This window comes from Sparus aurata, chromosome 3 (assembly GCF_900880675.1).
Source record: "Sparus aurata chromosome 3, fSpaAur1.1, whole genome shotgun sequence".
Classification (NCBI taxonomy): domain Eukaryota; kingdom Metazoa; phylum Chordata; class Actinopteri; order Spariformes; family Sparidae; genus Sparus; species Sparus aurata.
Window position 1 is genome coordinate 28,049,489 of NC_044189.1, and position 72,089 is coordinate 28,121,577.

Below are 72,089 nucleotides of genomic sequence, written 5' to 3' on the forward strand. Positions count from 1 at the left end.
GCCAAATATCAGCTATGGGCAACTCCTGCTCAAAAACATACACACTATATCAGGTGCTGTAATCACTGTGATCACTTTGGTAACTAATGATGCCTCTGGTGGTTACAGTTTTTCTTGATTGCTTTGAAGCAGCAGTCAATTCAAACTCCACATTTTCAAAACAGTTAACACACAGGCCGAAACAGTGGCACTCATGGTCAAAATGACTCATTTTGTTTGCAAAAGGCTCTAACCATGCCAAAACATTTAAAATATGCAACAAAAGCTAATTTTGCCTTCAAATAACACAACTTGCAAACAAGTATATGAGCTCTTCCAATCAACCATTACACAGTGGACAACAAAATACAAAATACAGCACTCACTGCGAATCGGTGCACCATTGCTTGTCATTGTGGCCTATTACTCTACGTAGCTTTCATGCCAGTGCCATTTGTTGTCAAATTTGCCTTCTTGCAAAGAATTGAATCCAGAATCAGAAATTCTTTGATGCATTTCTTTATTCCATTGATTCTTTTTTTCGAACTTTGGCTGAAAACTGAAATACTGTAAATATTAGACAAAATACATGGAAACCAAAATAAAATCTATTAGAGTATAAGAAAATAAGAAAGCTGGTAGTCTCATAGTTCACAAAACATTTCTGCAGCTTCACAGCAAGCATTTTCCTGAACAACTGACCTGTTTTAAAACATAGAAAAGAAGTTAAAGATATAAAATATTACAGTAAAGTGTAACAATCTATTACTGTAGAGTATAAGAAATAGCCACTATTGATACTCAGTCTGTTCTGTCTTGACGATGGGGCCACATGGCCTCATCCACATCACATTCATTATCCTCTCTTGCAATGAACCAAGGGAAAAATCTCCTTGCATGCCATCCAACCTTGACATTCCTCTGCACCTATTTCTCACTCTCATCTGCCTTAGACCTCTTCCATCCATGTTGGCAAAGAACAACACAGCCGCTGCACTTTTTAAGGCCTGCAGACTGATTGCTCATTGAAGATTTGTGTTTAGGAGTGTCAAACAGGTGCTTTGGTGATTTCATACTGATGTAGGTAGTTTCTAATAGTTAGGAACAAATGGTTTCTGTTTGGTTACCATAGCTAAAACAATGGAGTTTGGACTGCTTGAATGACACCCGTATTAACTGTTCTGCAAAAGGGTGGGGAAAATGTGTCAGTTCAATGAGAAAGGGTTAACACATTTGCAAGAGGTGTCTTGTGCTCTGCTGAGACAGTGATGATGAAAACCGAGTGGATTCCAGTTTGTTTAAACAGGTCAAAGCAATCAAGAAAAACTGTAATATGAACACCCAGTTCACGTATCGTATCTTCTTAAGCAGTAGGTGTGTGGGCTTACGATCCCTGCAACCAGAACCACTTTTGGCAATGTCTTTTTGTTAGGGCATGATTTTTTTTTAAATGGCACCATTTAGTGTCCAAAATCAGCTCATCAGTCATGCTCAGTACATCCTCAACAAGACAAGATTTAGGAAAATGCATGTAGGTGTTGCTCGCAACTTCATCCAGGGGGTATTTTTGCAAGTTACTGTATTACTTTCAAACCTGCTACTGTACAGTGCCATAAGATTATACAGTGTGTGTCTCTCCATGTTCCTCACAGAGGAATGGAAAAGGTTGATCTCAGGTTGTTTCCCCTCATGCTCATAACCCTTATGTGTCAGAATACCAAATATTGTTTATTTGCAACTGCAGCTTGCAACTGCAGGCATCACATTGGCTCATTGGTAACTGATGATGACCCTAGAGATGCATTTTCCATGAGCACCTAACTCATCTCCCATTTATAAATTCACCATTCAGGCAGAGGGCATTTGAGAGAGGGAACAAAGTGGAATAAAAATCCATGCAGCACCAGTAGAGGCCTCCCCCACACAACAGAATCTGTATTTAATCAGGCTGGTGATAGTGTCCTCAGGGAGGTTTTCAGCATTGCAACCCGCTTTATATGGATATTGTTTTGTAAGGATCTATGTCTTTTTAAGGCAGTGGGCTCCATGCTGAGGGTGACAGATGCCACACAGTGTACTTTCTTTCTGCCTCTTAAATTTTATTCTCGGCTTCACACAAACATCCCAAAAAGAGAACAGAGGAAAAAGTCAGGATGAAGATTTATCATTGTCAGCTAGAAATTCATAAACAAAATCAGTTCCTTTTAACAATCCATCTAACAAGAGCTTAAACAGCATTTTCTCTGAATGCTCCTACATGTTTCCAAAGCAACATCTAACAGCAAGCTAAGGTCAATGTTTCATCCTCTGGGGGCGATGAATCTCTGCAAAAAAAGTCATCTTAAGGCTACGATAAAACATGCAAATTGAGGCACATGACCATTGCCTGGCTAGGTGAATTTCACATCAAAGATCACCAGAGGGAAGACAGGACTCTTCCTACATTCCTCTCTCATTTTATGCATGACGGTCCATAGAGATGTAGAGATTTTTTCAGTCCGGAAAAAAGTGGTGGACAGAAATACAAATATGTCATTACCATCCAAATAGCCATGCTGCTAAGGCATTGGGATTCATCCTGAGAATCTAATGGGCCCTCACCAATGTCGTTTAATACATCTCAGCCACGCCAGCCACAGTCATTAGAATTCAACCTTCGAGACTTTGAGCATTCGTACAAAACTTTCATTGCACTCCACCTGAAACCTAAAACAAATGAAGCCTCACAATTACCAGTCGAAGGGGGTTCCAACTTGTTACATTCAACTTTGTCATGATTTTGTCACTGGTACAACCATCTCAACACCAAAAGGGTGGGATTATGCCCCTTGAACTGTAGGAAGACTTTTAATATGATGTATATGTGCAGGAAGTTTCATTGATTTTTCATCCAAAGAATGGAAGGACGTGACCAGATTTGGTTTGTCACAAATACATAATACATACTAATTCTAAACAGTATACCTATATTTCATACCAGATGTCATAATGTTTTATTTGTTAATATCAACACACTTTAAACTTTGGAACTTGGGAGGTCGCTGCCAATTAAACTTTTTTTTTTGAAAGCAGGAAAATCTTTACCTAATCGTTTTCCTGAATCCTTCTGGAACAATTTCAGCACCCACACTTGTCATTTTTTTTCCTGTCAGTTGCTTCTCTATTTCCTCTCTGCATTGCACTGTGGGGGAAAAGTGCCCATCAACAGCACACTCAATAAATCAACTGTATGAATATGAAGTATGTATTTAGGTTACACCAAATGAGTGAATTGAAAATATCTTTCTGCTAGAAATTCAAAACAGCAGAGTGGTGAGTAAGAGTGGTGAGTATACATGATTCTGTAGTTGAATTTCTCAAGACCACAGGTAAATAAAGAAGTAATGTGATTGCATTGACTACAGAGCAGGGGGAAGGCAACCCGGTAGCTGCTTAAGTTAATCGAGCCGAGTTCATCATGTTAGCATGACTGAAGCTATAAGGGATCGCTACACACCCACAGCAGGGACACTGACTTCTTTTACTGGCATGTTTAATCACATGTATGAGCTGTAAGAAGCAACTTTATCATCATTAACAGCTGACTGATTTCAATCAGTCAGCAACACATAGTGACAGCAGGACAAATAAAACCCCATCAAAAGCTTATTTAGATTTTTAATTAGCCATATCAGAGTACAGTGAGTTTTATCTCTGGATGACGAAGATATAAATGACATATGTGACAGACTTACTATGAGATGGAAGGATAAATGGAGTGATCAATGAGTCTGTAGCTGGGAGCTTTAATGAGGCTGCATGGACTAACTGGATTAGCAGACTGCTGGCTGAGAATGGAACACTGTTTCCTGTACTTATAACTGCTGATTTTATTTTGTCTGGTTAATCGATTGATTAAATCCCCAGCCTGGATGTGTAGGAACTGGGAGATTTATTCAGTTTCTGAAAACAAGTATCAATCACCCGCAGTGTCCGTGCTACCCCAGCCTTCAGCTCGACACTAGTAAATGAGATAGTCACTGTAAAGTCAATAACAGGATCCCCTGAGAGTCGCCCTCTGCACCACGTATACATGCACCTTATCTATCAAGTCAGCATCAACAGCTGAACATGGAAGCCACAAGGGACAAGGGTTCGCCTGTGCAGCCACAAGCAACAAGCAAGTCATCATCCCTACATGGCAAAGCGGCTATTTGCCATTGTCTCCAAAAGCAACCCATGATTATAGAAAATATCAATGACTGTGTTCCTCATCCTTTATGGTCAGGGATGTCTGTAGTCCTAGTTAAAAGAAAAAATCTCAGATGTTGATAGTAGATGGGATTCAAGCCATGGATGATCCAATTCGACATTTCGTACACCAGAGAAGAAATATGAAATTACAATTTAAAGGAGAACTTCGGTTGATTTAAACATGCAGCTTCATTGCTCAAGCTACCCTTGACTTGCGAGTACCGAAGACGCGAACAAATTTGCTATTACAGAGCTCCGTGAACGGAGATGTAGCATTGAACGCTAACTGCATGGGGTCAGAACTTCACGCTGTGTTTTAAGCATCTTAACATGCTCCACATCTCACACCAGAAGTTATGCAACATCAGCAGACACCTTAGCACACAGCACTGTAGCGTGTATGACTCAAACTGAATAAAAAAGTAGTTAAAGTAGTGTGTTTGTGCAAGGAGCTACTTACCTGTTTGTTGACATCCGCGTCTTCCGGTAGCTAGACCAAACTAGCGTATCCACCGAGTGTGCACTTAACAGGCTTAACAGGCTATTGTAAGGCTCATGGCTCATGACAGGTTGTAACATGGACATGTACATTATGAACATACACACGAAAATGCTGGAATACGTTTCCGTCTCCGCCAGTGAGGGAGTAAGTGCACGCTCGACGGATTGACTAGTTTGGTCTAGCTACCGAAACACACGGATGTCAACAAACAGGTAAGTAGCTGCTTGCACAAACACACTATTTTAACTACTTTTTTATTCAGTTTGAGTCATACACGCTACAGTGCTGTGTGCTAAGGTGTCTGCTGATGTTGCATAACTTCTGGTGTGAGATGTGGAGCATGTTAAGATGCTTAAAACACAGCGTGAAGTTCTGACCCCATGCAGTTAGCGTTCAATGCTACAACTCCGTTCACGGAGCTCTGTAATGGCTGGACCAAATTTGTTCGTGTCTTCGGTACTCGCAAGTCAAGGGTAGCTTGAGCAATGAAGCTGCATGTTTAAATCGACCGAAGTTCTCCTTTAAGGTTTCATGTTTGTTGCTAAACACAAAAGTAATAGTTGAGATCTTGGAAAGCATCATCACTACATTAAACTTGTCCAAGAGGGACACAAACAGAGGGGGGAACATGAACATGTTCATGGAATTTGCCAGCAAGGTGCGGTCAGACTGGTGTGGTCCCATCACAAGATGTTCTGTAGTTTACAACCTGTGATTGTCTGATTTTTTAGATTTCTTGCCCCATCAGACCAGCTTTTAGTAAAGTTCCCTTCTGCTTCTGGTGAGTATGTTATGGGAAAATTTGAGTTCAGTATTAGTTCAATATTATTAATAAGACTCCATTAATACAATTGTGGCCTAAGTTTCACAATGAAGAACACCTGTGATAGAAGCTGTGTTTGTTCTCAGTAGAACCGTGCTGTATTCCCATACAAGGACATGTTTCTCTGTCTCATGTTTCAGGCTGCTGTATGAGATAAAACGACTTCAGAACAAAGTTTCTTATCATTCTCCACTCCTTTCTCTGAGCCTCGGACACTGGGACTGCTTGTGTAATGAAAGCATGCCTGCTGCATTTCTCCTTAGCGTGGATGAGCTCATATGCATGTGTCTCTGAGAATAAAATCTCATAAGGCACTTGCTGCTGAAATTTCTTTCTCACTATGTTGTTGGGTAAATAGAACTTACTAAAAGTAGATAACTTAAGAATAAGTGTGTAGGGGGGGTTGCCAACCCACTTTTGATAACTTAAATGCAAGGCTTGCCTGGTGTACCGGGGGCTCACTTGGATAGTGGGTGGGTGGGATCAGAAAGAATACATTATCATACATTAAAGGTGGCCATGTTGGAGACTGTGAAAATCGTATCACATTCACTATTTTAATCCAGTTCTCAGTCCTTAGGGAAAATCCAATCCCACCACTGCAGTGCCACAAATTAAATGTAAGTGAAGATTGCCTGTTGTAGTGTTGTCTTTCATTTCAAAAAGTATTTTGGAACGTTAAATTCAGTTATATTTGAATGTGTTTCATGTTAAAAAAAAATAATAGTAGAGAATCATGGAAGGAAATTGATGCTGCTTTAATCTTGATATTGCAACATGGGTAATGATCACTGAAATAGTTTGCACTTTTACTTTTTTGGCAAAACGCTCTTTTGTTTCCAGGAAACCTGTTCATAATAATTAACCAGAACAACCTCCATCTAATCATGTAGTTCATTAGAGTCGCACATCGACCTGAATTGCAATTAAAATGTGGTGCTGCAGGCACCACTTAAGACTCATTAAAAAGAGGAGAACACGTGCGGTCGTTTCCCTGGTTACCTGGTGTTTTTGATGGAGATACCGGGGGAGGAATGGTAGCAGTGGGTGGTCCCACGGGAGGTATTAGCTGGCAGAGAGATGTTGTAATTCATTTATGAATTTTCAGGGAATTGTCTGAAGTGTTTTCAATGTGTCTAATCTGAGCTTCGAACCGAGAAGTCTTCAAAAAACATGTACCTGTACAGCAATGTTCTGAAAACTGTGAGCACAATTATTATGCTGAAACATTTTCACACACATACTGTAGGTGTCCCGCCTGAGATATCTGCATGGGTCTGATGTTAACAACAACTAGTTTGAAATGTAATCAACATAAAAAACGAAAGCGAGAAATGCAGACAACATGTTGAAGAAATGCCAATAATGTTTAATTTATGGATATGATGTTTCAGCCTATGACTTGTGTGATGTCTTTGCTATGTTGTACCCGCACCACTAGTGGGCGGTGTACCGCCAATGATACAGTGACTTGTATGTAGCTCACGCATTCAAATGATGCTTCAGTAAACCACTACAGTTCAAGCCATAAAGACGTGTCCGTGTATCCTTCGACTTAGCCAGGTACTCTAAAGTAGAAACCCATGCAGACATAACATTAAATGGACACGAGGATGCTCTTTAGTTTACCTGCAATATTTCCGCGGCAGTATTGACTGTGAGTGGGAAGAGGAAAGTGGTCGTTTTTGCCGTGAAGGAAAAGTTGCTAGCAAACGCACGCCAACTAGCAAGAGTGGACGATTGCTAACATGGCTGGACATGGATTCATTGGTCATATTGATGCATTCGACGAGTCAGTGGAACAATGGGCTACCTACGTGGAAAGGTTTGAACATTTTGTTTTGGCAAAGGAAATTGAAGAAGACAAGAAGGTCGTTGTTCTTCTTAGTGTAGTAGGTGCTAAAACCTATGGACTTTTACGTAGCCTCATAGCTCCAGAGAAGCCTGGAGAGAAGGATTATAAAGATATCGTGGATGCTTTGCAAGGACATTTTTCTCTGAAGCTGCTTGTAATTGCCGAAAGATTGCGCTTTCATAAACGGAATCAACAAGATGGAGAATCAGTGATGCAGTACATAGCAGTCATCAAAAAGTTGTCAGAACACTGCGAGTTTGGAGCACACTTGCAGGTTGACAGGCTCCTATGTGGATTGAACACGGAGGCAATACAGAAGAGACTGCTGACCGAGGCCACGCTCACTTTCCAGAGGGCAATGGAGATAGCTGTGTCTATGGAGACTGTGGCGAGAGAAACGCATCATCTAAGTAGTGCAATAAAAGTGCATGCTATTTCAATGACCACATTCAGCAAATATGCAAATATGTGAATTTTTTTATGTTACTTTTGACCAGATTTACAGCAATATTTGTGAACTTTGTGATATTTACTTCTTATAAATATAATTTCATTTAATCTGAATAAAAAATCTAAATCTAAATGTTTAATATGAATATAAATGTTGAATCTAAATGTTAAATATAAATAGAAATGTTAAATCTAAATTTAAATATAAATCTAAATGTTAAATTTAAATATAAATGTTAAATATCAATCTCAATATTAAATTTAAATAAAAATGTTAAATATGAATCTAAATCTAAATGTTAAATCTAAATGCTAAATGTTAAATCTAAATGTTACAGGTGAAACTAAATATTTAGCTAATATGCTAATCTACATTGCCTGTGACCGGAAGTACCAAAACAAAAGCTCAATGACGCGAACGAGCGCTATCCGCTGTCTTCCTCAGGCAGTCAGACGGAATGATTGCATCTGCACAACAGTGACAGTAGCCCTTTTCACAGAGTCGCTGCATTATCGCTGCAGCAGCTCGCCAATTCTCCACATTTGTTGTTCACACAGAACCAAGCAGCTCTGGCATAAAGGCGAACCGTGTGTTTTATTCAAGGTGTTTCCCCAGGTGTCCTCCTGTCAATCTAAACATGTACCCGCTGACTGTTTATAATCATATGGATGCTGTTATAATGTGCCCCCACACACCGCCCAGACTCAAACCAACAGCCAACTGCCTTTATCCGACCGCTCTGTTGCCTCGTTCAGTTCTGATCGTCTGTGTGCTGTCTGTATGAGCATTCTGATTGGCGGTGTGCTAGCGAATCAGTGTGGTGTGTGGGAGGGGCGGAATACTGTGTGCGCTTTGTTTTTCTATGCACTCTTTTCCATCATTTCCTGTTTTCATGTTGCGCCACCCGCTTATTGCATCTCGCGCAAGTGCAGAATGTACACGCTACTGTGGAGTTGGCAGCACTTTGAAGCGGTGTGTTCAATGCAACTTTTCTGCTGAACGGGTCAGATGAGAGGCAACAGAGTGGTCGGATAAAGGCAGTTGGCTGTTGGTTTGAGTCTGTGCGGTGTGTGGGGGCCTGTAGTGATAGAACACGACACTGACAACACACAGTCCACTGTCAGCTGCTTCACGCCATTAACTCATGGCTCCTTCTTCCTCACGCTCGGTGAGTCTACCCAGAAGTGTAAAATCTCTTTGTGGCGGGGCAAAGGCTCTCAATAACAATGTCAAGTTGTCCAACAACACAGGTTCGTTCCACTCGGCAGGCAAGACACGTGGTTCACAGCTTACAAAAATACTTTATTGATATCACACACACACGAACACACACACACACGAACACACACACACACGAACACACACACACACACACACACACACGAACACACACACACACACACGAACACACACACACACACGAACACACACACACACACGAACACACACACACACACGAACACACACACACACACACACACACACACACACACACACACACACGAAGAAGCCTAATCAGGGGCTGAGGCCTACTGGCGGGAAATGAGCTAGTGAAGGGGGAAGGGGACTTCAAAGAAGGATAACTTATAGAAAAAGGGTTCACCCAGACACGCGTGGCAGTCTGACACTGATATCACCAAAATCCAAAAGAAGCACAGCACACAAGGAGGGACACCACCACCACCCACGTCACCAGCACCACCACCAGCCTGCAGCCACTGAGAAGGAGACAAAAAAAGGAAGTTTACAATGGAAATAATTGACCCAAAATGTACAACAAAAATACACAAAAGAAAGCAAAGAAGAAATTCACAAAATAAGCTAAACACAATTGCCTAAAGAAAGCAATTTACTTAATCCAAACAATAACGTAAAGAAAACAAAACAAATAATTCAAAAATAAGGGATTAACTTTTCACAATCATTTAGTTAAAATGACAAAAGTAACCAGGTTAAAAGTGCAATGTCAGCAGTGCACCATGCAAGCCAGCTGCGGCCACAACCCGGAAGACAGCAGCGCCACCAAGCAGCACAGAGCTGCGGGAAAATGAAGGGAGCGGTAAATCAGTCACTGCCGGAGACAAAGTCCGGCGGATCAGGGGACAACGTCGTATATAAAAGCAGCAGCAGAGACAAAGTCGTGCATAAATGTGGTAGAGACAAAACAGCAGCGGTCCCAATCAGCTGGTGGTGGTCATGTGATTTGCCACCTGTGGATTTCAGCCAGCTGATGAGCGTTCCTGACAATAGACATAAAATTAGCATGGCGGAGCTACAGGTACCAAGGCTTTTGAGAGCTAGATTTAAGTTAGCATACCTGTTTTTAGAGGCAAACCTGCACAGGGAGAGGGAGGGAGAGAGACCCACACGGCAGCGGACATCTACCTGCGACCACATTAGCTTTAGCTACAGGCTAGCATACAGTGAAACGCAGAGAGAGAGGACACTTATCACCGCCCGAGAGAACCAGGCATCAAACGGAGCACGGAGTATGGGGCACTCGGTCGCTGCTCTGCAGTGAAAACACACAGGCTTTAAGCACGAGGACACCAAGCGATATCTGATTTGAAGCAGTAGCCGTAGCCACAGCAGCACGGAGCATTACCTGCACAGGCAAACACCTCTGACCCGGAAGTGACGCGTCATTGAGAGCGCACGGAGGAGGGCTGTACTTATGTACTGCTGCCCTAGTGGTCAGCTGTGCACAATTAACTGCAGCAAGACAGCCCTATTTCTATGCTGCTACATCTTCAAGGTCATGAACTCTCACACGTAATAAGAATTACTTTTCAGCTTCTTTTAAAACATTCAAAACCCATGAAATTAGATTTTAAAGTCACACATTTTAAACAGAAATTATTTATACATTTTAATATCTTATTTATTTAAAAATATTTCATGCAAATTTAAACTTCTTAACAACTGGCGTTTTATCTTTAACTTGTTCTCAGGAGAGAAAAAATAAATAAATAATACATCTTTTTTACATAACATTGGCCATTGCTAATGACATATACAGTACTTAAAGCATACTTTCATTAAATAAATCAATTCAAGCTAAAATGTAAGAGTCTATAATTAGGCTATACTGAGCCTGATCTATTTATCTATAAAATGAAGTTAATACCTTTTAGTTAAAAAGCCACCCTGGGTAAAACTCCCCCTACTACCCTAATTTGCATTTGTATAGCTCACAGCATTTTCATTTACATGTTAAAGCCTCCCCTAGAATTAGGGGGAGGGGGGTCAAGGGGGGACAACTGCCAAGCAAGGCCCACGTCAATTTCCATCAATTCACGGAAGTTTTCGGTGTTGCCTGCAAATTGCCGCATGCAGTCGTAAACCTGAACTTCCACGACAATCTACAGTGCCGCTTACTGACGAAAATCCCACTTTTCATGCAGTGGCAGCACCCATAGGCCTCTGAAGAAACGGGTGAATAGTCAGACTTTAATGTACAAACAGAGCTGTGTTTAAGTGAGCAAAAGAGAGTCCAGAGGAAACAAGAATGAGAGGAGGTTTAGCTGCAATGAGTCAACAAAAATAAACCAATGCTCAACAGTAAAGTGTTATAAATTCATGAAAAAAAGCAAGTCTTTTCAGACCACAGAGCACATAAAGTCAGATAAAGGATCAGGTTTGAAACACAATAGCGGATTATAATGCTGAGCTGCTTATTCAGAAACCCAAAAGCCACAGTGTGTCTGAGGGGTTAGGGGGGAAATGACTGCATATCCGTAGATCAACAGATCAAGAGATTCATGAGGCAGAGCTGAACTTTTTAATCCTGGAAGGAACAAAGTGATTATTGTTACTGCGTTGACTGAAGATAAGAGACTGAGGATTAGGGAGGCTGGTTAGGGGTTAGTAGATCTGCTGCTTCTGTAGGAAGTGTTGTGTATCAGTAGTTCAGAGCTGCTACGTTGCTGTACACTCTTGTGGAGTCTTGTTATAATGAACTGCACTCATCATACTCCAAACCATACAAAATGCTTAGTTTAATTTACACTTAATGTTGTGAGAAATGGCCAGAACGTAAATGTAGATTAAAAACTATAGGTGTAGCATAAACGTTCAGGGCTGCTCAATTTACTAGACTTGCTACTTTTTGTAGTACTGTCTCAGTGACTGTTATGACTAGCTGTTGTTAGCAAGTACCCGCCATTAGCAAGTAGCTGCCATATAAGCAAGTAGCTAGTGGAGTCCGCCTGCTGCAGCACAACCTCAGATGACACAGGAATCGCTACAAACAACAAGGCTAAGTCAAGACTGTTTTACTGAATTTCATTTTGTTTATGTCAGTTTAAATCATGTGTGTTTTACAATGAGTAAACGAGGTACTAAGGTGGTTAAAAGAGAGAAACTTGAATATAGACATGTTTAAGGTTGTAGTTTTCTGTTAAGTAAGTAAAAAATACTTTTCTTTCTTGGCATTTTCTACGTATATTTTGTTGTAAGTAGCGAACTGTCAACTTTCCATCATGTCTTGATGTACATAGTGCTGTTAGGAGACAGGACAGGCCACAGCAAGCTAGTAAGCATGCTAAGTTAAGTAGGCATCTTTGCAAAAAGTACAACAACAGTGCATATAAAAGGCGTACACTGTTGATAATGTTAATTTTTTAATGTTTTAAACTAAAATTCAGATAAATGGTTATTAGGAAACAAGGAGTGTCCTGTAACAAATTTCTGAAATTTCAATGACAATCCTCTCTCTTTGCACTCACTGCTAATTGATGTTGAACATGAATATTATATACCAGCTTAACATCAGCATGTTAGCATTTAACTTTGTAAGCATTTTACCCATGCTGACGTTAGAATTAAGCACAACCACTGTGGCCTAAAGCCTCTAACATCAACACTAGCATGGATGTACCTACTTTTTGTTAAATGTCTTACTAATGTAATGACTAAAATCTTAATCAACAGGGTCCATCACTGAGTCCAGTGACGCTAATGAACAACTTATTTGTCAGTGCATCTTACGAATACAGCACAGCATCAGCAGTGGTGTAAAGTAGGCTAAGTACATTAACTCCAGTCCAGCACTGCATTTTGAGGGTCCTCTAATTTCCATTTTCTGCTTTTTCATAACTCTATTCCATTTCAGATGAAGGGTTGACCTGCAGCACTTTGTCTGACAGCGAGGGTTGCAAGTTACTTTTACTTTATTTTTTAGATTTATAGGTCTTTGTAACTTTTCAGATGACTTGGAGTTGTTCCACCATAGAGACCTTTGCCCCTTGAAAATTTTCACAAGGCTTCGTTGAGATAATGAAGACGTTCAGTTAAGTCTAGGTTCAGTGTAATATTTCACAAAAAGTTTTCTTCTATTCCTTCTCATTCTCCCATTAATCATCTAAAACATTTTTCAAGTGCTGACTGAGGTGGTCAGCAGTTGCCTCATCACTCAGCCAAAAGACCAAGAAAAGAGAGAGAAAAGTAATAATACTTTAAATATCTTATCTCCCTATACAATTATAATTTTAGTTTTGGCTACCACCACCTCTCCAAGTCTCCAACCAGCACAACAACCCAAGTGTCACATAAAGAGAGAAAGCAAGAGAAGTAAAAGCTTTTCATCTAATGCCGCATACTGCCAAGAACACTGCCTGCCTCCAAACTCAAACAGTTGCAGCGCAGAGCAAATGTTTGCTCTGCCAGCACCGACAGCAATGGTAATGAATGAGTATGCTGCTGTTCCAGATGACACTCAGAGCCAAGGACAAAAAAACTGTGGTAACAGTAATGGTGATGATCTTTTCTCAGTCGGGAGAGATCATCAAAAGCTCGCCATGGGGACAACAGCGCACAGGGTAAGTGGTACTACAATAACCAGCATTATTTGCAACTCCTTTATTTGACTTAAAGGTGCAATCAGTGGTATTTCACTGGCAAATTGGACATAATGAGTCAATCAGCACATGAAGTGTTTCAATCAAGATGAGGTGATGGCTGTGAAATAAAGCTGAAACCAGATTCTATGTATTACTGTGTGTGGAAACAAATAGTGAAATCCTCACTAATTTAAAATCCATCCATTGCCTGTAACCGCTTTATCGCTTTTATGGGGTCGCAGGTTTTTTTTTGCTGGAGCAAATCCCAGCTGTCACTGGGCGAGGGCAGGGTACTCCCTGGACAAGTCACCAGCTCATCGGAGGGCCATGCAAGGTGCCAACCACACCTCAGGAGCAATTTGGGGTTCAGTATCTTGCTCAAGGGCATTGCAACTCAGCACAGCCCGGAGCTGGGATTTGAACCAGTGACCTTCTGATCACCAGCCGACCGTCTCTACCCGCTGAGCTACAGCTGCCCCCACTAATTCAAAATGTTCAAATATTATTCTAAACTGAAAAGCACATTTCAGTTATTCTGAACTAAATATGATATTTGAAAAGCAAAACATTTACAAATTAATCAAATGCTGGTCACTCTGGATGTCTTCTAGTTGTGCACAGCTGGCTAAGATAATTATTCATCTGTGGGGCATCTGCAACTACCTGTGTGGCTGTTTTTTAGTGGTTGGACTCGGTTTGGAAAATTGAACCTTACCTTACATTGCAACATGAGAGGAGTTAGGGTCCTGACACACCAGGCCAATGGTCGCCATTGTCGGGCTGTTGGTGAACATCTGTTGCCCTGATACTTGTTAGCCTTCGTTGGCTGCTTTCAGCTGACCCGTTGGGGGAGCTTGTCGGTGAAAGACGTCACTCCTATTGGCTGTTCAGCTAAGCAAATCAGTGTATAAGAAGAGAAACAGAAAAAGATAGCAAAAGCCCATGATTGCACCCATTTAGTGCAGTTTCTCCTTTTTTTTTGCATCCACCCTTTCATCAGTGTAAATTTCTTTCAGATGACAACATAAAACAGTTATGACGTGATAACATGCTTATAAATCCAGTCTTATAGAAACAGTAGGAATCCCACAACTCACTAGAAATATAATACCATTCATAGTGATACAATTACAAAACTCAGCGACTGTGAATCTTCAAACTGAACAAACATTTCCCGGGAGCAAAGTGATTAATAAATTCTGCCATCATTTTGTAGGCCTCTGTCCTTTTCATTGACACAGAATGAGTTGTGCTCTGTTTAACACGCCCCAAAGTTTTCTCTCACATGATTAATGAAGAGCTTGTAAATCTTGTTCTTTAACCTTTTGAATGTTGTTTGTGAATTTGCAGAGTGATGACAAGCACATTCAGTATTCACCAGAGATCATTTTGTGATGTATCACCCCTTTTGAAATTATATTTACTGACTCGGCTACATTTAATGCTTAGCTTACACTATCGATCAGGGCCATCAAGACTCTCAGGAGTTAGCTTTTGTTCCACAGAAGGCTCATAAAAATTAGTTTCCCCTGCTCTTCATCAGTAATCCCTTGTTAAATGTACCAAATTGTGGTTAAATCTCCCCAAGGTTATACTGTAAATGAAACTGAAATATACAGTGCAGTACAGTAACATCCCCATTTCAAGTGTGACACATTGGAAAAGGACAGTCTTCAGAACATGCTGGTCTTTGTGAAATGCACTTACTGTATATTCACCATTGAGTGTGCCAGCAGGAGTCTGATTTAAGCAGTTGATTGCACAAATTATTCTTACAGTCCATTACGCTCACAGTATGAGCACTGCTCCAAGAGTGTCTTTCAAGAGAAAAAGGGTAAATTTCTTGTTACCAAATGCTAAGTAGTGTGTAAAAACAGGCTGACATCTTACCGAAAGACCATCAGCTTACTGTGGAAACAATCCTGCTGATATATTTAGATACATTGCAAAGCTTATTTTTGCCTTGCTTTACTCACAGAGAATCTTTCTTCCAATCGATGTTTTCTTGACTTAAAGGTCCATTAAACCAATTACACATAAGCTGCCTGATCTCAAAATTTACCATTAATGTTCTCTCTCTCAAGTTTCCTTTCTTAAGTGGAGTAATATGGCTTCAGGAAAAATAAAATTTTTAAAAATCAATAAAGTTTAAATATTTTGATTCCTCAGTTCGCAACCTCCTTGAACAACCAACTATTACATTGACTGTATGATGCCCAATTAAAATTTGCTCGGTTGAGTCTGAATATGTGAATACACCCTCAAGACAGATTTCATCACTGTAAACACTGAAATATGAAATATTGCTAAGAGGTCCTCTCATGTCTGCACATGCTAAATAGACAGTTAGTGTAGTATAAAGGCAGTGTCTAACAAACCTTGTTCACCCATGTACTCCTCCCTGTTCAAAAAACCTACAAAAGGGTTTAGTTTTCGCTGAGAATAAAAGGAGTCCTGTATGGATGGCACGGACCAGCATGCTCTTCCTCTACCTGTCTCACTGTTCTGAGGACATTGCTAACAAGTCTACATGACTTTTCAGTTTAACAACCTCATTATGATCAAAGGCTGATTATCTTGCCCATAATAATCGATGTAATAATGGCTAATAATGTAATAAAATCACGGATGCATATCATAATAAGGGCTTTGCGCATAATGTAATAATGTTATAACTTATTACATTAAGAGCCTTATTGAAACTGCTCATAATGTAATAACAGCTCATATAGTGAGAAAAGTGTTGCATTATCATCATTTTGCATCTCAAATAAAGCTGCAAGTAAAGCAAAAGGCATGGGCTTCAGAGCATTGGTAAACTAAATTAGTGAAACCAAGTATTATAGAAATTGCATTCTCACATTTTATTGATGTATAATGTTGAGCCACTAGGTGGCACCCGCCTTTGAGAATGCTGTGCTCACTTCTACTGTGACTATTACAGGTAAGCAGCACTATTTGTGACCTTTAAAGTTCAATTAATATCTTTGTTAAACCAAGCCATCCACCTTATCTGTTTAAATATTCTGTGTATTAAGATGTTTGTTAGGATAATGGTGTATGTTTTAGCTAGCAGCTATTTTTGGTGTTTTAGCTAGCAGCTATTTCTTGTGTATTAAGATGTTTGTTAGAATAATTAATAATTATTACATTATGAGTGGTTTCAATAAAGCTCTTAATGTAATAAGTTATTACATTATTACATTATGCGCAAAGCCCTAATTACGTTATGTGACCGTGATTTATACGTTATGAGCCGATTACTGCATTATGAACTTTTATTACATTTACATTATTAGATTATGAGCCGTTATTACATTATTAGCCATTATGACATTATTAGATGCTACATGTTAAATTAGACCTTCAGCTAATGGCTAATGTGCTTGCTGTAATCCAGTCCGTTACATACTGTGTTTCTTTGTGATATTTTAACATTATTAGGCTTCACATGAAGTGTGAATTTGTTTGACTGTGATTTTGTTTTTGTTGACTGGTAAAAAACATAATGTCCACTTTATTGTAGCTAGGTTGTTATTTTAAATAGGCACAATCGGATCTCGCTGTGTTGGTGTTATTCCTAGAACATCATAATGTTGCTTCAGGACCATCATTGAATCTGCCCAGTCCTGTTTTTGGTAATAACATAGCTTTGTGGGAGAAAGACCAGGAAAAAAAACACACAAGAGAGTATCCTTTTAAAACATGTGAGTGGGTATATTTTAACCCAGCCCAGATTTACTTGACCTAACCAAGTTATTTTTGTTGCCTTAACCTAACCAGGTTACAAACAGCTTACAAATTTACAGTTACAAAGATTGTGCCCATGATAATCCATATGGGCCAAACAAGATACTAATCCCCTTCTCCTGGGTGAGAGTCCTGCACCTTACCCACTCAGCCAAAACAGCCTTTTATTGATGGGAACGATGGTCCTAGAGTAACGTTAATTATGATGTTCCAGGAACAACCCCAGCACGGTGAAAACAGCAGTGGATAAAGCTTTCCTGGCCATGTCAGCATTGTAGGATTGCCAGGCTGCCAGCAGACAGTCCAGGAGGTAATTGTCATGGCTGACAATCAGGTTACAGGATGTAACTCCCCATTTAACTACAACAAAAAATGTTGGGTTTTGCACATATTAAACAAACACATAACATGCTTATCAGTGAATTTCAGAGTAGCTGGTGGGCAAATCTTATTACCAGCAGGCAGAGACAGTCTAGCTATTTTCCCAGCTTCCTGCCTGTATGCTAAATAAGTTATCTGGCTACTGGCTGTTGTTCCATATAAATAATCTCTACCAGAAATATTGAACCATCCATCCATCCATCCATTTTCATCCGCTTATCCGGGGCCGGGTCGCGGGGGCAGCTGCCTGAGCAGGGACACCCAGACTTCCCTCTCCCCGGATACTGCCTCCAGCTCTTCCGGGAGGACCCCAAGGCGTTCCCAGGCCAGCTGGGCGACATAGTCACACCAGCGTGTCCTGGGTCTTCCTCGGGGTCTCCTCCCGGAGGGACATGCCAGGAACACCTCCCGAGGGAAGCGTCCCGGGGGCATCCGAAACAGATGCCCGAGCCACCTCAGCTGGCTCCTCTCGATGTGGAGGAGCAGCGGCTCTACTCTGAGCTCCTCCCGGGTGACAGAGCTCTTCACCCTATCTCTAAGGGAGCGCCCTGCCACCCTGCGGAGGAAACTCATTTCGGCCGCTTGTATCCAGGATCTTATTCTTTCGGTCATGACCCAAAGTTCATGGCCATAGGTGAGGGTCGGAACGTAGATTGACTGGTAAATCGAGAGCTTCGCCTTTCGGCTCAGCTCTCTCTATTGAACCATTCTTTTAATAATGTGACTTTATATTGAAAAGAAGATAAGCCTGGCCAAACATAAGCAGAATTGAATTGTTACTTGCTAACATACAATAAAATTGTTTCTGGTTTGACTATGAAATATTCATTTGGTAGTGTTCACAAGACCTTGGTTTATCATTGCTTGCTCATCTCATGCCTACATCAGCAAAAAGTGCAATATTAAGTATGAAAATACTCACAGACATACACTAACAGTTAGGGCTTCCTGGGTGGATGCTGAGCCAACAAGTCATCATCATCAAGGACATTATTTTACAAGCAAGTAGCCAAGGAATGACTTAAGTTATTGTTAAACCCTACCCTCTTCAAATTCATTTCTGCTGACCTGACCAGATATTTCACAGAGAAGGTCTGCACTCTAACTCTGAATGAGCTTTTCCAGTTTTTTTTTAATATGCGCAGAATATTTAAGACTGAAGTCTGCCATCAGCGGTCAGAGAAGCTGTGAAAGGAAAGCAAGTTAATGACCAATTCTGGAAACAGCTTGTGAAGCTGATGTCAGGAATTACTTTTAAACTTGAGAGGATAGCAGGTAAACGTATCAAGGCAGTGGTGGAAGGAGGAGCGCTGCAACCTCAGGGGTGTCTCATTAGCAGAGTGTGTATGAGTTCCTATCAACCCTAAATATGAATGTGCTCTAACCCAGAGGGCTGTAGAATCAAAGAGAGAGGTGTGCTTTCATTACAGGGAGAGTTACACATATAGTAAGGTACAAGATATTGTAAGACTCACTGAAACCTTGCAAGGTTTAGGGGTGATAACATGAGCAGTCAAGAGTGGCTCAGTAAAACTAAAATACGCACAGAAAGCAATGCATTGAATATTCAAAGGCAATTAAAGTAATCTCAATGTAATAAGAATTTGGACTAATGGAAAAATAAAACTACACCATGAAAACTGAGACGAATTTCATTGAAACCATGACATTATTGCATTATACGAGTAGATGTGACAGTAAAAGCAAACGCAAGCTGGTGTTGGTATAATTCATCTTGAAAGTTGAAACTGTATAAGAATGCACATATGAGCCAATTACCTCAATCAATCCCTTCTCATGTCTGTTTCTCTAAGAATACGATGCAATACAACAGAATCCAACTGGACTATTTGAAGAGAGACCAAATGTGAGCACACATGAAATGTCATAACTCAACTCGAATGTCATAGATACTGAAGGGTTGAGCAAGCACTCGGCTGAAACGAGTATCCAGCACAGATAAGGTACTCTTTACTAGTACAGGTATTTTCTGATTAAAACATCTTACAAATCTCATAAGCATTGATCCATAGCTCAATTATGGGGCTGCTCCGTAAGTAGTAAAATACACATAGCAACTTTTGATCAAACCATACCAATTTCAGCCTTCCATTAACAACCGGAGGGCCCCGAAGCTGTTGGTATAAGACCCGCTCATTTCCAAGTACGGAAACAGTATCAGTGAAACAGTTAAAAAGCCACTCTGGAATAATGATAAGTCCGTACTAGCGGCTCTGTGAGTATGTGTGTAATTTGGGGTAAATGCCAGTCATACATTCAAATGCACATTGAAGGACTATTTGACATTCGAACACCAAAATTAGCCTGACTTCCAACTAAGCAGAGTTGATAGGACTTGATGTTTTAGTGCCAGTGGTAAGTCGGCCCTCTTGATGCAGATGAGGTTGGAGTGGTGAGGGAGAGAAAGTAAATCATCGGGGCCTTTCTTTAATGTTTCATTCATAATTCCACCACAACTCCAAAGGGCTCAACAGCGAATCCTGGCAATATCTTTCTTAATTTTTCATCTACAACCCTTTTTAATCCAAAGCCAATGGCTGCTCTTTCCTGCTGCATTTGACAAGGACTTGATTGCTTAATGGATGGAGCAATCCCTCAGCCCCATTTTCTTCAATAGACTAGTTGTGGATGTGGCAGTGCATCCGCTGCATCCCATTTCTACAGGGAAATTTCAGGACTTGCAACCCTTGTGGTCAGTGTCAATGGCTCAGAGTACTTCCGCTCATAAACTTCTTTCTCGTGTTGACAACTTTTGTCTGACTTTTCGTGATCCTGCCTTTCTTGCCCCGTTGAACTCTGTTCCAGAGCTCAGCCCAATATCAGGCCCAATTAACCAAGGCAATTGTTTCATTTGAGTCTGGTAAACTTTTAATCATGTATTTGAGTTTTGTTTCTAAGAGCCTTGATGGGAATCTCAATACCAGTGAATTTGCTTTCACCCAGTCCAGACAGTTTAATCATAAAATCAAGCCTGACTGCAGGCAATGTACTCAAAAAGATGTTCTCTTTACAAATTAATAGTGTTGTTTCACATTACAGTGCATTGCAATTTTTTTGAGGGTTCTCCACAGATCATGTGAGCAGAACATATTGCTGTTGACAAAAATCTAGTAATTGGTGCAAACCTTTGATATTTATCTGCTTTGGTGTATGATAATTGCTCTCTGTAGAAACTGCCTATGGCCACAAACCCTTTTTATCTTTTCCCCTATTCACAGGGGTTCTGAATTGGTCACCGAAATGTTTTGGGAAGGTCAGATGCCAGCTAGACAGGGGAGATTTGCCCTGGGTTATCCCTGCCACCTGCAGCGCTTTAAGTCTATTCCAAGAAGGTCTCAATGTCTTCTGTTGTCCCATAGATGGGAGATGCGACAGACTGCATCCAGGCATGCCAAAATATTGGCCCGAGGGCTGGACACACTGCCAAGGATTGGATGACCCTCTGTTCACTCACATTCAAAGACATTATAGTTCCAGTGAGAAATGAAGAAGATTTTTTTGTTTGGTGAATATGAAAGAGAAATTCAGAAAAAGGACAGAAAAGTAACCTCAATAATAGCAAGAGTAAAAACTCCCACATAGTCAGTAATTACCAGTGAAATCTAAGACTCTGAAAGAAAGAAAGAAAGACAGAAAGAAAGACAGAAAGAAAGAAAGAAAGAAAGAAAGGGGTCACTGTTCATATGATTGGCAGTACTTTTTAAGTACACACTTTGAGTCTCATTATCAATTACTATTGGCTAGGTTGTCACAATTTTTGACAGTCGTGTGGAAAAACATCATGGATCAGTTTGGACTAAAGGTTCCTCCTGGTTATTGTCTAATCACAGAAAAAAGAAATGGTATGATAAGAACAGGGAATCAGAGATTGTTGTGCCCACATCTTTACAGAGACCATCCTGGATCAAGCTGTTGCACTCGACGGGCAGACTGGGTCAGAGTCGACAAAGTGCAGGACTTCGGCAGAACAAGGGAAAATGGACTCTGTGTATACATTAGTGATGCTTATTGCTCAAACACAGTAAAGGTTGTCCAACAGTGTTTATCTGATGTCAAAGTTTAAATGTGAGAATGAAAGCCATTCAGTGACGCAAATGTAAAAAATGCTCTACATAATTATTTCCTGGGTGTTTATGTGTTTCTGCATATATCTAAATATATATCCCTGGTTTTTAATATGCATTCAGTTTTCCAAACATAGGACAAACAACATGAACATTTTAACAAGTAAACCACATGTTTTGTGCTAAACGTGATAAAAGACAATATATGGCAAGCAAAGTTAAAATTGGGAAAATCTGAATTCACTAAATAATCATGAAAGTTGAAAAGCTTCTTATAGCTTGGTTGGTTAATTAGTGGTTTACAATATTTATAGTGAAGACAATAAAGCTTTCTAACACACTGAATAAAAGAATGTCTCCGTGGCCTCAGTAGTCTCCTATTCAGCAGTGGATTAAGGTGAATTAGTTACCTGGATATAACTCCAGTTTAATAACTACAATGTGTACTGTGCCCCTTACTGTATATCACACATCTGAGTTACTTTGGGGAATATAATTAATGCATGAAGAGCCTGATGACGTACGATAATGACATAGGATAACTTTAGCGGGGAAATTTGACACTAAACTGTAAATCAAAAGCAACCCCACAGGTGCACAAGCAGGACTGCAGCCTACCCCTTAAATCTAATATAAAGCCAGCTTTTCATCTTGTTATTCGCTAGCACGGCGAACAGCTGGCATCCAAAAAAGGTGCCGCTTTGAAAATGGACAGTAATCTAATGGGAGAATTCAACAGTGCACATTTTTCTCTGTTTCAAACAGCATCTGTGTTGTGGTTACATTTCCTCCAGGGGGAAAAAACACTGAGTAAATGACTATTGATAGGACCACAGTGGACTTTTGTGAACAGTGAAGCGTTTGGCGAGTCTCCCTCCATCTTTTGCTCTTACTCGCCTCTCCCCCCTCCCCCTCACTCATTTATTCATAGAAGGTAGAGCCAAACATATTTAAAGACCGTAACTGCTCTTGGTGCTCAGAAAGGACTTTAAAAAATATCTATTAGGGTTGATAATGGATCTATCTCATAGACCAATCCAACCAAGACACCAGCCTAATTGGCTCTATTACTGATTAGAGAGCAACCTGTTTTTCATGCTTATTTAGCCAAATCAATTCCCATCCCCCCACACAGCCTTCCCTCTCTGGGCTTTGTACTTTCCTCCATCTCCTCCACCAACTTAGTGCTCCGACGCTACACATAAATCAAAGCTTTGTGTTGCCCTCAGGTGTATCAACAACAGAAATGTGCTCTGTTGTTCTCTTCTTGTACCGGTAACAGCAAACATGCCTCCAAGCACTCCTGTTACTTATAATTACATCACTCTCAGGAGAACAAATACTTTGGGGTTCCTTTTCAGTGACTTTTGTATGTATATATAAATAAATAATAATGTGTGAGCCGACCTGCTGCAGTAAGACGGACTGGAATACAGTTCATCTCTCGACTCGGAGAGTTTGGCACACAAGGCCGTCTCTCCAGTCAACCGTATAGCAGACTAAGTGGTAACAGTTGGCTTCCAAGTTGTGCTATGAACCACAACCGCTCTCTCCTGGAACCATGGATGAACAGAGTTTTGAGAAGGTGAGAAAAACATTGTTTTAATGAATTTTTCAATCCCTCAGAGCATCATCTTTTTCTCTATCTCAAAAGATTCTCTGGCAGGTGAGATGAGCACCAAGCCAAAAAAAAAAAAAAAAAGGTCGATTGGAGCGGCAGGTGAAACAATATAGGTGGATAAATAAAAGCTAAGGGTGTTATTGTGCGGCACTACCAGAGCTGTAACCACGCATCATCTCTCTATCCATTACAGCCTTTCTACACCGGCCACACCATCAGTCTCGCCTAGCTGTATTGCAGTCAACAGGCTGATAGAAAGAAAACATAAATAGGGAACAGCACAGACTTTTTAGATTTATGTTCCATTTTGTCCTCTGAACCGCCTCCCATTTAATTCTTTCATAGGCAGTGCAGGATTCAGCAGTGGACTGGCTGAAAGAGAGGTTGCCTGAAGAGCAAACAATATTGCTGTTTTTCTCTCCAGCTTCGCCTCACTATTGTTTGCAACCTCTTCCTTCTCACCACTGTCATTTTGGAGACACACCTGCACATTTTCTCACAGAAGCAAATAGGCGGGCGGAGCAGCTGAGACAGAGACGCCATTCACCAAAGCTACATACAGTGATGTCGCTTTCAGTGCAGTGAAGTTCACTTTCAATTGACTCCACAGACACATAAGGCATGGCCTAACAACAAGAAGCAAAAGTGTAACATTCAGGTGAAAATTAAAGCAACGCTATGTAGAAATTGACCGTAAATACAAGTCCCTGGTCAGTAACAATTTGTGAGACGTATTTTAGGTGCAAACTACGAACAAAACTCATTCTATGTTATGTGTTAAAAACTTGTATATTGAGGTGAACATGTATGTGACTCTGTGATTATACCCTCTCACTGAAGATACAAAGTGCAGAAACAAGTGATGGGGGCTGGGACAGAGACACCATTCGTCCTATTACAAGACACTGTACCATCAAAATGATTGTTTTTTGTGTTTTTTTGCTAGCCACCATTATTAACTAAAGCCAATGGCAGTTTAAATTGCATAAATGATCTTAGTGGTCAGCAGACTTCTCTTCTCCTCATTGCGTTAAGGGGCACTTTGTGGTTTTGGAGAAGAAATTCAAAATTCAGAATTTTAATATTTAATGAGGTAATAATACAAACACAGAAATATTTATTTTTTCCATAAGTGAATAAATATGCTGTTCTCAGAGGAAAAATAAGGTACACAGAATCCTGATGGAAGCTAGAAAGGTGGCAGGGTCCACCAAATGTGAACTAAGTAGTATGAAATTGTTTTGTTCTTTCAGGTCAGTTTATTCAGTCATATGAAATTGAAGTGGGTTTGTTAATTTAGTTTGCTTAGGAATTAGGAAAAATTCTTCCCCAAATTTCTACCCCAAAACTAATCAGTGCAGCTGTAATTATAGTTAAGATATTTTACAAAAGTTGGTGGGATTTTTATGAGATGGCATGTTTGCTGTTTACTCACCTTTTCTCCGAAACTCACAATATTACCACACTGCTGGTTTATGTCCAAGAGGACAGTAACTATCGTTATCGTCTTTTATTTGCCCAGCATTCACACTGTTTGAATGGAAATTTCAAAACAAAAGCATATCATAAAGAGATAAAATAAAAAGACATAAATAAAATTGGATCACTGAATTGATCTGTAACATCAGATCCTTATGTGGGCCCATACTGGGAGTTAAAAAAAAACGATTAAATTATCTGTGTTTAATTGCTTTATACTACTATACTTCTAATTTATGCTTTTAAGAAAATAAAGTCTGAACTAATTCCTGGCTGTTCATGGTCTGGTTGGAAACCAATAGTGGGGATAGGACAGGATATTTCATTAGAGAAAAATTATTGAAATCTGAAAAGCTTTGGAGACAGTCCCTAACTTCAGCTCATCAGTTGCCTTATTGTCTACTCATCAAGGTGACTTTTATACTGTATCGGAACATCATCTTTATCCTGAGCTGCACGACAACAACTGGTGTGGGACTGGTCACAAATGTGTACAGGACGGACCTTGCTGAATGTCAGAATAATTATGTTCTGATTAGACAGCTTTATTAATCACCAGTGGGGGAACTCATTTGTCACCATATTATATCAACCAAGCCTATTTTTCTGTATGATGCATGTGAAAAGTCCTGCTACTTCGGTTACAACAGTACCTCTCTGCACTGTACAGACAACAATGGCCTACACTATTATTATTGAACTAAGACCTGTTGTTGTTTCTAAACAACAAGCAAAAAGCCATCCACTTCAGCACCACTGCAAACGTTATTTAAAGCTCATGGACCCCGGTCGAGTGCAATCTGAAAACTTACGCCAGCCCTAATTTAATGTGCTGTGGTTTTTCCAGCATCATTTTTGATGCCAGACAATTTTGAGAGCAGATGCTGGCTTGGCATCGCGGTCATCAAGAAGCAGTGTGCCGATCTGACCAAGAGGGCAAACCCAGAGCAACCCTGCGACGTTAGAACAGCAGTCATTGCGTCAGCTGCAGAACGCTGGCATATGCTGCTTAATGAGCTTGCAAAGAGACGGTTGCGACTCGTTCCGGCCATCATAACAACAGAAATGCTATTACCTCTGCCAAGGTGGTTATGTTTCACCTGTGTCTGTTTATGTTTGGTGGTTGGTTTGTCAGCAGGATTACACAAAAGCAGGTGAATGGATTTCTACAAAACCTGGATTGAGGACGGGTCTGATGCCGGGAGGATGCTGGTCTGGATAAAGGGATAGATCAAGGATCTTTTTTTTCTCAGCTACTCTAACATTGCAAGATAGGCAATTTTTCACATTTCACAGTAATTTCTCAGGGAATAACACATGGATCTTGATGACAAAAGTCTGTTGTATGAAGGCGATCAGTGGGTGAGTACAAAAAGGGACTCTTGGGCCTTGGCCTCTACTGTGTGCCATTCTAGTTCTATTGGTCATTCGTTTGCGCGCACAAAAATAACAAGGCAACAAATTGAGTGAAGTCATGACTCACTCTGGTTCTCTGAACCCAGACAGAAGCCAAGAAACAACATTAAAAATAGATTTTGTCTTATTGAACCCTGGAGAGGCAGAACATGTCCAACGCTGCAGCAGAGGTGAGGGCTGCAGTTCTCCTCTCTGGAGTGAAGTTGTTTCCTCGGTCTGACGGATTTGTGTTATTTCATACAGGAGAATATTGTGCGCTCAGTCCAAAAGTTTGCAGGAAAACACAGGTGAAACATTTGCTGAGTGGTGATATTACTTTAACTGCATAACCGCTTTTGCCTCAAAGCGCAATTGCTCAACTGAAAGTCCTGGCGTAAAAACTGAGGACCAGCAGCACTGACCATATGTTATGGCAGAAACCCAGCCACATAGCAGATCCAGCGCCGCTAACGTCATTTCTGTTTCCAGGAGTGTGAAGGGGAAACAAAGCTAGAGCTAATGTGTCCCGACATTTCACTCCTCTACCATCCATCTGTTCCGCTGATGATGACCGGCTTCCAGAAAAGCCCCCAATTTTCAGTTGAAAGTGGAGGCGACACGGAGCGCCACTTGTTTCAACCGCTAGAGTCCAATAGGAGTAGGATCAGAGTTCAGGGTTTAAATCTCCGTAAACTCGACAACATAAATTGACCAAGAGCAGATATTTTAAGAGACATGTACACATGTACACTCTTTAAATAAAGAACCTCCTCTCTTTTGATCATGTACACCCAGGATGAATTTCGTGTCAGAGGCTCCAGAGAGCAGTTAATCGTCAGAGCTCGAACCTCCCATCCTGTAGCCGGGCCAAGCTGCTTGCTCGGTGTTCTCCAAACTGTTAATCAACAAGATCTAAACAGTAAAAACAAATCAGCAGTAACACAACAACATGTCAGCCTTGTTGTAGCAAAACTGAGAAATTGCTATAATTATTCTTAAATTCAATACTCACTTGCTGGCAGCATCACGGCACGCTGACATAAAGTCTTTTCAATAACAGAACTGATCCCTGATGTGTTTATAATGTCTTCCTATTGATAAACAACTGACCCAGTCTCTGAAGTTAAAGCTGCTCCGTAGGCATTTTTTTGCACTTCTAGTGGAACAGGGTGGTCATCGAATTTTTCACTCTTTGCAAAACATCATAACTAATAAATATGATCCATTGACTCCATCTGGACCATTGCAGTTGGCTAAAATGTCAATCTGTGCCATTAACTATGTGGTTCAAAACTCCCCCACTTTTCTTTCTCTGTATGAATGGTTTCATACAGCAGCCATGCCCAATAATCTTTGAATGAAAATGTCACGATGTTCTCCGACGTTTGAAACATTCGGAAATGTGCTTAAAAAAACAAACTAGTTGGTGGTTTGCAACAGTGCATACACAGCCTTTCAGAGGAGAGAATGCAACATACCTGCAATCTGACCTCATTGATTTTTATACTGTTGGTAACACCATGTAACAACCGCAGGTATGAAATGAACTTCAAAGACACCAAATTGTAAACATTCTGAGTTTTTTTGTTGTTTGTCCTGTTTTTCACAAACTACGAGAGTAAGTTTAACAGAAGATGAGAGGGGAATCGAAGAGTTACTAGGGTTTCGAAGTGGCAGTCTTGTAAACATCGCTGTTGCAGCTGGAACTGGATGGTTCTTGTTTTCCTCCGAGAAGCAACTTCCAACAACACAGGACATAATGTGAGTTTATTCATTTATTTAAACTATGTGGAGAGGTCAAGCAGATAGACTTGGTGCCAGGCTGCCAGAAAGACTGGATCACCTGTCAGCTGACATTTTCCCTGGAGATTTTATGCCCAGCAGCAGACTAAGTAGCAGAGTGAGCACGTAAAGCAATCTAAATGCTGATAGTGTCATTACTCCACAGCCATTACATTGTATAATCAACATTTAGTTTTAACTGGGACTATGAACATATCTCAGATGGGCTTCATTTTTTTTTTTTTGTTGTTTTTTTTCTAAATCTACCCTCTTTTAAGTATTCACAAATCACCAGTCTTTGCTCTGATTGGCTTTAAACTGTTCAAAGTTGGGAACAAACAAACCCATTTATGAAGAGGTCGGGCAGCCTGACCAAGTGTAAACCCATCGTGACGTCACCATAATTTGGCACCATGGCCGTTTTCATCTTGTTTTGTTTTTTTTTAAAGTCAGAAACCATAACCTGGTTGGACAAGAGGGTGGAGCTTAGAAGGACATCCTGATTCGACCTGTCTGAGAACCTGAGGACAAGCTGGAGTAGCGATTTGACAATCACAAGGCAGCTACACCCTAAAGCAAACCCTACCTTTTTGCCAATTCATAATGAACATCATACTGCTTTGAAGAAGATTTCAAACCACTGATTGGGACCTTAAACTCATTAGGAAACAGATCAGGTGAAAACTGGGGTCATTTTCTCATAGACTTACATAAAAGCAGATTTCTTTTTTGAAACCTGTGTAGTTTCCTCCTGCTGGCCATTTGAAAGAATGCAAGTTTAGGGCATTTCCACATTGACTTCGCTTTTTGAACTTGGAACGTTAGTCTATATTCTATATAATCTATGGGCCTGACACTGGCTATTACATTTTATTCTTATTTATTTATTTACAATTTAAAAAGGCTATAAGTTACATTTGGCCATATATTTAGAAGTATATATAAGTGGAATGACATACCTCAGGGGTCCAGGTTGTCTCTCAAAAACATAATTATTCATCCTTTTGATCCATGAATAGAGCAGACATAATGAAAGGGGTTAATTCTCCAGGATGCCTGAAGGGGAGAGTCAATTTTCATGCAAATAGGTGCCATACATTTGATATTTCATATGCTGAAATATTGAACTGGAACGACCATAATGAAGGCTCATGGGATCACTTAAATCAGTAGGCATAATCTTTAAGAATCATCACAATTTGGAGCAAATTTCATGGCATCCTGGTCACAGGTCGATGATATTTGTGCTGACAAACCAGATCCAAGGTTCCAGAATTTTTTCACAGCTGCAGCCAAGTCATGGAAAGAGGATGGCTTATTCAAACACAAAATGTTACCTTGTGCAGCTTCAAACTTGAGTCAATGACACTCAAAGTATAACCCTAACAGTAGCAATATTGTAGTCACTAGTCACTTATATCTTTTTCAAGCATTGTGTAGAGGTTGTATGACTCTGTGTACCAGGGACAAATTCATAAGCCGTGACCATGCCGTAGTTGCTTCACAAATTTTTGAACAAGACAAGGATTTGGGGTGAAGAATAGCGGAATGCCTCAAGGGATGTGAGCTGTCATGACATATGGGTAGGTGTAAGCTGAAATTGTTTTTGTTTCTGCCTGTTGCTGTAGGCTAAAAGGCTGTGTGAAACACCATGTCTCTCTCCTTCAGGGTAAACTGTGGACCTTGACACTGAATGTTGCAGGGAATTAATTTCTAAGTTTCCTCCTTGTTTATATTTCTTTTTCAGCACCAACTTCAGCCACTGACAGCAATTGGTTATCATTTATAGCCATCCCATTCCCTTTAATTTATCATTGCTATATCTTTTGAACTTTCCATTCTTGCACTGCACACACCCTGACAGCTCATATATGTTTTGCATACATTGGCCCAAGTTGATGAAGTATGGGGAGCATTTGTTTCTTGAGAATATGTTGACGAGATGCTGACATGTGTGTTATTGGGGTAGGCTATGCATTTTACGATAATAACAGTGGCAAATGTACCCTTGGAATTCAGAGGATTTTCTGAAACACACAGACAAAAGCTGGCTTTGGATTTCAGCTGACACTACATCTTTTTGCTGGCAGATTTAACTTGTTACAGTATAGCTAGCTAGCTAATCAAGCTATCATTAGCTCCATTTGTTGGTTAAAAGCACTAACTGTGGCTAACTTTTTAATGTTTCTAACTTATTCATATTAAAACTGGAATCCTGTGATAGGGCCTTAATTATGCACTTGAATGATACTGTCCTAAAACTAGTGTGGCCCTGTTTGGCTAGCTAGTTTAGGCCACATACTTGCAAACTTGTATTTCTCACATTTGTAACACTAGCCGTTTTTAGACAGGGCAGCAAGCCGCAATTTGCCCGTCCTTTTGGTGGCTAGGTCTGCGGTTTTAGACAGAGGGTGGCAAATTGGGGGTCTGTTTTAGTCTGCCGATTTGCCGCCTTGGAGGTTACACTTATTTCCGCCTCGACTGCTATCTAAATCCGAGGTGTCAATGTGCCGGCCCCTGCGTAAGATGGGCGGAGGTGTCGATGACCTGCACTGTTGTGCGACCCACAGCCGGGGAGTTTTAAAATCAAGAAACAGCTGATCACAGCAGTCAGTCCATCACTTCATCTGCAGACGTCAAGATGAGCAACTGGACAGCCGCTGAGATCCAGGAGATGCTAGCGTCTCCTCGGTTTCTGTAGCTGTTTGGTTGTGTCCACTTGTTGTTGTAGCGGCAAGCTAGGAATGGTCACTACTTTCAAATTAAAAGCAGGATTTCCATATTTAAGCTGCAAGTTTGACATTATGCTCGTCACCATCTTGGTTTATTGAAAACAGAGGTTACCCATATACTGTAGGATGAGTGGAGCTGCATCCTAAAAATGTATTAATTCACCTGGTCTTTACTTCAACCGTGAGATTAAATCCATAGGATTGCAACTTCAAATAAATATAATTTTTTATTTGTGTTATCATCCATGTTCGTGTCCTGTGAAACCAAAAGTCAATTTTGACTTATTCTTTTATCCGCAACCACCCAAACCATACACATTGTATCCTGGTCAACGGTCGCTGTAGTACTAACTTGTCAATCGAAAGGTAACAATGCCCGAAATCATACCAGCCTTCATTGTCTTTTTTACTCTTAATGGAGCCATAAATTAGAAAATGAACATCATGCTGTATTGAAGAAGCCTTGAAACAAGCAATTGAGATCATAAACTCGTAAGGAAACTGTTCACTTAGGTAATAAATCAAGTCAGAATTACATCTCATTTCTCACAAGCTTACATACAATTTTCTTTTTGGAAACCAGTGAAATCAGCCACTGCTGGCCATTAGAAAGAATGCAGGTTTACAGAACTTCTCCACTGTGCACATGCTTGTTATGGACAGGGCATTTTATAATGTGACCTGTAACCTGTATAGCATAACCTATTAAGTCAAGGAAGTGCTCCTTGGCCCTGGAAGTAGCACTATCATAGGAATTGAATAAGTTAGCTGGATCTGAGGATGACGTCTCGGCCTTGAACCACACCAGTAGGCTCTGTCAGTTAAAATGTCTGTCCCGATTAATTCAACACACACTCAAAACCTCATACCCCCAGGTTTATTCCAAATACAATTTAGAGTGTGCAGCTGTACTTTAAAGCTGCTGAATTCTAAAGTGGTCACTAAATCTAAATGTTACTGTGTTTCGTCTCATGTTTTTTTCATTTTCTATGCATGTCAGTGTGGAAAAAACTCTGAAACAGTTAGTGGATCATCATGGGACAACAAAACTCTGGGAACTCAATGTGAATTTATGTTCAGCTTGGGAACGTATATGCATTCAATCCAAAAATTCTAATCTGTTGCAAATCTAATAAGCCTCCTATGTACATGATTCTGTTCCATACATTGACACACAGGCTGCGCTTGTGTTTACCCAACATATTGTAGTGCACAGGGTGAATTAGTGATGTGGATTTAGCCAGATTTACATATGTTATTGATGTCAGCATTTAATCAGGCAGAAGCTTACATGGTCCCCTCTCTCACTGGAACATCGGACCAACAATAACAAACTGTGACGAGTGATGTTTCAGATGCTGTCGTTTAGGATTCACACTAACCTGCTGCTTTATTGGCATCTCACTGTTGTTTGCTTTAAACTTGTGAAAAAGCAGAGGAGCGTCAGTCTGTTTCCTAACCACTTGAAAGATGAGGCCATTCAAAATGGTAATATCTATCCTCCCTCTCAGCTCCACTTTACCTCCTCAATGAAAGTCTGGGAGGACTTTGGAAGCACTCGAGATAAATGTAGCTTTTCACTAAAAACAGGTGAGTGGCTTCAAATGTAACCTTCTTCATGCTAATGGTTGCAGATCACATTAGAGCAGATGAAAGCAGTGTAATCCAGTTTCGTACGCTTCTACTCTTGTGTTTTGTTTAGGCTCTAAAACACACTACCTTTATCTAACTATAATGGAAGGAATCCCCATCTGTCTTAACAGTTCATCCAATCTACTCAACACCTTGCAGGTTTGTTGCTGAGGACTCACAGAAATTTGGTGCAATTTGGTCATACGACACATTCAATATTAATCATCTTCAAAGTCAAGTCTTGAATAAATAGCGAATACCACTCAGACGCTTCAGCACTCTGGCTTCATGGCTCTGCTTCTTCGTGCTTGTTTTGTATTCTTCAGCGAGAACTGCAGGTGAGATTTGGAGTTACTGTCAAAAGTAGTATGCTATCTAATGTTAGTCTCAAGGGCTAGAATGCAAAATGGGGATTTACATGGTGCAACGACTTCCTGTAGTAGCTTGTTGCAGTAAGAAACAAACAGAAGCAGCATGTTAAAGGATTCTGGGTGAGTGGGGGCATGCAGTCAACAAGGATTTTCTATTCTTTGAGAAATTAAAGTGAGAGTGTAAATTTCTGTCAACAGCTATGTGCTATCTAATGTCAGCATTAAGGAATGTGTACCCTTGCTCGGCAGAACTGACAGCTGCTCCAGGTTGCTTGCTGCTATTGATTGTTGTGGCCCTGCTGTGTCTGGGAGCAGTTCAGGAGGCTTAATACTGGATTTATAAGCCCCTCACATAACCAGATAATCAGTGCCAAACAGCATGTTTTGAAAGGGCACTGCACTTGCACTGTACTCTTAAAATGTCAAGGATCTTTCTAACTAGAGCCCCATGCACGCTGCTTCGGCATGTGGGGAAAGCTTGAGGTCTGTCGAGTGATCATGCAAACAGTATATAAAGGGTTATGTGCCTTGCTTAGAGGCACTATGACATTAATAGTGTTGCTCTTCCTTCCACTTTTCACTTCATACCAGCCAATTTACCCTCCAGCCTGGGGATTTTGAGCTAATGACTGTTCAATCAAAGTCCACTTTTCAGTCATCGCTAAGAGCAGGACTAAGAATTCTGGTGCTTCCTGTTCCTCAGTGACCATTCATTATTCGTCTGAGTTGGAGACCAGATAGTCTTACAAAATAAAGAGGAAATGCAGGTGTATGGAGAAGTTGAAATGCACAACACAATTAGTCAGGCTTACAAAGACATTTTCTATTCAAGTTAATTAAGGATCAAGGTGGTGTCTCCCGAAAGGGGTGACGTCCTGGGAACTGCACTGAACATGAAGCAAATGAAAAATGTACTACAGAGAGGAAAACGCAACACTAATTAAATGCCAAAGAGGCTTGCTGGAGAAACAGCAAGTTCAATTACACTGTGATTGCATGGAAGGAGTCAGGAGAGTGGGAGTAAGTGGTGCACATGACACTCAGACACATGCATTTTGTTATGAAGGGTTGCCAGCTCATGTGTTGTGGCCAAGAGAGAAGTTGAATGTAGGATTATGAAAGGGACAGGGCAGGGGGAAGGGCAGACACATGTGGGTTAAGGTGAGTGATGGATCATAAGTGGCTAATGATCCATCGGTATTCCAGCACGTTTCTGTATCTGCTAAGCATTTCATTTCCCAGGAGTCACATCTGAGCCATCATCAGCATTGATGAGCGAGAGGAATGCATCTAGGATCGATCAACCTTTTGTCTACCCAGGAGACCACCCTGCAATTGCTGTTTGCCTGTGCTCTTAAATCACTGTTGTGCTCTTATTTTCACAGTGTAACTGGACATTGCATGTTTACTAATGCTAACTTGACCACAGAATGAGGCCATGTTGTTCTCACAGTACTACACAACATGACACGGTGGGTTACATGATTTGGCTTGATACTGGGTTGTCCTGAAAGAAAACAGGGCTGACAACTGGCCTAATGTACCACCACTAGAGCGAACAGAACAGAGATAATAGAAGTTGCTCTGAGAGCTGTTGTGACTGACTCGGTCTAGCATGCGCCCAGCTTGCTAGCATGTGAGCCATTAGCACAAGAGCTACAGTAGTTTGTCAACTAGCCTTGAGAGCTAGCCTCACACAGCTAGTAGCTCTGGCTATGTCACCATGTTTAGGGTTAGTTAAACCACTGGGGGTAAGCAATAATTTTAAGTTGTGTTAATTGATGCTAAGCTAACAACAAAAGTCACTTTGGGTAGTCAACTAGTGGTTGATTTGCAATGCAGAGATATGGGAAATCCGCTATGGGAAAGTTTGTTTATGTCTGGTTTCATTTTCAGCCGTAACTGTAACGTTTAAGGTCCTATTTGTAATAAAGCTGATTTTTGAGTCTCATTCCCAACTCATCAAAGGATGATGCTTTAGGATGGTGACCGACCCGACCTACAATCTCACTGTGTCAGGATTTGATGAATTGGAAATGAGACTCAAAATCAACTTTCTTACAAATCGGACCTTTAAATCGGACCTTTAAATAGATACGTCGGATCACCATGTTCAACCACACTTAACCTAACCCTACCCAACAGAGACATCTTGGGCTAACTGCTAGTTTTGGGGTAAACTCAGCCTGTCATGTCCTTGTCTGGTGTCAAATAGCTAAATTGGGCTCCAACCTGATGTCCGTGAAAGCATGAGGTAGGCTACTATCAGAGAGTAAAGCATCAAACATGCATTTCAGGTACCTGAGCTACATACACTTTAAAGTGACATTGTGAAAAAAGGCAGTCCAATTGTACACAGCGTGGTTTTCCACCCAGAAGTTATTGTAAACAAATATTTTTGATTGGTTCCATAAAAGAAGCATTTGAACGGATCCTGCTGAGGTTAGATTGTTTTCTCAATTGCAATATTCTCCTTCATCATCTTTTTCATCCCTGTGACATTGAAAAAATCTTTTTTTTCTTTTGTGGAGGAGGGCTCCGGGCTTTTACCTCAGGCAGAGGAAACAGTGTGAAACCTGTTTATCCCTGTCACGCACATCCTAAGATGAACTCAATGGGAAGTTCATCGATTTTGGCACTTGCCTGCTTGTTGGCAGTTTAGGGTGATTGTGTTCACACCTTGTAGGCAGACACATCCGATTTACCTTTATGTGCACTGTTCTTACATCTTGTGAATATCCACTACTCCTGGTTTCCATGGCTGAAGCTGGAGATTGATGAGATATTTACTGTGAAAGGCTTTCTGCCCTAAATGCTCATGATTGATTATGGTTTGCAGCTCCGAGGTTATTTGTTTATCTTCCAACCAGAAGATCGAATCGTGACTCTCCCACTTGAGCTTCAGGTTTGTTGCGCACACCACCTTGCCATTCCCTTTTGACGCTCAGTCTGCGCAGCCTTGACGTCGACGCGCGGGTATAAGAGAGCGCTCCAGCTGTGAGGAGGATCTTGGAGAGTATAAGAGGTGTTCACACAGCCAGAGCGCACAGACTCACAGCTGACCTCCTCCTCCTCCTCCTCCTCCTCCTATCTCTTTCTCCTCACTTCTTTCTCACAGAGGCTCGCTGCTTCCACACATTTTCCAGAAACTCTTCCACTCCTGTTCCACTTCTTACTTTTGGTCTGCGCGTCAAGACATTTCTCTCGCCAAAATTGTGTGAGTAAGTTTTTTTTCAGCACCGGGGCCAGAGTGGACAGCGCCGCAGCATGGAACCGTACACCGTCCCGGGAGCTCAGCTCTCCCTGTCCGACCTCTACTCCGTCATCCCCTTCAATGTCACCTTCCCGGACGAGGAGAGCGGCTTGATGGGCGACAGGCTGCAGAACTACACCGAGCAGCAGCAGGGTCCGGTGAGGAGCGCCGGGGGGATAATCATAGCCATCTCCATCACGGCTCTCTACTCCGTCATTTGCGTGGTGGGACTTCTGGGCAACGTCCTCGTCATGTACGGAGTGGTCAGGTAAAACACCACTACCATCTTCTATAAACTACACCCATTTGCGTGTGAAAGTCTCCAACATGCACTCATAGAGTCACAGAGACCTCCTAACGCCCCGCTACAGACCCTTCGTCATCGAGTATTAAGTGAGCTTAAGTGATGATCTCACAGATGAAACACATTTTGATGCGTATTTGACACAAAATGTAAATGTACATTTTGCTTGCTTTTGGCTTTTGCTATTTCCCATTTTTCATGCCATTACCAAACACACTCTCAAAAGAATCACTTCACTTTAACAGAAAGGTTTGATGGCATAAAAAAAGTCAGTTTGGGGGTTTTGTGCAGAAACCTGTAAGAATTAATAAAAAATGATGCAAAATGAACCTTTTTTAGGATAGACCCCACTTCTATTCCTTCTAAACTCACTAAGTAGATCAGTATTTATTGCACCTTTAACAACCTTATTTCTGAGGTTGACTGTGAGTAGAGTGTGGGGGGGGGTTGATGTGCCTTGACTGATGGGTCCCTTTTTGCTGCGTTTGTGTGTGCGTCCCAGCGCTCCCTGCATGGTTCTACACATGACAGCAGCGTGTGCATGTTTTATGGTAAGAGGGTCTCAGAGGCAATTTTGTCAATTTGGTCTGAGTCAGCTGTGCCTCAGGTGGAGAGGGACGCTGGCACAGAGAGTCTCTATTAAACCACACAGACCTGTGGACCACCAGCTGCTCACACCTTGGTTTAATGGGAAGAGGGAAAGGAAAACACATGTTTGGTCTTTAATTGGCCGCTGAATTAAAAAGTGCATGTTCTCCTTTTGCTATCCTAGTGGAATGCAAACAGGGATGATACACATATTTTTTGATTTAAGCTTTATAGTCAGTAGTTCCAACACTTTAATGCTAAAATGCCTGGGTTTTGTGCAGAGTAAGCTGATTTTGTCCATTAGTGCGAATGTCTGCAGTATAATTGTCAGTCCGAGGTCAGTTTGCTTTTCTCCCTCAGCTCTAAAAGCAGCGCAACCCACCCATTATGTCACTAGATACAAGAACCCTGTCATTCCCGGAGAAGACCTGCATGCTTGTCAGGAATAAATGAGCTTGTATCTTTTGCGGCAGCCCTACCCGTCCTCAGCTTTCACATTAGCTACCTTCTAATCTCCGAACGTGTTCCTCTACTATCACCTGCAGCATTAATTACTACAGCTGGGCCGGCTTATTTAACAAGCAGGCAGAATTAATTGGAGATGCCCCAGTTTCAGCGGAGGAGGACGACACGACCGAGTGGAGGTGAAAAATCCAAGGCCAGTGGTCATATTTCACCACACAAACATGACACGACAGGCTGAAACAAAATAGAAACACAGTGTAAATGGTTATTGGTATTATTGCAATGTATTCGATGAAAGAGAGACGCAGACTGAACCAAATTGAGAAAAGATGGATGAGTGTAGGAAAAGCTGCAAGCAAGCCGTTTCCCTGCAAGTGGCAATCTTTGGATATTGAACCAAGAACAACTCATAAATATTTAAAGCTCTGCCCATTATTTTCATTCACGACTCGGAGGGAGAAAAATGGGCAAAACAAAGGTGCATGCGATAGAAAGAAGGAGCGAGTGAGGGAGGTAAGAGGGAGATGAGGGGGAGATGGATGAGAGCTCGGACGAGGAAGGCAGTGAATCAAATTGTGCACAGCGATTTGTCTGGCATTTATGTTTGTGCGCGTGACTCTTCACTGATGCCAGACCGAGGCTGAGCACGTTTACCATCCCTGTCGGAGTGTATAATCTCCTGCGGAACATCCGTAGACTCTGCAGGGAGCCAATTTAGAGGAGACACCCAAACTTATACGCAGAGGTGTTGTAGTGTAAAAAACAAGGGTTGGTTAACACTGAGCCCCATGTGGCAATCATCTATCATCCTGTTCATGATGCGTATTATAGATTTATTACCGTAACGATTTCATTCTCTGCCACCCTCATGGTAGCATCCGTATGTACAGTCCGCATTACAGTTGTCAGTTGAGGTCACCTTTGCTGATCTCTGCTGCAGTCGGGTTAATAAGCAGGAGTGAAGATAAATCCACTTTTGAATCCTAAAAGTTAAAAAAGCAGTCACAGTTATCCCGCAATCGGTAAAGGAATCGGTAAGCAGGAACTCTTTCATCCCTCTTCTGCACGGCCCTCTCACTTAATACTCCGCAAATGTCTTTTGCAACCCCCTTGCAGCAGAAGAAACATATTGAATGTTTAATTACTGTTATACTCTGTCATTATCTAAACTGCTCGCTGCTATCTGGCTTTCCATACATTTTTTTTCCCCGTCCCTTGATAAAGTGCCCTTTTAGGGAGGTTTTGTGCTGAAATGTCATTACAAATCATCCAGTCCTCCTCAAGGTGCCGCATTTTGAAACATTGCTGGAAAGTTTGTCATCCCCCTGGGGCCCCCTAACAACTGCGATTTGTTCATCAGTTTATAGTGCAGACAGACCATGTGCTGAGAGGATCCACCACATCGCACTGTTGTAGCAATGTCTGAGCTATCTGAGTTGAAATCATTATGAGAACCAAATATTGTCAAGGTAAATTTTCAAGGAAAAATACCCTCAGCTTCTAAATTGTGAGGATTTGCTGTGTTTCATTGTCTCATGTGATAGTCAACTGGATATCTTTGCATTGGACTGTTGGTCAAACGAAACAAGCTAATTGAAGATGTCATCTCAACATTGTGAAATGCTTCTCTTCACTATCTTCTAATATCGAATAGACCATGTAATCAAGAAGTGAGATCAATATCAGCGGAAAAGCTGATAGTGGTTGTAACTACCAACTCTAGTTTGATAACAATCTTATAGATTACAACTAGTGATGCGAATAACAATTATTTCCATTATGCGTAATGTATCAGTAAACTAACTGAAATGAATCATCTCTAAAATGTCAGTAGTGGAACATATCCCGGAAAAGATATGCAATTTAGAATGACATCATCACACTTTAGTAACTGGAACCAGAGAAATCAGATGAGTTACTTGAATCATTAGTAGGTCACTAAATTATATTTGATCAGTCTTCTTTCATTTGACGAATCATTTCAGCAGTAATAGTATCTCTGATTTAAGAAACCCAAAGCTCACTTGAAAGCATCCTCCTGATTTTCTTTCCTGACACAACGCACAGTTGAAATCTTTTATGAAATTAGGTCATGAATTTTAGATTGCCAGATAGAGACACTCAAATGCTCAGCAAACCCCATTTACAGGAAAGTCCGCATGGATGCTCCTTTCAGTGTGAATTGGCCATTTGGCTGCTGTGGTGTTGAGAGCCCTCGTTGTGATTACTGATGGAGTGGCTGCCACTGACACCTCTGGAGACGGTCCACACAGGATGGGTCAGCGGCACGAGGCTCCTCTTATCAACCAGCGATCCTCTCTGCCGCCTCAGCTCCTGCTGCTGCTGCCACACCTGTTAGATAAGAACTGGCTCAGTGCTCAGGCAATTTATTATCAAGTGGCCTCCGTCTGAAATCAGTTTGATGTGCAGCTTGTGAAAGGCTGGCTTAGTTTGTGTGAAAGTGGATTCGCACAAACTGAGCTGCTTCTCGTGGACTATTGTTCCATTCGGAGCAGATCTTGGACAGTGTTCACATACTGTACATTGGTATTCTGATCCGGTGTTTGTGAAGACAAAAGATTAAGTGAGAGCGTGAGTCAACACAGCTTCAGGAAATAAAAAAAATTTCTTTGGGGACTGGGAGTGGAAATCTGGCCGAGAACACCACAGCCCAATGCCAGTAACAAGCGTGACTGTGTACGTACGTGTGTGTTTGTGCATGTGTGTAAGGTTGTTTATTTCCTGGGCTGATTCAATATGGCCACTGCTGGCTTCCATCACACCGTGAGCATTTAAATCAGGATGTGTGTGAGGTGTGTGTATGGCCTTTAGCCCATGGAACACAGGATAGTCAAGCCTGACTTCTGTTTCAGCAGAGAAAGGATTCATATGTTGACTGTAGATGTTGTCACACATGGCCTTACACGACTCCCAAATAAATAAAGAACCAAGACTGATTCCAGTGCAGATAATAGTTTTCTACAGCTGAATGTGGATCTGTACGATGGCTACCTAATGCAGAATTTAACTTACTTCATATAAAACTGTCCCAAGTGCACAAAATACTAATCACAGTATTTACTGTGTACTGCTGTAGTATATGAATTCAATGCTACCAAAGTTATCTAGCTAATGGTAATGATATGTTTATTTTTTACATGCAATTATAAATTGGTAATTTATCTTTAACCCAATTAATTAAACATATCACATTTCCTCAGGTCAGTACAGTCAATATTTGCCACAGTCAGTGGAGGTTGTACATCTTATTTTTTTTCTGCCATGTGCTATTATGAGATTGTTTTCTTCTGATGTGACATCCAACTGATTGGACAGCCATGACAGCCTCGTAGCAGGGAGTCCCTTGCTGGAAGGGAAAAGGGGGAAAGAGAGAGCGGGTGATTTAACGGTCACAGAGTGGGACTGTGCCCAGGAAAAAAAACATGCTTCACTATAACATGAAAAAGGGCGTCTCATTTAGATTTCTTGACACATAATTGCCTATCCAACCCTACAAAAAGGAAGATGGGTGTTTTGAAGCTTTCCTCTCTGCGCAGAACAACTAACCATAACATAACCTCCGGCCCTGGTACGTGATTACAATGGCAGAACGTGGAAATTGGTTTCTTGTCACAGTTGTTTTTATACAAAAAAAAAAAACCCTGTTGCATTGTGGGGTGAAATTAAAGTCTACTCTTGCTTATCACCTACAGAGAGGAGGCTCACCTTGCAACCCAGGCTCATGCATTAAAAACATTAAAAAGCCTCCCCTGGAGCCACCGCTACCTACTTTATGCCACACCACAAGCTCTTTGATATCCTCCTGCGTGGATGTGACATAATATCTCAGGGCCAAGAAAGCTACACCAACCAACCTGAATTCTGAATTACTTCCCCCCCCCCCCCGATTTACCGTCCTCACGAGGTACAAACAGACCCAACAGTGAAAGGATGCAGACTGACATTATTTTTACCTCCTTTCCAACATTTTATTTCTAATCTCCACAGGGTCATAATACACCAGGCTGGGTGGTAGAGCATCTAGGCCGATCCATCCGAGCATTTGTTTACCAACGGGAGGGAGAAAGTGGCACAGAGTGGGAGACACACTACATCTCTGTGGCCTCTCTTGTCAGGTTGGATTAGCGAAGGAGGAGAGCGATTTCTGTGAAATCGTGGCTCAATTTTAAAAAGTGACGATAAACATAATCCTCTCCCCGTGTCGAGAGCCGGGCTTTAGCTGCTAAATCAAAGGCTTCAAACCGATTGAGATGCAGAAGTAAACGGTGAGCGTTTTTTGTTTGAGTCTGTAGTAGTTTTCATGTTGTCTCATTTTTTTATGGCTGTAATCCAGAAACTTCAACGTGTGATTTTCCGTTTGCTATCAATGATTGATGACATTTGACGTCAATGCCCATCTATTCTCCAAGCAAAGAGCTGCTTTTTATGTTTTCCAAAAGTTCAAAGCATTACATTAATGTTGTGCTTGCTCCACAGACAGCCCTTACATAACTATCAAAAGCTCACCAGTCTCTTTAGCTGTAGAACCTAATACAGGCGTCAGATTAGGACGACAAAACATACAAGGCAATGTTCATAACCAGCTGTAAGGTGCCAACTTCATGGGTTCAGTGTTTCCTTTTGTCGAGACTGAAAGATGAACTAAAAATGAGGCTGAATGTGTTTTATGGGGTCGAGGCCATGTGACTGTGTCGCAAAAATCATATTGAATGGATAAGCCTCAGTCCTACAAGATGAAGGGGTCATTTAGATTTGACAGGTATAATTAATAACGTAAATGCAACTTAAACTAGATTGGATAAACATTACATTTGCAAGGTGTTACGACCAGGGCCTAGGGGAACCCTGGCGTAACAAGAAAATGAGACTCCCCTCTTCCTGTTCCCCAAACACCACCAGCAGCGAACGTTTTTAACAAAGTTTTTATTCAAACATAGTTGTTCCACAATCACACAAATGCTGGTAGTCTGGAACAGCAGAGGAGAGCCCACTGGAACTGGAGAGGAGCCGGCCTTTAAACCCATGGCTCCAGGAAAGCAGCCAATCAGCTCCATGGGGCAACCTACAACCAGACACACCTGCAACCAATCTCACACACACTCTCATACTCACAGGTAAAAGAGGGATATTAAAAACAGACAAATAGACACATGACCTCTAGGGTCGTAACACCTCCCCCCTTAAAACTGAACATTTCTCCCATAAAGAAATGTTCATTCAAGTTATTGCAATCGGGTGTTGAGCAATCACAAGTCTGTTCCCTCTTAAAACCAATCTACATAAAAACAGGACCCAAAACCTTATTGGTGGGTGCCACTCCCACAAACAAAATGGCCACCACCATGAGGAGAGAACACAAAAAGCAAATGCACCAACTGTGGTAACAGACACACCAAAAACCACAACAGGTGCCCAACACAGTGGAGTGCAACAGCCACCACACAAAAGGCATCACTGTATAGTCAACACTACACACAAATGTTGCCAGCTTACACCTAAGCTGCAACCACAAGTGACCCAACAAAAGTGAACTGCCGCCACCACACCCAAAATGGACACCTTGTGATCTCCAACCACACGTTACTGTAAAAGGAGTGTTACAAAAAGAGACAAAAGTGACCAGACAAACTGGAAAGCCACATCCATCACTCAAGATCCACTGAGTGACGCCATCCCAATCACACTAATACACTAAATCAGTAACACCTGTGACCACACCAAAAATGGACTGCAACAACCACACACAAAAGGCATCACTCTGTAGTCACCACTACACAAAAATGTTGCCAGCTTACTCTTAAGCTGCAACCACAAGTGATCCAACAAAAGCGGAGTCCAGTTCCACAACCAAAAGGTCACAAAAAGTTACTGCACACAAGTATTAATTAGGGCCACACATCACAACGTGACCAACACAAAAGCAGCCATCTCACACAAAACCATGTTGCTGTGCAAAGTATAAAACGAAGGGAAACAAACTGTAGAGACACCCCAACTTTACCTGCCTACAAAAGGTGGCTAACTCACCTAGCTAGTCTTCAGTGGCGTGCCGAGCTCGAGGCGTCTTTAAACGCTGAACTCAGTGAATCACCGAAGACCAGGAATCTAGTCAACTGCGAATCACTGAAGCGTACCCCCACCCAGGATTACCACCAAAAATAAGAAAGGCAAAATAACAAACATGGCAAATCCTTGAAAATGCCCGGCAGCTATCTGGTTAGGGTGCTCAGTCAGAAACACAACATGCAGCAACAACTTAACAAAAGAGATGACCACTACACTTAACTAAAGGCCACTTACACAAACAAACTAAACCAAACCAAACCACATCTACCTCACCTCATGGACATTCAGATCCCGGACGAGCCCCCAATTGTTACGGCCAGGGCCTAGGGGAAACCCTGGCGTAACAAGAAAATGAGACTCCCCTCTTCCTGTTCCCCAAACACCACCAGCAGCGAACGTTTTTAACAAAGTTTTTATTCAAACATAGTTGTTTCACAATCACACAAATGCTGGTAGTCTGGAACAGCAGAGGAGAGCCCACTGGAACTGGAGAGGAGCCGGCCTTTAAACCCATGGCTCCAGGAAAGCAGCCAATCAGCTCCATGGGGCAACCTACAACCAGACACACCTGCAACCAATCTCACACACACTCTCATACTCACAGGTAAAAGAGGGATATTAAAAACAGACAAATAGACACATGACCTCTAGGGTCGTAACAAAGGTAAGAAATAAAGTAATCCCTGTGCCCCTTAATAATTTACCTCATCTATCCAGATGGCATTTTAATCAGGATTGTGGTTGGTAAAAGACATAGATCACCAGAAGTACAAAGCCAAGAGAGAAAGCCAAAATCCTCTCATTGGGGGACAGTTGTAGAGAAATATTAGACAACACTGTGTAAGGTGGAACTTGAGCCAGAAATTGTACTCCGTCTTCGAGTCATAACTCAGTCAAATCGGATATTAAACACATATTCCATTGTCAGGCCGTCCTCATCAGAAATCGACCACAGAAGTCAACTGTGAAAGCGGCTCATTATGACCCATACGATCTCAAGTCTGCATAGGATGGAGGACAGGGACAGGTGGTTGGGTCAAACAAACACAGGACATCCACCCTGTTTATGTCCAGTGAAGCTAAGTAATGTTTTGAATGTTACATAACAGAAATTATAAACATAACCTAGGTATGTTTGTACTGTAACTGAAGCTACATAAGTAATTTTACAGGAAACCATGATTTCTACCTCAAACTGACTGACCTAACCAAAACCTGACACAACCGATGTTGCTGGTGCGTTGCAGTGGTCATGTCCTTTTGTTGATGCTGATATTTGTTGTATTGGTTGTCGGTGACAACCTATACAGTTGTGAGGATGTGTTGTCCAATGTCGATCAAGAATAGATCCATAAATCTGCTCAGAAGTCACAGAAAAAGAGAATTCTGGACTCGCCTTAGAATCATGGCGTTTGAAAGACTCTTCAGTATCAAAGTAATCCAGTTTAGGCTGTCTGTACATCCATGGGTATGTTGAAAACAGGAAGCGCTAATAGCAAATGTGGCAAATTGTAAACAGATATTGGTGAGCAAAAGCAGGGCCCAGCAGAAAATACTAGTAAATTCCCAATATAATAACTCTAGCTGACGTTTAAACAGCACTTTTGAGGCGCTTGTACAGGGCCCTGCTCTCTTGATGGCCTTACATTTTCTTCAGTTGTATTCTTTTTTATGGTGGCATGTTTCTATCCATCAAACAAGCATAAACGGGCGCGCAGGTGGTTGAGTGGTTAGAGCGCATGCCACATACGCAGCTGACCCCGGTTCGATTCCGGCCGGAGGTCCTTTGCTGCATGTGACACCCCCCTCTCTCTCCCATATTTCCTATCTGTCTACTGCTTAATAAAGGTGTCTATGCCAGAAAAAATAAGATAAATAAACAGGGAACGGAAACACGTGAAGCTTATTGAAAAAATTCTAATGACAAAAATGCAAATCACTGACGAGTGCAGGGAGTGCGAACCCCCTACCCCAATACGCACACACACACACACACACACACAGACACTCAAACCTTCCCTTGAGAAATTATTGCAGTCCGAACCGGTAAGCGCAGTTATTGATTGAGCACACACAACTAGCATACCTAAATAGAACATTCATATTGCACTTTATTACACCTGGGCAGTGGGTTAAACTCTCCAAACATCTAGTGGGTGCATCACATGCATACAGGTGGAGGATTGCACAGACTGCCAAAGCTCTTATTTATCCTGTTTTTCCCCAGCCACCTCAGGAGTGTTACAGAGTTAACCGTACAAAGATCAAAAGGCATCTCCTTTATGCCTAAATACAATTTATAATATGCATAATGTAGACTCTCCTTCAACTGAACAGGAAAGAGACAGACAGTAATCAGCATGTCACCTGATGTCACTGAAAGGCAGTGAATAATTGAACAACAGATGGGACTCTGAGACAGCAGTCATCGTTATATACAACTCAGAATTGCCTCTGTGCAGCATTGGAAATGAGCACTCTTCAAATGCAGGTGATTTTAGGTATCATCACAGACTGAATCACAGACTGGATCTCCAGTCTTCTGCTTGTTCCACTCGGACACTTAAGAGCTGAGCCAGGCGGCTTTATATGCTCACAAATCAAAGGACACCACCTCCCCCCTTGTGTTGAAGCAGGTGTCCATGTTTTACAACTTCAACTAGAGGTTAAAGTGCAAAAAAAATAGAAATAAAACACAATTTAAGTGTATTGCAGCTCAGCAGTCACATAAACGTGCTCTCACCTCTCCAAGCCTGATGTCACCAAATAACAATTGATATGCTAGCTCCCGATTGGCCTGTCTGGGGCTTTTACACGTGTGCTAGCATTGCTTGATTCGGCAGTCAGGGATTTGCGTCTCCATCACAGTATGGCGACCTGTTTGATGGTGTGTTTGATGACTTAAAAACAGTGTGGTGATCAAAGGAGCAGCTGCGAACACTCATCCACCCCGCATCGAAGATTAGCTGCTTACAGAGCCCAGCTGATTCGGTTTTATTTTCACATCAGTTCTTTACAAGCAAAAAGTCCAACCTTATTTTATTTTTGAAAAATGTGTTATAAAACAGCAAACTATGGAAATGTTTCCTAGGCTGTAACTTAACATGACTCTTGGAAGACCTGAAAACAAGATAAATTAGTTAAATACAGCAGAAGAAGCCATGACCATCATTTTCTTACTTTTTTCTACTCGATGATAGCTCGCTCCACCACAGGCTACAAATTGCTGGTTACCTTCACGATCTGCCACTTATTTGAGGTAGAAGCTAATATAAGAAAGCACGACCAATGTTAAGCTCTATGCTTGTATCCTATCCAGAGGGGTAATAAGAAAGCGCATCAAGCCGTCAATTTTTAGATGACTGAGGCTCAAAGTTGGAAAATCCAGTCAGCAAAATCTAATCACTGTTAAGGACCCATTTAATGCTCTGTAAATTCAAGCACTTTCAAGGTCTTATATACATATATTTTTAAATTCGAAGTACTTTTTAGACCCGTGGCAACCTTGCTGACACTTACACTATACCATGGATGATCACATTCATCCCAGTGCTTTTTCCTTCCGCAGCTCCCTCCACCGCCTTTAACATCCTTATGTGTAATCTTCTGTTGTTGAGTTAACTAAGATTTACTGCATGTAATTGATGTTTATTTATTAAGTTTTTTTTTATTACTGCATGTAATTGATGTTATTTATTAAGGGGGATTTGCTTTCTCAGCAGAATCCTCCTGTTGCTCTGAGGCTTAAAGTGCTCCCTCAGAGAGCAGGGCTGTATCCACCAAATCTAACTGCGTAACCATACACTTAAAATGCAGGCTTTTGCCAAGTATTTTTTTATTTTGTGAAGTTTCTGTGGTGTTAACCCTGTTAAGACAGTTTGTTGGGACCAAAACTAGTTGTGGCAGTTTCAATTCTTATAAATGGAATTTGGTGTGAAACTTTTCTTTATAGCCTTTTCCCTTGTGTGTACACCAAAAATGCACACGTTATGTCACCTTTGCTTGGATGGCTTCTGCCAGATACTGAAATGTAGGTCACACCCAAACCTTTATGGTTTAAGATTTAATAGATTTTGAATGAAATTAATCCATATATTCTCTATTTCAGTGTTGAACTTCCTCTCAACCCATCATACTAGATTGTAATGTTCCAAAGTATTATTCATGTGACATTAAGCCACATTTGCGGATTTCCCTCCTCTTTCCCTGATGTATCGTCTGATGATTTCCCAGATATATTCGTGACAGGGGACCAAATGAAATTACCTTGTCCAAAATAAGGTATTTATCAGGGAAACGTCTCGGGAAGATAAAAGCAAACAACTAGGCAACATATAGAATAAAGTTGTAGCTGGATCTATGGATTTGAATAGAGAAATGTTACATATTATATCTTTAAATAAAAGCTGTGAATTTCCAAATATTATTAGGAATGATTAAAGGGTCATTCTAAGAAGGTTAGAGCTGGGTATGGCTGAAAATCGAACATCTTGATGGAGTGTGCAGCCCCCTCCAATCACTGCCACCACCAAGACCCATAGGTTATTGTTTATACTGCCTGAATGAAAAATGGCCAGAAGAAAAATCAATACAAATATCCATTTAGACAGTGGGTTCGGATGTATAATAATGGAAGAGACTAACGAAGATTACATCACGAATATGAGTGTTTTCCTCATCTTTTCCCCTCTATTATGTATTCTACTGTCCTTGTTCATTCATTCTTTATCCTTCAAAAAACACGAAAGATCCATACATATTAGCTTAATCCCTTATACTATCAGTCTAATGTATTCATACAGCCTTGTAGTATGTATTATACAGTATATCTTAATAACATTTAGTACATTTCCGGTCCCTAATGCGTTCCTTTTGGGCGCTCCGCGATGCTTCTAAATTGATTTGCAATTGGATGCAGTGATTTAAAAATCCTGCTATCACCAAGAAAACTACATCAGCTGAGATTTATATACAGCTTGAATATGCCTTGCAAGGTTTCTGATGAGATAAGCCTTTCTAGAAATAAGCCTTATACCCCAGAAGAAAGATGCTGACTCTGATGAGCCAATATCATATACCAATAAAACTAATTCATTGCTGATACATATACTCACACAAGGGAAAATGCACAGTCCCATAATAAAAGCAGAGTCCAACACATGCAATATATATGAACCTCAATTTGGTAGCAGAAGTCTTTTCTTTAAGGCAACTCCCTGGTGCTTTTTGAGCGAGTAGGCTGCTTGATCAAAGGCCAACAACGTCAATTGTAACCAGTATCTCATATCTCTCATTTAGAAAATATTAAAAATAAGCTGTGAAGAATGAGCAGTAGAGGTTTGGAGCTCTGTTCTGCACATGCATATAGCGCGAGGGAATTAACTCGTCATCTGAGCCATTAAAACGCTCTGAACATTTTTAAATCCCCATACCCATGATGGAGACCTCCATACCCAGCTGCTCTCATTACTGCTCCCACTTACTGCAAACACTTTTCTCTGCTCTGTGATCAAAACTAGATACACCAAGATGAAGACAGCCACGAACATCTACATCTTCAATCTGGCTCTTGCCGACGCCTTGGCCACCAGCACGCTGCCCTTCCAGAGCGCCAAGTACCTCATGAACACCTGGCCGTTTGGGGAAGTCCTGTGCAAGCTCATTATCGCCATCGACTACTACAACATGTTCACAAGCATCTTCACCCTCACCATGATGAGCGTGGACCGCTACATTGCTGTGTGCCACCCAGTCAGGGCTCTGGAATTTCGAACGCCGGTCAAGGCCAAGATGATCAACGTGCTCATCTGGGTTCTGTCGTCTGCGATCGGGGTTCCCATTATGATCATGGCTGTGACCAAAGTTACAGATAGTGGTGAGATAGTTTTGTCTTTAAATCTTTTATCTCTCATTACCTATTTAAATCCTCATGTTTAGTATTATCGTTATTCCAGAATTGGGTGAGCCATACTGACCTGGATCTGTATGGCTCACCCAGCTGAATCTTTGCCAACAATTCACAGCAAAGAAGACCCTTCATCAAGCTTTGATCTGTATATTTATGATTTATAAGGCCAAGCTTCTGGTACATCAGAGTTTACTTGCCACTCAAAGGAAAAGCAAGAATAATGGTTATTATGAATCCAGTTCAACCCAAGACCCGTAATTACCCATTGTGGATTGTTAGACTGTGTGAAAAGCCCTTATAATATTTAGACAAATGGATCTGAAGTCTTGCTTTACATTAGTAGCTGAGGGTAGTCCCTGTTTGGAGGAACTGTACTTATTTTCCTGCTCACCCAGGGTCACAAAATCTCTTTTTGTTGTGTGTCTAGGTAAATTTTAAGGCTCAGTTCACAACCCTGAAGAGGCTAAATATTGTTCTGATTAATCTCCGGAAAGAGAAAAAAACATTATACATAACAGATAGTTGACTTGGAAAATTCCAGCCCAATTCCATGAACTCCTATGAATTACCTTAGATAAATCTGTAAAACAAGATTTTCAACCATTACCAAGATTTAGTTCCAGTGCAGAAATGAATGTGCCCTATATAACAAAATACTGGTTCACACATGGACCTCTACACTAGAGGCATGATAGGCTGCCATTAAATAACACTGTTCCACTGCCCAGTGTGATTCATGACTCAGAAGTTGTCTGATGATGTGTCCTGGAGAAGTTGGGAAGTTGTGAGCAACAACCTGGAGAGAACCAATTATTCTTTCTCTGCTTTCCTTCCTCAATTATTTTAAAGTACTTCAAATAAAATGGGGGCAAAGTAGATCATTGCAGTCCACTTATAAAAAGATATCCTATTAATGAGCTATCATAACATCATGTGAAAACACTTCGGTTGAAAAATAAACAATGTAAATTAGCGTTGTCGCAGTAGAAGAAAATAACATTATACTCACAGTTAATTATATGCTCATTGCTTAAAATACTCACAACCTTCATGCTTGTGAGGTATGTAGTATGTATGTGGGAACAGGTCATAAGTGTGAGGAAGTCAGGCTGGTGGATGGACGTGTAATGCAGTCGAGTTTTGTGTGGAAGTGTCATGTCAGACTTGCAATAATTGTTCACTTTCTTGTTAGTCGTGACCATATTTTATCAGAACCTATTGTTTAATTGCCTAACATCAAAGGTTCTCCACCAATACGCTAATTAAAGGTTGTTCCGATGGCAATACCAGTTACAGAAATGCCTCACATACTGCGGAAATATCATGTGTCTATGCACCCATCCAAAATCACAGAATGTATTTATTAGAAAATTTATTAGAAATATATATATATATATATAAGAAGGGGCTGGTTAAAATAAATCAATAGAGCTAGAGTTTTAATGCATTTTGTTAATGTAACTAACATATTAGATAGTTCATGTATCGGAATTATCAGAATCAGTAAAGGGAAGGAAAAAATTGTATATTACCTTTGTCTCTACATATTACCAATCTGCGTGGATGGCACCTTGTTGAACTTCACCATTGCACAGCAGCAACAAAAGGAATAGTTTGGAGTTAATGTATTGTAAGTTGGTGTACAGATGTAGCTGATTTTTAAAGCTACAATCCAGTATCATGATAATGTAAACTTTCATTATCAAATTCTTTCTAATTCTTCCTGCCCTCTTTCCAGGTAAAACCATGTGCATGCTGAAGTTCCCTGCCCCTGACTGGTACTGGGACACGGTTACAAAGATCTGTGTCTTCATCTTTGCTTTTGTGGTCCCTGTGATGGTCATCACCATATGTTATGGCCTGATGATCCTGCGCTTGAGAAGCGTTCGTCTGCTCTCAGGCTCCAAGGAGAAAGACCGCAACATGCGGCGCATCACCCGCATGGTCCTGGTAATTGTGGCAGCCTTCATCATCTGCTGGACGCCCATCCACATCTTCATCATCGTGAAGACCATGGTGGAGATTGACAGCAGGAACCCTTTTGTGATAGCCAGCTGGCACCTGTGCATTGCCTTGGGCTACACCAACAGCAGCCTCAACCCTGTCCTCTACGCATTCTTGGATGAAAATTTTAAACGCTGCTTCAGGGATTTCTGCCTTCCCTGCCGGACCCGCGTGGAGCAGAACACTCTGACCAGAGGCCGAAACAACGCCAGGGAGCCAGTGTCTGTCTGCGCTCCATCAGAAGCAGGGAAGAAGCCGGCATGACTAGGCATGGACTGGGTCCCCCACAGCTCTCGCTCAAGGAGGATCCAGCAGGATCTGCAATCAGAGGTCACCCAGATCTCCACAACAGAGTTTTGAGAGATCTCTGCAAGAACACTTGTCTAACGGAACTGAGTCACTTACCCTATTTGGCTGACATACTGGACTTACACTGAAAAGCTAGAGATAACTGCAAACAAGTTTCACTCTGATCTTAGTTTTCCTTACTTTTTTTCATAGGAAATGCCTATCAAAGGCATTGACAGTAGATAGGGTGATAGCCCAAAGAGTATATCCACATATTAAAGCAAGATTATGAAACAGAGTGAGATTTTTCTGCTCACAGGATCAGAGGACAAGCTAACAAGGTCTTTTTGATGATGCAAATAGGGCCAAGAAACACCTACAGGTTTCTATCTTGTTGATCAAAAAATCTATGATTACTACATCATCCATCAGAGTGCATTTTAAATAACATACTGACTCTGTGAGGGTGAAAAATGTGCAACAAAAGACAGAAGTGTGAAACAATGAGCTTTTCAATCCAAACTAAGGAACTCTTTTCCTGTACATTTAAAGGAATTAAAGAGATTTTGGTGATTCTTCAGAAGGCGAAAAAAAAAGACATCGAGAGACAACTATCTCATCTGTATCTTCAACATCAACACAAAACAAATGAGCCTTAGAGAGCAGAACCACACAAGTGAAACCCACCGACAGCTGGATGATGAATTACAGCGAAGTTTCTTGCACAATAAGGTCAAACTCGCTCTTCTCTGGCAAAGAAGGGACATCTTATTTGCTATTCTGTGTGATTCAGGAGACCTTTTTTTGTACAGCAAAAGAGACACTGTTTTTCCCTTTACACTCTGCTACCGTAAACTGTGTTGAGAGAAGAATTCGGGACTCCATGGGTTTGAAAATGTCTGCCATAAAGGACAGGAAATAATTGACTTTTGTGTGGGGGGTTTTGTGCTCGGATGGAAAATGTCAGAATAGCATCAAATCACTGAAGCTTGGATTTCTATGGACTTCTTTGCTCCTCACCTACTTGACTTTCAAGTGTGGTGTCAAGCCCCGCAGTGAGCCTTTGAGCAGAATCACTAAAGAATACTAAACCTGCCACTGAAGAAAACAGTTGGCTGCCACACCACTCACCTTACCGGTTCTTTATTTAAACCAACTGTAAAGTCAAACAACACCTAGGCAGTCTGACTTAGAGCGGCTTCGCTGCTTTAAGGAGATTATTGATCAGCATCTATGTCAGCCTGTCATCTGTCACATCGGATCACCAAAGCACATTAAAGACGTACTGGATGGCATAGACCAGAATAGTAATTTATTTCAGGTAATTTATTTACTTCAACAGATGCTGACATTAATCAAACTGGAGACATCAATCAATGGATGCCATGAAGTTAATGACCATGTCAACTCTGCAAAGCAGATGTGCTATGCCAGTGGTAATAATGCAGAGTTTATGGGAATCTGCTTTCATATGATACATATTTTGATGGCTACATTGACATGTAAACATGTCAAAATATGCTATAGTTTTGATTAACGTTGAAATGTTATGACAAACTGTAAATGTGCGCCAGATAAAACAAATCCAAACGGACTATAAATCAAAGAAGATTCAGGCCCACGGCTAGAGGGTGTCATATGTTGTACAGATTTTAAAGCCCCTTAAGGCTAATTTGTAAAGTTTCCATTTTTGGCTTCATATGAATTAAACTGACTCGACATGGGAATTAAAAGGAAAAGGTGAATAAATGTGAATTTGTAGATAATATAACGCTTTTGCATTTGAATCAAATTTGGCTTTTCATCCACAGTTAAAATGACCTCGAGCTGTGCCTGTGATTCTACACGCTTTCTTCATACTTTTTGGATTATAATATTTCACCACCATGCTTTGGACTCATGTGGCTCAAATGAAAAAACATAAAGAAACAGAAAGGGAAGACAACAATCCAGAACTGAAACAGATACCTGCTCTGTGTACAGATTCAGCATGTGCTTGTAGGTTGACTGTGGCTAACCACAGAGAGTGATATTGACAATAAGAATTGACCACTCTGTGTGCTGTCTATAGGAGATTGACATTTTTGTAGTGTTCCTGTATATTTTCTTACAATGACAGTTGTTATTCAAAATGTACTGTAGTATATACCTGCTCTCTGCTTAGCTTTGACCAAGTGTTGCATTTGTAGGGTGTGCAGGACGTCTTTCTGCTACCATTATCTTTACAAATATAGCGGCCGATCTTGTAACCCATAGACTAACGTCTGATCATTTGAGGGCAATGTTTCAGGGCTTCTGGTTCAGTCGGGGATTATCTGATGACAGATTTCCTGTCCAAAGGTTTTTCTTTCAGCTGTTGTTTACAGTCCAATTAGTGATTTGAGTCACAACATTAAAGCTGAGGTTGACAGACAACTCTCAGTCTAACTGATAATTAATGCAGATTAATAACGTTGTCAAACGATAGCTGATGAGTGTCAGCAATGCGTTTCACCTCTTTCACTCTCTTAATGGAATCTTAACCTGCATGCAACTAGAGCCCACTCAAATGTGATTGGCCAAAGAAACCTAAATTAAAAATGTACAACAAACAGAAACCAGAAAGTAAAAAGCCAAAGTTTGTCCCCTACCTAAAGATCCTGTTCATAGAAATAGGGGCAGATTGACAGAAATGTACAGAACTAGTTTTCCAAAAGAGAATGACAAGGGTATTTTGATAATTCAAGAAAAGCTAATTACTTCTAATAAATATAGAATAAAATAGAACTTTAACAAACCACGTGTAATCAGGGTATGATCAAAGTCAAAGAGTCTGTGTGTGTGTGTCCATTATTTCCTTATTATCAGGTTATTCTCAGTGCTGATACTTTGACATCGTCATTTGATATTTTGAGATTCAAAAGATACTCTCAACTGTTGGATATAGTTAGTTCAATAAAACTTGTTGTCACTGTTATATTTTTCTCTGTCTGATCCACTACAAAAGGAACAGTCTGTAATTTTTTAGCACCTGGTTGCGCAACGTATGATTAACAAAGCAGAGATATCCAAGTGATACTCATCAATGCTCGTCATCCAATTTGCCCTAATGGAAACAGAGGGTTCAAGCTGTACAAAAAGCAGTTTGGTCCTTACCCTGGGGTATTTAACAATATACCCCACCTCCTGGAGTGCCACCTGCCCTCTGACTTTCACTATCATAGAATATAGAGGGACAAACAGCTGCAATGTTCCCCAAAAGAATCCCCTAAAACACATGTTCCCCCTGGCAGCACTTCATCACAATATTACACAGATTGACAAAATGACAAAATTAATTATATTCATTAAGCAAACGGGCAGCACGCCATCAAAAAACATTACTCTAATCTTTATTGTAATGAGCCACAAAACCTTCATCAGTGCTTTTCCCTTCTCAGGGTTTATGGTTATAACTGGCAAAACACTGTTCAAGAACATTTCACAAGTGATGAAAAATTTAAAATTTAGATTACCAAATAATCTTATTATCTCAAGCCACATATCATTCAATGTGACACTTCTACTGAACTAAAAACTGTTAACACTGTGTCCTCTAAGTTATGTTTATATCCTATTAATTTGCACCAAATCCATTAAAGAAAAGATGATGCTGTCCCAGTTTTGGTTGTTATTACCACAATGGGGGAAGGTTTATAATAAAACATATTTGGCAGCAGAGTGCTTACTGGCCATATCTGCAAAAATGATAACTTGCTCTATCTATTTTCCCATATCTGCTCTTCCTCTACCATGTTAACGCAACTGAGGTACATGTTTTGGAATTATTTGTTTATGCGATCACAGTACTTGACTAAGGTCCTCACCCGACATCTTTTCCACCAAAATAAAACTTGCTGACAAACAGTTCACATATTGAGCCTTATTTAGACTATCTATAGCGCAAAGCGCTAGTGCATTTAAGGCGTGTCCAAGTCCAATTTGCTAGTTTAATGGCAGATTATCTGGGCGCAAAGCGCGGCACACAACGGAATTAGTTTTGGCTGTATTTTGGGCGGAACATAAACCAAACTAAATTGTAATGTCCCATTCCATCTGAGAGCGAGGTGCTCCAGGACCTGACACATATTACACTAGTAGCACACGTCTTGGCTGAGGGACACATATGTCCTATACACAACTTTGTTTGACTGCATATGAAAAATTACACTGACATTAAATTAAGGAGGAGAAGGCTGTGATCAGGTGGGACGGGTCATAAAAAGCAGCATCCTGATCAATAACAGTGGGATGAGAGGGGAAACATATGTCTAAATGAGGAAAATATTAATGACATTCCCTGCAGTGATCCTCCATCAATCAATCAATCAATCAACTTTATTTATAGAGCACTTTTCATACACGAGTATGTAGCACAAAGTGCTTTACACAGGAAACATAAAACAATAATAAAGAAAGCCCCTCCCTCCCACCCTCCGTACTACATACATGCACACATACGTACACACACATACATGCACACATACGTACACACACACATACATACATACATACACACACACACACACACACACCTGCACACTCTTACTACTGGCAAAAGGGAGACATGGCAAGGCACTGAGGATTGAGGAAACGCCACCTTTGGGGCCGTCCACACTGGGAGGAGTCACAGGCTGTGCCACGGGGGACAGCAGTGCCCAGGCCCCCCGACCCTGACAGACAACAGCTGGCCGGGCCGAAGGGACCCAAGGACAGCACCCCCAGCAGCAGCCCAGACACAGCTCCCAGTGTGGAGGATCCCCCTGAGGAAACTCTGGAGTTAACCCTTAAAAACTAAAAACATAAGATAGGATAAAAACCCTGACAAAAAATAATTAAATGGAGTGAACAGTTAAAAGGATAAAATACATAAGATAATAATAAATTTAAATAAAATAGTATCGAAGATAAATAAAAATAAAATTATTTAAGATGAAAATAGTTTTTTTTTTTTTTTTAAAAACAAGATAGAAACAACAACATAAAATACGATAGAACCACATAAGAATGGAATAAGAATTTAAAATATTAGTTAAAAGCCTGATTAAAAAGGTGTGTCTTTAACCTTCCCTTAAAAATATCAACAGTCTCTGCAGAGAGACAGGATAAACACAACCTTATGTGTATCTCTACACTAACATGAGCAACCGCAGAGTTTCCTCTCCAGGTTTTAGTTTTGCTGACTAAATGTGCCATGCTATTTGTTGCAGTACATTATTGCATTCATGGAAATGTTTAAAATAACTGAGAGCAAACTCTAATCATAAATTAAAGTGTATGCATGGTGTGAACTCGCCCGTGTAGGCACATCTTACTGAATATTGCATACTTTAAATAGCAGGAAACAAACTGCGCCTTTGACTTTAGACCAGCTTTTTGTTGGTCTGTCAGTTTCTGCTGCCTCAAGATAGCAATCTGCCATCAGTTAACCTGACCACACCTCACTTTCGGACCAACACGCCCAGGTTGCACAGTACATTTGCTTTTTACACAACACTGGCGCTGGGCTTGAAAATGACGACTATGTCTCTAACCTTACTCTGGCAATGACACTTGCGACTGCTGTTAAAGTTGCAAAACATGTACAGTGTTAGGGGAAGGAACTACTTGGTTAGGTCTAGGAAAAGTTCATACTATGGGTTGAAATAACTATTTACCTTCAGTCTTGTAGGTTACATTACATAAATGACGAGCTCACATCAACCAATGTAAGTAACGGCAGGAGGTCACTCGTATTGCAAGTTGTGTCACTGACACAAATCAGGGTTTGGGTTAAAAACTAATAACTCTTCACACTCGGTCACAAAGGGGACATAGACGCCTCTGGAGGCATAGTCCTGTAAATGACCCATCAGACCACCATGACCATCTCCTGACTCTGAATGTTCTTGCTCTTTATAATACTGCAGTAGAGGAGCGCTTCAAGAAGCGATGCAAGAGGGATAACCATAGTGTCAAAATGAGAAGTGAAAGGCCACTGACTAGGCTGCTGTATTTGACTCGTTGGACGGACACGATGTGTCGACTTTATTAACATTTAAGCAAAACAACAATCTTTCGGTAAAGAACCAATTTTAGTTGTTGCCTAAACCTAACCCTGCACACACTCCTACTGAACACAATCCTAGCAGAAATAACAGATTCCTCAATGTGTACGTGGCGTAACAAAGCAGTTGGATGTAATGGACTGATAGGACTGCATACTAATACTGATGTGATCTTCACACTAACTAAAACTAGCAATTCATAACTACCAGCTCTGAAAGCTCGTTGTGAAGCTGTACCACATATGAAGAGGCTAGGGACTCCTATGAAGACTGCTAGTTTGACGGCAGTATGCTTTTGACAGTTGTGCTGCCTTTTGATGGTCAGAGCTGAATACAGAAAGGGGGAAGTATACACAACTGACTTTTATTTAACCCCCTCTGCCAGTGTATAAAGGAGATGGAAGGGAGCCAAGGGGGAGCCTGGTGAGCGAGGCGAGCCTGCAGTACTGAGGTTGTTACTCTGGAGGAGCCACATACTGTATACTAAAGAGTTCCTATTGATTTTCAATCAATAGCCCTTTTAAGATAGAAAAGGCGGCACATTTACTCCAAGGTAAGGACGGCAATGTGCCGGCCTGTCTTTCTAAAACGGAGGCGTAATATTCCTCCTTTTCCAAAAACCGCCTCTGAGGTACACGTAAACATGTGACGTGACATGAATCTCGAAGTTGGGTTGTGAACAGCGACAACGAATTTGTCTTCAAAATAAGACCTTTACATTGCACCCCACTGGAGTTTAGAACTGGGTTCTTAGCTTGGGCTTTTAATTTGAAAGTAGCGACCGTTCCTAGCTTGCCGCTACAACAACAAGCGGACACAACCAAACAGCTACAGAGACCGAGGAGACGCTAGCATCTCCTCGGTCTCAGCAGCTGTCCAGTTGCTCATCTTAATGTCGCAGATGAAGTGATGGACTGACTGCTGTGATCAGCTGTTCCTTGGTTTTAAAACTCCCCAGCTGTGGGTCGCACAACAGTGCAGGTCATTGACACGTCCGCCCACCTCAAGCAGAGGCCGGCATATTGACGCCTCGTTTTTAGATAGCAGGCGAGGCGGAAAAAAGTGTACCCTCCGAGAAAGAAAATCGGCGGACCAAAACAGACCCCCAATTTGCCGGCCTCTGTCTAAAACCGTGGACTGAGCCACCAAAAGGACGGGCAAATTTGCGGCTTGCTGCCCTGTCTAAAAACGGCTAATGTTACTGAAGAGTTCTTGTTACTGATTGCTCCTTTAATCCTCTTTCCTCATCCGCAGTAGCATACATAGTTCTTGCAGACGTTGGAGCGACCTATCCAGGAAAGACTATTTATGGGTGTCAACTAGATGCCAACGTCTAACCAACGTCCTTCAAATTTGCTCATACTTCATCTTTCCTGCATAACTTCTAATCGTCGGGCTAACATCTGCAAGACATAGGCGTGCTATCTGGGATTCTGCCCTCATATGCTTCTTTTTCATTATTGTTGTTCACTACCATTTTTCTAATTGATATAAAACTGCTAAACGCTGTAAACTGAATGGCCTGTGTGAATATAAATGTACATTTGTGTAAGGTGGTAATTTGTTGTATAACGAATGATGGCAGCGCAGTTTGTAAGGCAATTCTGCTGATCTTAATCGACACTAAACAAGTTATTGTGCAGCTCTGACAAATACCTTTTAAGCTTCTTCTGGTGCATCTGTTGTGTAAAACATTTCTAATGCAGCAGCGGTGTTTCAAGCTTTACTCAAACTGTTGCCAAAAATTTTAAAAATTAAAACAAATAAAATGAAGCTGAGAGAAAAGTGCATGGGCTCATATTTTTCAGAAAAGCTACGGAAAATGGGATAGCATAATATTTTCTTGAAGATATTGGTTCATAATGGAATAATCCATCTTGCATGACCATGATTCAATTGAAAACTGTGAGAGTGCTTCAAAATAGACCTAACATTGTACTGCAAAGTGCATTTCCACTGGTGCTCAGATAAATACACAAGAGATGGCCCAAGGCCAGCTCAGACTGTGCTATCCACTGCTATCAGAAAATTAAACATCCAATTCTCCATCTCCTCTGCAAATTCAGGCCAGCATCTTGCAGTAACCATGGAGATGAGTGGCACCACATCCAGAGCTCCAGAGAAAGCGCTGACGAGTTTCAACTTAATTATAGAGGTCTCCTTCTCTGGTAGCCACTTATCAATTATCCTGATTGCTCAACATCCACAACAACAGAAAAGGCCTCCCTGTAGATTAACCAAGGGCTGGCCGCTTTAACAACCGAGGGGAAGGCTCACATCCCTGATGTAATATTCACAGGAGCTCAGTATTTGCATTCCAATATGCAGCTTACTGTGGTGCTGCTGCTTCTGCTGTCATAATAAGTCAGAAGATCTTGAAGACTCTGTCCCCTAGAAATTATATAGGCTACTAGTTTGTAACAGCAGATTTATTTCCCTGCAATGTAATGCTGCCAGAAATGTTTTAAATCAATTTCAATCAGAAGTGTATTTAGTTAATGAATTTGCCGAGTTACAAAATGTTCATACAGAATGGATCTGAAAAATGTTCACTGACAATCTATTTGATTATTTTTTATTGATTCCTAAGGACTGAAAGGAGTTGAGGAGCATGATTTAAATTATTTAAGTTAGGTAAGTTATGTTAGGCACTCATAGTCCTTGTCCAATACTAAATAAGACCAACAGTGCAGATGGATCCATCAAAGGAATGTATTCATGCTCTATGGAGAGCAGGAGATCCAGCCGCACAGTTCATGATGGGTATGGCACGGCGAGTTGATAGAGCAGTTGCTGTATCCATATCTGCATAAACAGGATCCAAACTCTACTTTACACTGATGAGTCCATCTATTGTGATGCACCAGGCTCACAAAAGTCCGATCAAATTGTCAAACTGGGCTGTACTGAAAAATGTGAATTGAGATTGTGTGACTGCATTGCCTATTTCTCGCCTCAACTGTTTTCAGAAACATATTTCGGAGTACTGTTTAGCTGTGATATAAGGTTGTGACCCAGCCACCATGCTGAAAACAGATGAGCCAAAACCATTCTATTCGCAGTAACATCGCCCACCAGCTGTAGTTCCTGCTGGTCCTCATCGGACTCTGTGACGACACCAGAATCTGAAGAATATGTTTATTTTGTCATTTTTCTAGTATGATTTCTATCATGGTCACCACCTTAGGTTAGTGTGTTAGCAAGCATACTAACATTTGCTAATTGGCTCAAACCAAAATATTGGGCAAATGTGTTTACCTTGTGTTTACTGACAAAAAATAAGATTTACTAATTGTGTAACAATTGCTTCTGTAAGGTACAAAATAACTGTACCATGTCAATGACAGCCTGGTAATGAGAATAAGGCAGGTGATCATCACGGACATTAGGTTCATCCTCTGGGCACCATCAAGTAGTTATTGTATATCAGTCTGAACCAAAATGGTGACCAGTTTACCAATATACCATGCATAGACCACGCTGACATACAAGAAAGAAGTCTGCATATTAAAGTTAGAAACTGGCTAAATTTAGCATGCATCGGTAGACACAAAATACAAGTCTAATTCAGTAATAAAGTCTATCAGACTGGCTAAATAGCTACATACAGCTTCTTAATTTGCTTGTAGAACCTATGTGGACATAGATTTAGGCCTTGTCAACACGTACAAAAACGATCTTTTTTTCCTCCGTCTTCCTTGGCATCGTTTCAAGAATATTTGTGTCCAAACGGATCCATTAAAAACAACTAAAAACGCTGTAGTTCATATTCCAGACCTATAGGTGGCGCTTGAAATTCACCAAAATTGAAAAAGAAGAGACGGAGCATGTGCATAAAGCTTGCGCGCAGTATGCAAACAAACAGTAGAAGGAGGAACTGAACACAACAAGAAGACGAAAAGTACAAGAAAACCAGAATCGTTTGTGTGGACCGATAATAAGGTCGGACTGCTGCTGCTCACACTCGACTACAAGGCGAGTAAGTTGCAAGAAACATGAACACAAGCATGTAGTCCATTGTTGTTGTTGTTGTTATGAGACGTCGCGGGGTTCAGAGGTCAGCATTTTTTTTCCACCCTGAAATCAGGTTTCAAAAAAGTGTGTTTTCAGGCACTGCGTTTACAGGATCCATGTGGGAAATCGTCCAAAACGATGCAAAAAATGTGCGTTTAGACAAAAGAGCGTGTGGATGGCCCTTTAAATAAGGACATGAGCCACCGCTCTTACGAGAGTGTGGAAGGATGATGAGACATTCAATTAACGTCAAGGTTAAGAAATGGTATGATCCATGAGCATCTGAAATTGTTTTACAAGACTTTTAGAGGTAAAAAAAAAAAGGGCCATATTTATATCTGTTGTTTTTACCTCTTTTGGGGGGGTTTACAAAGTCATTAATAAGGTGGTCAGATCCCCCTTATCCCACGAACCATGGTTGTTGATTTAATAAGTACAATGCACAATTCATATATTGCACCTGATAAAGCTAAAAGCTGATTTTGCTTTATTTGGCTTTCAATGTGTAAATGTGTGCTGCCATGGTGTTCAAACAGTTTGCTTTCTACCACTCTCAGGTTAATTGTCTCAGTCCTACTCTCGATCCATTCAGCTGAATGCTAAATTGGGTTTTGAGAGCTTTTTTCTTTTGCAAAAGAGCTCATGCTGAGCCAAACAACTGTGAGACAACACACATGTATGGGCCAATTATGTCAAAACTGTGAAGCTACAGGATAATGGAAACTGATGAAAGGTCTAAATAGAGAGGCACCAGTGATCTTTGGTGGAGATATTGCAGAGCAGAGCGAGCGATATATAACTTGCGGTATGGATGACATTATGCTCTTTTTACTGTGTAGAGATCATAAAGAATGGCCAGTTCAGTATTAGCAAAAAAAGAAGATTACAGAAGGGGGTGAAAAGTAATAAATAATGCATGTCCAATGTATGTGGTGAGAATAAGAATGCAGTTGATCACAAAGAAAAGGATTCAGGCAGCATCTGTGGCGTCTCAGCTACTTCCCCATATTAAAGATACATGTTTTACCGCCTTCTACATATACATTTTAATATGATACAACTGGATGTAGAAAGTAGCAAACACAACACAGCAAGAGCAGTAAATAATAAGGGCATGAGGGAAATCAGCACAGAGCCTGAAGTAGGAAGAGTCGGTGGATGTAGACCAAGGATGGTGAAGACTGGTGTGAGATGATTCCTCTTCCTGTTTATCACAAACTTTGGAATGACCCATCAATCTCCACTCTGCAGCTCTCACATCCATATTCTGACTCCTCCTGCATGTCAACAGGCTGCCACAGCCATGAGTTTAGCAAAATCCAGGGGTTAAAGTATTTTGGTCTCACTCTTTCTTACGCTTACAAGGTACAAGGTGATTTATTTGCCATTATTCAACACTGGGCCGCAAAATAAAATTAAAGTTTGTAAACTCCTTCATGCTACAGAAATTACAGAACATATATACAGTTATTTAGACATAGATATAAACACACAGTGCATCCTTTGAATCCATGTCAGGGTGAATGAAAGTGTTTAAAGTTATCATGTGAAATCTATGCTGTACCTTTCTCCCACATTAACCAGTTGACAGCTCTATAAGGGTGTAAACATAAGACCCACACCCTGCAATGTCTGTTTTTGCAAGAGAGGAAATTTTACCTATTACCCAGTAGGTTAAAATTCATCTTCAAAAGGCTAGGCTACAGCTCGTTTCCTGAAAGGTGTTGTACTGTTTAAGTAAGATTGTTTTATTTTTTAATTTTTATTAATCCCTATAAGAAAAAAAATATGCTGTAAGATAATATGAAAATATAACACATGTTCAAAACATGATTAAACTTAACGATAAAGACAGAGCAGGACATCTCTCCAATTTGACCTTTTCATAATGACACTGGGACCTTTTGGGAAAACTGCCCTTCCTTAGTGTGTACTCTGGTATCAACAAACACAGGTGGGGTTAATTAAAGAAAACCGCAGCCAGTCTCATGATGTAGGACACTAAAACAAGAGACACCCAATATACTGGCTTGTTTAATAGATTTTGTTATACTGGTCAATACGTTTTGTATGTCTTTGGCATTTCCAGTTTTGACTATCCAGCATCATGAGATTCTGAAATGGTTGTGGCTCTCCCCGTTATCATGTGCTTCTTGTGCTGACTGCGGTCAGCTCCAATTAACCCAACCTGTGTAGCATACCTGCTGTTCTGTAAGATACTAACCAAGTGGACATCAGTGGAAATTAATCTTCCAAAGGCCAGGTTTCCTCATCGTCTGTGAGGTTTTGGACTGGAGATTTATTTTGATTATGTCTACACACTCTTACTGACTTTTTGCATTAATGTTGAGTAGCAGAGGACTTTCAAATTGATGCGTATGTGACAAGAAGTGGAGTTTTTAAAAGTAAATTGGGGGATGCAGATAGATAACTAAGGAGGAAAGGAACTAGAGTTTAGATTCTCAGCCCGAGCCCGAGCCGACATTTCCCGTCACTATCCTCGGGCCGGATCAGGCCGGGCCCTTGATCAAGCATTTGTGTTTTGTATTTTTTTAATAACTCAAAATAATGACTGTAATTTCCAGCTATAAAACGTGCATCTCTCTCCTCCCTCCACGTTGTTTGTGCCGCTGCTTGGTCTAACATGTGAGTGAGTGTCCTCGTGCTGAAAACGTGACTTGTTGCACATGTGACATCACTCCCCGAGACATATAAAAATATATTTTTACTAAGGAAAATGACAAAAATGATAGTAATGCACAGTGAATTGAATGAGTAACTTTAATCTGATTAGGCTACTGGTTTGGAAATATTAATGTGTTCGATTTCTCGTTACTGAAAAAAGTGGTCAGATTAGAGTAACGCGTTACCGGCATCACTGATTGTGTAGCCTAAGAGCAATATGGAGCTTGAAGATGTAGCCTAAAGAAAAAAATGAAAACAGGAGAATTAACTTTGAGCAAGTTTGGAGGAAAGTCGGAGGTATGGACCCATTTTAAACAAGTCGTGGGCCGTGACAACATATGTGTCAGCTTTTGTCAAGTGCATTAAATGTGGCACTTGTTGCATTATTCATTAAGATAATTCTAAACGGATTTCTGCAGTTCAAACAACTTGGAATTGTAGTTGAGAACGTCAGTTATAACAGCCCACATATTCAAAAAATGTCGGGTTTAAATCGGATTCGGGCTCATAATTACAGTTAATGATTTGGGTCGGGCCAGACTCGGACACAACGTGCGCGGGCTTGGGTCGGGTCGGGCTTGATTTTTTGGGCCCGATCTATGCTCTAGAAGGAACTAACTTGGGGACGAACAACGCCACCTGGGGACTTGCACCCCAGGATATGAAAACCAAATTCTGTAAAGGGCACAGGGTCGAGGCTGATGAGGCAGAGAGACTTTTATTAACAGAAACAATCTAAAAGAAGCCAACTATAACAATACTAAAAGTTTAATGAAATAAGTATAATAACTAAAATCAGTGGGCTGGGGCCTCAGTGGGGGCAGACTACTGGAAAAATACCCCGTCTCACTAGTCTGGGGGCAACACTACAAACATTACAACAAAACATGCACTAAAAGAGACCCAGTGCCTACTTGCATGCAACAGGAGTGAGGTTCCACCATGGTGCCTAAAATCAAGGGAAAAAAAAAAAAAAAAAAAAAAAAAAACACTTCCTGAATCAAAAGTTAAAGTCTGTGTAAAGCAAATTCAGCCATTTTCTTCTAAACACATTAAAAAGGTCATAAATGTATTTCCTTAAAACAGGTAAAAAGCCATTCAACCATTGAGAATTTAATTTTGGAGCTAGGCTCACAAACTGTGTTTCAAAATTTCTGTGTTCAAGATTTAATGGGCAGGTCAGAAATCTGATTTGCATAAACCCGGCCCTGCTGCGGAAGTGGTATAAACACATTCAGCGCATTAGCTTCGGTGGTTTTTCCGCTCGCTCTCTAGTTTTGGTTAGCATCTCTTAAAATAGTTTGCAGCTAGCTAACCAGTCAAACAGTCAGCTAAACAGTCATGTCTCCTCCACATCGCTCGTGCATCTTTCCTGGATGCCATAGTGTGCAGGATAATGGCACCGTTAGCTTATTTAAGTTTCCAAAGGACGACAACGTAAGGAAACGGTGGATCGATTTTGTCAAGAGGAGCGACTGTGGAGAGTTAAAAATCACCACCATCACCCGTCTCTGCAGTGTCCACTTTACCCCCGATAGTTACAGCAACTGTCACCAGGTAAAGTCTGGATAGCTGAAGAGTCCGTTGACGCTGGTCATTGGGGCCGAACCGACCCTCTCCGTCCCCGGCTTGCATCCTCCCATCCCGCCGACAGCACATGCTCATGCCCGCCAGAGAGTGTAAGTAGAGTTTAGATTCTCTGCCTGAGCCGATATTTCCCTTCAATATCCCCTTGATCAAGCATTTGTGTGTGTGTGTGTGTGTGTTTTTTTTTTTTTTTAACTCAAAATAATGACTGTATTTCCAGCTACAAAAGGCGCATCTCTCTCCTCCCTCCACGTTGTTTGTGCCGCTGCGTGGTTTTACACATGAGTGAGTGTCCTTGTGCTGAAAACGTGACTTCTCGCGCAGATGACGTCACGAGAAGAAAGCAAAAATATATAGTTTTACTAAGGAAAATGACAAAAATAATATTATACAACAAGTAGTTCCGACCAAGCAATCTGATTGGTCAACAAGACATTTAGACCGTGCTCAAATCAGCATGACAGCACGCCTGACTCATTACTCAAAATATTACTCCGCCAAGTCTGTGGCAACATTGTAACTGTCAGAGCTGGAGTAGGAAACGGTGGAAAAATAGGCTACAAAATGGATCGGTTTGTTGTTAATTTTGATTTATTTGGCTGTCTCAGTTTGGATGAATGGTTGGGGGAGGATGAGAAGGACCAAATGATAAAAAAGGAAAGATTTGTGCCTATGTTACATGAAGAGCTCAATCAGCCGGAATTGTCCAGGAATGAACAGACTACGCCGCGATCAACGTCTTGGGCTGTCAGATGTTTTCACGAGTATCTGAAAAGCACTAAACAGGATGTAGATGTTGTATCATCGTAATCAACATCTTTGTTATAGAAATAAGCATTTTCTGTTTATCTGTGCAGCATTGATTTAGTTCGGGAAATTCCGAGACCACGATAAAACATTAACGTCAGCTCAGATCACTCATCTAGGACTAGAAAATCCTTTCTGTTGCTAGGTCATTACTAAGGGTTGCATTATTTGCTGTAGTGGTAAACTAAGTTCCATTACACATATGAGTCTACTGACGTGACTGATTTTGTTTCAGTTATTAGTCAGACTCCATGTGTTTCCATGGCAACACAATGCACACTCGCAAAAACCTTTAAAATTTGAGAGCAAATTGTCCATCAACATGGATATATTTTGATTAAACATTTTATTTTTGTTGGTATTAGTTATATAATCACAATATTACCCTCGAGGGTGTGCTTTAACATCATTTGAGCACTTCAGTGCTGCTTGCAGTGATGACCACATCACTGTCGTGCTCAAATGACGTTAAAGCACACACTCGAGGGTAATATTGCTTAAGCAAACCATTCAAAGTGGTAACTCAGTCGGGCCCTCTCCACAGATCACACAAACCAGCCATCAAAGAAGTGAAGGGTGCATCTCCTTTCTTTTTTTACATTAGACATCAAGTCCAAAACTAACAGACTGTAAATCACAACGGTACGTATTTGTCTCAACGATGACTATACACAGGTGGAAGAAAAGACAGCAGCCTTGGTTACGATGGAAATGCCTGTTCGAGGACTTGTGCAAATCAAGGTGAAGGGTTAGGGGTTAGGGGCTAACCCTAACCCCCCTTCAGGAGATGCAAGCTTCTCACCCTGCAGACGGACACCCACTGCTTTTTTGGAGAGACGCAGGGTGCTACAGATACCCGCAACTCTCAAAGCTGGCTCGTAATTCAGATTCATTCAAATGCATTGCGTGCTGTAACACATTTATTCAACCTTGATTTCTGAGAAAAGTGACAGGGTTGACAGCCAGCAGATCATAGCATGTAGTGTTAGAAATATGAAGAATCAAGTCCAGTGTCTTTAGATCCATTCACTGCCAGTCGTTCTATTCAGATTAGACATAGGGGAAGACCGACATGGCTTTTTCAGGGCTGACTCCGCTGATAAAACAACGTTTAGGGCCGATATTTATTTGCAATAAAAATGAAACTCTTTGTGTCAAAGCTTCGAACAACCAGTGATGGAATAAACCAAAGTACAGTTTACTCAAGTACTGTTCTTAAGTACATTTTCAGGTACTTTACATGAGTAACTCCATTTTGTTCTACTTCATATTTCCTCTCCACTACGTCTATGTTCTACATTAAGTCACTTTTGTGAGGCTATTAATGTGACATGTTACCAGTCAGATAGTGTTGTGGGCGGGACATTGTGCGATTGTGACGTTGCACAGAGCCAATGTTTTAAATTGTTTTTTTTAAATCTGCAATCTGACAGAAAAATCATTGATACCAATAATCCAAAAATAGTTGAATATCAGCCTGATATTCGGCCAGGGCCAATAATCAGTCAACCCCTTGTTATAGATATTCAGGAAAATAAAACAATTTTACTTTATGTTAGCTTCATTTTCTCTTCAGTTTGTCAAGTTCACTCTTCTCAAATTCACGTTGTTGCCTATAAAGTTCAACACACCTCTCCAGTGCACTGCATATAACCAATGCAGGCTGCTGGTTGTCGTACAAGTGTTTATCTGATACAAGAACACGATACAGTTGGCATTCTCATGGGATTTGTAGAGTCGTCACACAAAATCCCCAGTAGTACTTAGTGATCAGGTTATTCATAGACAGTCGGACTAAAAAAATGATGGAAACATTCTTTTTGTTGCATGGTTTGTCAAGTCTTTGTAGCTTTCAGTCTCCAGGTTTGTCCAAAGATTTAGTTGTAGGGTAAAAAAATTACTTCCATTAACTCAAGGTTCACTTGTTACTGTTTTATAGAGTTCATCCCAACAGCAGGTAACTGGAAAACCTGGAAAAATCCTAAACAAGCACAAGGCATCTCTTAAAAAGTGCACAGAGAAAAGCCTGCCATGTCCAAATGTAAGGCCGTCTTACTGTGAGATGACAGAGTAAAACACTGTGCCAACACAATCTTTTATTATTACAGCAATTTAGAGATGGCTTTGTAGTGCTGGAGGTTTTTAAAGCTGTAAAGATTAGAGCAGTCAGAGTTGGGTGGAGCAGATTTAGAGACATTAGATAAATGTGGTGGGAGTATTTTAAGGACAAGTACATCTCTTTTTATGACTGTCTATTAAAAATTATTGAAGAATAAAGTTTTATATGTCAAGGTTTTAAAATGTTAAAAAGCCATAGTTTTCAATTGTTCCAGACGAGTGATGGGCAGGAGAGGAGGCGAGGTCTGGTGCTCTCTCCCTCTTGGTGAATAAAACCAGCTCTTGTGGGGAAGCCTCACTAACTCTGAGTGGGAAAAGGATTAATAACAGCAAAGGGTAAAGCCCTCATGGAGGGTAATGTGAAAATGTAAAAGCTGTCTCCAGTGCACCTGCACAAGTAATTTGAAGTAGTTGCAGCAGGTAATGATTAATAATAGAGATGCAGAGATCAGGTTACATTAGACTCTGAATGCATTTTCAGCCAAGTTGCCAGAATACATGCAGGCAATGTATGTTTCTTCAAACCATGGATGTGTTCAAGCTTTGCAATTATTTATGTTTTTACATTTCTCCAGCTTCAATTTTCAATTTTAATGTCGTAATAACTCTGTGCCTATGGTCTGGTTAGGTTAAGGCTCAAAAACCACTTGGTTAGGGTCAGAAAAAGATCACGCTTAGGCTTAAAACACCTGGTTCTGTTTCCACAAACACTGATGTATTGTAAAAAAAAAATGCTATTGTGCATATTCCAAAAATCATTAAAGTGTATGAAATCTCACATTTTTAAGTCAAGGAGGACACAATACTCATTTTTTACTTGCTTTTTTATTGGGAAATATGAGTATTCTTGGAGATTTCCTACCATTTCATGATTTTTGGAATATAGTCATCTCCAGCCATCACTGTGGTTAACCTTGTATTTTAAGCCAAAACATGATCTGTTCTGAACCTTAACTGAGTGGCTTTTGAGCCGAAACCTAAACAGACTAAAGGTGTGCCATTGTTGGATTTTTGGGTCTAGCACTTATTGCTACTTTCAAATCAGTATTGTCAAAAACTTCCTGTTTTTTCGCCCAAAATGCAGGCAGAAAAATGTCCTGACGTCTTGTTAAACAATATCCAATGGTTTTATGTTCATAATCCTTAGGCTGTCCTGCCCAGCTGTAACCCCACCATCACCCCTTCCACCTCTTGGTATGAAAGTCATCTCAAAGGCATGTCATACGCTACGTATTGATGAATGGTCAGTATGTCAGTATACTCTCTGCTAAAACAATATATCGTGAGCTTGCACAGTGAGCTACACAGAGATGGCTTCATATTTAAATCTTTACATGTGTTAATCAACACAGCAACTGAACACATTGGTGTGTCGGTGAGGGTGGGGGCAGCTTTATCACCTCTTGTCACTGGTCGTGCTGGAAATGTTTCTCATTGTGTCAGCAGCTGTCAGTGCCAGATGATATGTTGCTGACATGTAGCACCGACTGCTACAAATTGGCTGATGTTTTTTTTTTTTTTATGGTTTGTGTGGCTGTTTGGGACAGCTTACTGACTTAATAATTCACAGATTTGATTTGTGTTTACTTTGACCAGGCACTCTAATGGTATTTTAGAGCAGAGACATTGACTCATTTATAACAAACAGTTATGCAGTCAGATTGGGCGGAAAAAGCATTCCCTGTTTGAGGGAGCTCACGTGAATCTGGGCTCCACGGTTGAGGTGGCAGGGGGAGCTACAGCACAAGCGCATCGGCACGAGAGAGTTAATGGACGGTGAAACAGGTTTTATTGGTGTAATCATTCCTCCCATTCATGCTGGACATTGAAAGAGGCCTTCCGAACGTTTTTCCAGTAGGAAAGAGAAACTGTGCTATGAAGCCAAACCTGAAAAAATGCATGTTTATGTCAAGCTATCTGGATCAAGACTTTCAGAAGTACATGAACAGTATTTAGATACAGAATATATGTGACTCCTTTCCTTCCTTTCCTAAATAATCAAACTGGCAAATCTCTTTTAGCATTACTTAGTATTTACAATGAACAGTAAAATATCTATATGCAATAAAATAACACGAAAATACTACGAACCACATCTAAATTCAGAATGTAAAATGAGCAAAAGAAATTCCAGATTCCATTCAAAGGCAATTTAACATATGGATCATATGGAGGGAGCTAAACAAGAACCGTACGATCAATGAACGCTCTCTCATTTGAGCCTTGGCCACAGATCATTATATTAATGCAAGTCCCTGATTGTTCTCTGTGGAAGCAAGCTTTTCTCATGCTAACAGGTTATATATGTTTACATTATGGCTAATTATTGTACGGGACAGGCTTTCAGGGGTCGACTTAAAGCAGATGTGTTACTGAATATTAAACAACATTAAACTACAAGCAAAAGAGTTAACAAAACGGAAAAGCAACAACCCACGTTGGGGGAGTGTGTGTGTAAAGAGGTAAGGTAACACTTCAAAGTATAGTCCTTATAAAAAGCTCTAGTTAATAGGAAATAATACTTAAAACTATCAGTGCTAGCAATGGCCCCATAAACACATTATTATGAGATTGTAGGACAGCTTGCAGACGCTTTATATATGTGTTAGTAAGAGCTTTATGAGCTTTATTATGGTATAACAAACACATTTATTATTCTTATCTTGCACATTTGTTGTTTAACTTACTTATCATGTAATTGCTCAACATTTGACTAACTTTTTTTTGTTGATTTATTAAGATTAATGTATACCTTATTATGCATTCTATTTATAAGCAGTTATCCAGTGGCAGGTTCCATTTGGAAGGACTGCATCAGGAGGTTAACAAGTGCCTCATAAGTTTTTATAGATGTCTTATAATCTATCATTAAACTTAATTATGATATTATCAGCACTTATATAGTCTTATTATTGCTAACAACCACTTACAAAGACTCATGAGAGCACTTTTACCTGTTAAGTTACTGTTATTACAGGAATCCTCATATGAAGCATTACTGATTT

At 40.8% G+C, this 72,089-nt stretch overlaps 1 protein-coding gene across 2 annotated transcripts; it reads left to right on the plus strand.

Moving 5' to 3' along the window:
• The first annotated feature begins 25,989 nt into the window (after nucleotides 1–25,989).
• On the plus strand, nucleotides 25,990–55,693 carry oprd1a (opioid receptor, delta 1a). Of its 2 annotated transcripts, none has more exons than XM_030412400.1 (3): nucleotides 25,990–26,361; nucleotides 49,128–49,483; nucleotides 51,255–55,693. In XM_030412400.1, exons 1-3 carry the CDS (start codon nucleotides 26,327–26,329, stop codon nucleotides 51,782–51,784), a joined length of 921 nt encoding a protein of 306 aa, XP_030268260.1. In that variant the 5' UTR covers nucleotides 25,990–26,326; the 3' UTR covers nucleotides 51,785–55,693. The 2 variants fall into 2 exon arrangements, with proteins under 2 accessions (XP_030268260.1, XP_030268259.1); XM_030412399.1 differs by lacking the exon at nucleotides 25,990–26,361 and adding an exon at nucleotides 30,917–36,432.
• The last annotated feature ends 16,396 nt before the right edge of the window (nucleotides 55,694–72,089 follow it).

What these genes read in the sequence shown, in the direction of transcription:
- oprd1a (XM_030412399.1), top strand. Translation starts at nt 36,179, where the DNA reads ATGGAACCGTACACCGTCCCGGGAGCTCAGCTCTCCCTGTCCGACCTC. An exon ending in GTCATGTACGGAGTGGTCAG is followed by an intron (nt 36,433 to 49,127) that starts GTAAAACACCAC and finishes GATCAAAACTAG; the next exon opens with ATACACCAAGATGAAGACAG. An exon ending in GACCAAAGTTACAGATAGTG is followed by an intron (nt 49,484 to 51,254) that starts GTGAGATAGTTT and finishes CCCTCTTTCCAG; the next exon opens with GTAAAACCATGTGCATGCTG.